The 72,089-nt window shown below is 37.0% G+C and overlaps 3 protein-coding genes across 7 annotated transcripts; 1 reads left to right on the top strand and 2 right to left on the bottom strand.

Annotated features, from left to right (window-relative positions):
• Positions 1 to 8,047: 8,047 nt before the first annotated feature.
• LOC132108370 (geminin coiled-coil domain-containing protein 1-like) lies at positions 8,048 to 26,505 on the bottom strand. 3 transcript variants are annotated; one of them, XM_059515071.1, is made up of 7 exons: positions 26,387 to 26,505; positions 24,054 to 24,122; positions 11,917 to 11,963; positions 10,637 to 10,808; positions 10,262 to 10,347; positions 10,044 to 10,160; positions 8,048 to 9,071 (listed from the first exon to the last, which is right to left on the bottom strand). In XM_059515071.1, exons 4-7 carry the CDS (start codon positions 10,800 to 10,802, stop codon positions 8,313 to 8,315), a joined length of 1,128 nt encoding a protein of 375 aa, XP_059371054.1. In that variant the 5' UTR covers positions 10,803 to 10,808; positions 11,917 to 11,963; positions 24,054 to 24,122; positions 26,387 to 26,505; the 3' UTR covers positions 8,048 to 8,312. The 3 variants fall into 3 exon arrangements, with proteins under 3 accessions (XP_059371054.1, XP_059371057.1, XP_059371056.1); XM_059515074.1 differs by lacking the exon at positions 11,917 to 11,963; XM_059515073.1 differs by lacking the exons at positions 11,917 to 11,963; positions 24,054 to 24,122; positions 26,387 to 26,505 and adding an exon at positions 11,200 to 11,350.
• Positions 26,506 to 44,439: 17,934 nt separating this feature from the next.
• Positions 44,440 to 52,121, top strand: LOC132107791 (osteocrin-like). 2 transcript variants are annotated; one of them, XM_059513999.1, is made up of 5 exons: positions 44,440 to 44,720; positions 46,886 to 46,984; positions 47,657 to 47,877; positions 51,454 to 51,569; positions 51,719 to 52,121. In XM_059513999.1, exons 2-4 carry the CDS (start codon positions 46,886 to 46,888, stop codon positions 51,536 to 51,538), a joined length of 405 nt encoding a protein of 134 aa, XP_059369982.1. In that variant the 5' UTR covers positions 44,440 to 44,720; the 3' UTR covers positions 51,539 to 51,569; positions 51,719 to 52,121. The 2 variants fall into 2 exon arrangements, with proteins under 2 accessions (XP_059369982.1, XP_059369983.1); XM_059514000.1 differs by lacking the exon at positions 44,440 to 44,720 and adding an exon at positions 45,201 to 45,330.
• Positions 52,122 to 52,182: 61 nt separating this feature from the next.
• LOC132107790 (mannan-binding lectin serine protease 1-like) lies at positions 52,183 to 65,188 on the bottom strand. Of its 2 annotated transcripts, XM_059513997.1 has the most exons (12): positions 65,045 to 65,188; positions 64,173 to 64,395; positions 60,157 to 60,334; positions 59,939 to 60,070; positions 59,082 to 59,278; positions 57,844 to 57,991; positions 57,624 to 57,742; positions 57,431 to 57,509; positions 55,481 to 55,600; positions 55,322 to 55,393; positions 55,077 to 55,148; positions 52,183 to 54,016 (listed from the first exon to the last, which is right to left on the bottom strand). In XM_059513997.1, the coding sequence occupies exons 1-12, from the start codon at positions 65,056 to 65,058 to the stop codon at positions 53,139 to 53,141; spliced, it is 2,232 nt and encodes a 743-aa protein (XP_059369980.1). In that variant the 5' UTR covers positions 65,059 to 65,188; the 3' UTR covers positions 52,183 to 53,138. The 2 variants fall into 2 exon arrangements, with proteins under 2 accessions (XP_059369980.1, XP_059369981.1); XM_059513998.1 differs by lacking the exons at positions 52,183 to 54,016; positions 55,077 to 55,148; positions 55,322 to 55,393; positions 55,481 to 55,600 and adding an exon at positions 57,175 to 57,341.
• Between the last annotated feature and the right edge of the window lie 6,901 nt (positions 65,189 to 72,089).

The following is a 72,089-nucleotide window of genomic DNA, read 5'->3' on the forward strand; positions in this document are numbered from 1 at the left end:
TTATATATCTGAAAATGTAAAGAAATTGATAATGAGACCTTTCACTCCATCTTATTGAAGTCTTTGTACTTTAGACTGAGATTTATTTAGTATTGGGTTAGACTATTTAGTAGTTCTCCCGTGACTTATTTTTACACTAACCTTTGTCAGTTTTCCACATTGCATGCCACAAGGACATAAGCAACAAGCTGGACAATATCCATGTTGTATTCAATTCCTCCTACTATAGCAAGCAAGATGCCATTGCACTTTGAATTTTTTTTTTTTTTTACATTTCATAGTTAACGTTTTTAACATATTTTGCAATTTTGTAAGGTTCTCTCAAAACATGAATTATCTTTTGTGTCTGTTTTTTTTTCTCTATGTAAAAGCTAAACTGATATGTGCGGAATGTGATTGTTTTAAAATTAATGTATCCTTACACAAAGTTGTAGGTCACACAACACAGTTTCTAGCAATAATATTGACTTGATTGCACAGACACTGAACTTAACTGAGCTGGACGATGACATCACTGAATCAACAATGAACCCCCCCAAAACGGCCTATTTTATATTGTCCTCTTGCATTATCGACACACCTTTTTTCTATTTAACACTGTAAAGCTGGTTTATCACAATCTGTATTGGGTAAAACGCTATATAAATAAAGGTGGCTTGACAAGCCAATATTGCATTTAACTTAAGTAAACCTGTGATATTTTCACCTACTACTCACATAAACAAAAATATGTAAGCTACTAAAATATGTGAAAAGGACAGAACGTTATTCTGACCCTTATTGTCCTGCAGATGCTGGCAACTGTGGTTTAAGAACTACTTTAAATAATTGCAGCCTATAATTCCACCTAAAAGACGTTTTTTAATGATAATCTGTCTACATTTTTTTTTCGGTCCAGTGATTCAGTAACTACTGCCACCTAGTGTCTGCAGCCTGTCAGCGCAGTTTTATTTTCCCCTCTTCTCTTTTTTCCTATATATATATATATATATATATATTCGCGTAAAAGGAATTTACTTAATTTAATTGAACGCGTTTCTTTATTTAAATGATTTGTGAAATTTCCCGGCAATTTCTGGTTTCTAATTGTTTCTAGTTTCTACAACAATGTGTTGTGGTGTTTTGGTGTCGAGATCGCTTGAGAAAATTACACATAATTCCACTAGAGAGAGCTGTTTATTAGAGATAATCTGTAAGACTTCCAAAATTTCACTTCCATTTTACGTAAGTGCAACTTCACTCTAATGTGACAAAGATTGTACAATCAGAATCATTTATTTGTTTTCATGATACTGATATTTAGATTTAGATCTCAGTAAATTTGTGTCGTTTCAACCTATAGGTGTAACGTTACACATGACTGAGGATGTTTATTGGTTGCGAAGGATTAGCAGGATAAACTGTGTAAACATCTAAAGATGAGCAGGTTAAACTTATTACATGTATACAGTGGGTACGGAAAGTATTCAGACCCCCTTAAATTTTTCACTCTTTGTTATATTGAAGCCATTTGCCAAAATAATTTTTTTTCTCATTAATGTACACACAGCACCCCATATTGACAGAAAAACACAGGAAAATAAACTTAAATGATTTAGCAAATGGCTGCAATATAACAAATAGTGAAAAATTTAAGGGGGTCTGAATACTTTCTTTACCCACTGTATGTGCTGTAGCCTATAAGACAGGTGCATGTTGTCAACCTTAGCAATGTAAAGTTCAAAGGTCATTTGGATTAGATAGATATATATATTTGTTTGTTGCATAATGTTAATAATAGGTAAGCAATATCTAAGTATGAGCACTCAGTGGTCAAGTTAGTCGGTGAAGCATCAGACAAACACACTCCGGCCAATGCATGCCTTATCATTGCTCAGGAAAATGATTATTCAAAATGTCCTTTTTCCTGAGGCTATTGGTTTGCATCTGTTTCTTCTCTTTTTTCCTCCTCTCTGCTAATCAGGACCTATAAATGTTTATTGAAATATTGAATGCTCGTGTGTGTGTGTGTGTGTGTGTGTGTGTGTGTGTGTGCGTGCACATTTAATCACTTGTGTGTGCCTACGCAAATACCAACATCTTTGTCCCATCATGATCTCTGTAACATTCATCCCATGAGACATTCTATACAGATTTCTGAGTGTGTCCTTTAGGTAAAGATGAGTGACTAAATGTGACAACATCCAGGGTTTATAAAACCTGTGAACCTCTGTGGCATACATCTGTGTTTCTTCAGCTACAGTCTCTGCATGTCCTATAATTTTTATTAACAGATAACTTTTTATTTATTAGTTGCTTTAAAACACTAACCTCAATTATTTTTGCTACTTTTTAAATGGCATTTAATTATCAATTATAATCTAAACAAAAAGTTAAAGATAAACCATTTTAAAACATGATTTTTAAATCATAAAAACATGATTATTTTTTATATACAATTATGACTGGCAAAGTGTCATGTTCCACTGTTAAAAACACAAAGTGTTTTTCAAAAGTTCTTAATTACCAGTGAATATCATGTTTCATTCAGCATGCATGAGAATTGAAGGTAAATTTCAAGATAACATTTACAAACAAGATATGATTTTGTAAATAATTTAAAAAGTATGAAAATGTTAAGTATATAAGTAATTTATTCTGGACACATAAAATGCTAACGTTAGCTGTGAACTTTTACCATTAGTGAAACACAGGGTTGAGTCATTTTTTTCATCCAAAAAATTAATTGAATGAATTTTCACCATAAAAAAATGAAAATGAGAGTTGTGATGTATTGGAATGCATTTGTTCATAAATCATGAGGTTAAAAAAGTCCTTCTGTGATGTTTGTAAATACACTGATGGAAATTGTTTTTAAGTAAACCTGTAAGAATATCATAAAAGTGTTTTAAGGGATTTCCACTGGGTGCATTTGGACTTGCAAATGTGATTTTCTTTTCATATTTGAGTCTCAGTAATAGGCTATATATGAAAGTGTGTGGTCTGTGCCATGTTTGCTTAATGCTGATGATAGTTGATAAGTTTCCACTGTTGTGCAATGCGGCAGTTAAGGATGAACGGTTTGATTGACAGCTCAATGGTTAAGTATTGATGATCAAGGCTGCAAATGTCTTTCTTACTACAATGACGAAGTCCTCTGTTGTACAATGACACTTTCTTACTTTTCAAATGTGATATTTTATTTGTCCATGCATAGGCCAATCAGTGGCTGTAAATATTTAATTGTTAGTATTTGTGAATAGCCTATGTGGTGCGACGTGAGCTCTCCAGCTGCATGAGGGGTCAAGTAATATGGTCACGTCGCATTCCAGTCAGACACACTTGCCACGCGACAGCAGCAACACGATCCTCGGAGCGGAACACTACACACACCAGTGTTGTGCCAGTTCATACTTAAAAAGAACTAGCTCAAAGTTCAGTTCACACAGATGATAATGAACTAGTTCATGTTCATAGTTCATTTTTTTAAAAAAAATGAACTAAGTTCACATATCTAAAAACGAACTAGTTCACGTTCATTTGTTAAATTCTTTTTAAGATAGGCCACTATCTTACTCAATAGAACCTCTTTACCATCCATTACCAGCTGCAAATCACTGCCACTCCAAAACTAATCAAAATTATTGTACCAATAAACAAGAGACAATTATTATAGCCAGGAGAAAAATAATGTTGAGATAGAGAATATATGTACCCCTTAAATAATGTGTATGATATGTAGAAATTGGAAAATACAAGGTGCAGTCAAGGTATACTGTATGTTCAGTGAAACTTTTATTTAGCCAGCATGAAATTACCCAGGACTTGAAAAAAAAAGTATATTCAGGTTCATAGGGAAAAGATCAGTACACTGACAAAAATCCAGCATATTCTGAACGGCAGTAACTATGTAAACCAGACCAAAGTAGTCATGTACTGTAATGTCAAATTAGCCCTGGTAAAACCTGACTTTTCAAATGAGCGTGAACGTGAACTGCGCGTTCTGTTCATTCCTGCCAGAGTGAGCGCCGCTCTCGTTCACGTTCATTGTATGAAAAGTGATTCGTTCAGTTCCGCGTTCGGTGAAAATATGAACGCGTTCAGTGAACGTCGTTCATTGAACGCGTTCATGCACAACACTGACACACACACACACACACACACACACAATAGTTTAACTGCTCTCTGTCACGATTTCTCCGCGCGTTTCATTATATTACAACTACACCTCAGTGGGTTTTGTGTTGTCACCTAAACGCCTCCATCTTTTATCAACGGAATGTCTTTCTCTTTCTTTCCCTCAACCTGTCTGAACTTCTGCTAATCAAAGTGACGTTTTATATTCTGTAGCTCTTAAAATGAGGATCGCCTTATTTCAGAGTTTGCTGGTTACGTGTGTGTGTGTGCTACTGAATCCAGTAGGTGGCGCTGTGAGCCGGACACTGGTTATGCTCCAATAGCATACTAAAATATTGGTTACATTATTTCCGATGCTTAAATATATATATATATATATATATATATATATTTTTTTTTATTATTATTATTGACAGTGTATCATTATAGAGCAAATGAGGTAAAACAAGACAGAAGTTTCAATTTTAGCATAGGAAATATGCATATTTCAATACAATAAATAAAATATTTGAAATATCAAAACAAATATAAACATAACAGAACAATAATAATAAAAAAATAACTTAATTAGCCCCAAAGTACTTTGTTTTTGCAAAATTTTATTAAGTATGCTTAATTAATATATAATATAATAGCAGGGTGGCATTTGCTGAATTAATATGATAAGGTAACATGCCAACATTCATTATGGAATAATGCCTACTGTTTTTCTGTGAGTGTTTTAGCAGGTATCATACAGTGTTTTGTAGTGTTCAGTGAGTGGCTAGTATGCTATTTGGAACATAGTTATAGTCCTATTCAGTATGTCTCTTATATTGATGATTACGTTAAACCAGGGCTATGTTCAGAATAGCATAATACACTTACTGTTTTCTTCAGAATATAGTATGAGAACTGTGTACAGAATATGAATGTATTGAAACCATATTCACAGCACACCGCACTGAATACTGGGTCCCACAACCAGTATTTCACTGACTAAACAGAGAGAGAAAAGGGATAAATCACAAAAAACTGTAGCTATAGTTTACAGTGTACAGTTACTCATGCTTCACAACCATAGAAACACATTAACTATCACACCAGGCAGAGCAGCATTCCGGCATACTCTCTCTACCTTATACATGATGTATTACTTCAGGCCTATTAGAGATCAAGATAACAGGGCTTCCTTAATTAGAGATGCACACACTGCCTGCTTAAACGTTAACTTGATCTCTATTGCGTATTCTCCCAATGTCTAACACCTATACCAACTTTGTCAAGATACAGGTATGATTTTTTTATTTGCTTATACACAAACATATATGCATAGATGTTGCTTCTGAATTAGTTTGCCTCACAATAGTTATCAGTGTTGGGGTAACCTATTACAAGTAACGTGAATTACATAATCAGATTACTTTTTTTGAAGTAACTAGTAAAGTAGTGCATTACTTTTAAATGTACAATGAAATATCAGAGTTATTTTTTCAAATCGCCTAGGTAATGCCAGTTACTTAGTTTTCCCATTGACATCTTTCCTGTCTCCATGTTGAGAGAAAATTGGATTGACATGCAGACAAAGAGGCATTTTCTTCAGTTGGAGGCTTATTAATGGCATTATTAAAAAACAAATAAGCAACCCCACCAACCAGGTAATAAAAAGTAAAGCAAAAGTAATGTAATGCATTACTTTCCATAAAAAGCAGCTAAGTAATGCAATTAGTTACTTTTTTATGGAGTAACACAATATTGTAATGCATTTCTTTTATAAGTAATTCTCCCCAGCACTGATAGCTATATTTGAACTGTTATCCCAGTTGTAGAACAGTTTAGTTATATTCTGTTAGCCAAAGTAAAACCCATATTAATTTGACAGCCTAATTTGTAGTAATACTAATACTTCTTTCTACTGATACTCATACTACTTTTTGTACTACGGTTGATAGTGTAAATGGTGTTCTTGGTTATAATAGTAGTGGTGCAAGGAACAGCTAGGAGACTGGAGATAATGAATAACCATCATTAGCCATCGTGTGGGGTTTACCTGACTATAATTTGTGGGTGTTTGAATTACCACAAGAGAACAGCTAGATCTTGTACATATAAGCCTTATTTGAGTAAAAAAAAAAGGGGTTTGTCATAGTGTCTTTTATTTTAACACCTGTTCTTCTATATTTGTGTGAATTTTATGGAGGCCTGCAGTTAATGTTACACCTCTCTGTCTACATAGTTAACCAGAGGCTTTCTTCAGGAATATGTTAAAAGAATACCCATAATGATATACTTTTTATTCACTATTGTTTTTTTGTTTGTTTGTTTTTAGGCACCTTGTAATTAAATGATCCCACGTAACTGTATAACATTCAAAAATTGACCATCCTTTGGTTTCCAATCTCTGGATGCGGGAATGATTACATCCAAATGTGAACACACCTTTATTCACTCCATCTTGGCAAACAAACTGTGAAGGTACCAAGACCCTATACAATCAGACTACCAGCTGGCTTGTAGTGTCCCTTTAATTGTATAGAGTGATGCAAATTTTTCTGGGCCAAACCAAAAGTAAGCATTACCCTGGTTCCCTCAACAAAACCTCAATAGGACATTTCCATTTGCTTTTGAACCATTGCAGATAATAACCTGTAACCAATGTTTATGATTCTTATGAACGTTTTCATCACCATGGCTTCAGACATCACAAATGAATACAACCTTCATGAATTATGAAGCCAAAATACAAGTGTACCTGTTTGGCATTATATTGTTTAATGTCCCTGACAACCACTTTAGTCCCTTTTAGAGACTTGTTAGCATTCCTGATGAATTTTATGAAGAGTAAAACATGAAAAAATATCTTAAAGCTTGCGTTAATCACAAACATTAATTTGGCATTTAATCAAAACTCCCTTCAAAAAACAATGGCTTCAGGATGATGAAACCAGAAGTGCTAAAATGCAAACTTGTTTCTGGGTTTTGGTCTAAAAATTAAAATAAAACAAAAGATTATCATTGCAGCACTCTTTTCCATTGAACTGAATGTCCCAAACCCTTGTATTGAATGGGAGCAAGCAATAGTTTAATCTAAAATATGAAATATATAAACATATTTATGTTTTATGTGTAATATGGAATTGCAGTTTCCAAATGAGGTCAATGTTATTCTTTTACCCACAACTTGTCAAATTCCCTTTTTGTCATCCCCAGCCATGGATCATCTCCTTTTCCTTGTTCTTTCACCTGTACCCATTATTTTCTAGGCTCCTGTACCTCTCAAGGTGCTCTTGCCTGTCAACCTCTCAATCTGGAGGCCATCTGCAGGGGGCTTAACCGTATCATTAGAGATAGACCACTCACCCTGGCTTCTCCATGGCTAACTCCAGGCCCAAACTTTCCCTGTCGTCCCCAGTTCCCTGAGGGCAGAGCAGAGAGTAAGAGGCTAGGCAGAGGGGAGGGATAGAAGGGTGTAAGTATCCCATGTTAGACCCCCATGGGGGTCTCAGACCTGCGGGGCGGATCAGGGAGGAAGTCTCCCTCGAGACCAGCCGGCCCTCTCTTTTGTCTCGCAGTGGCGGGAGAATGGAGAAGACGTACCGGAGAGAAACAGAGGGAGGGAAAGTGATAGGGGAAGGAGGGAATGAAAGCGGGACAGCTGCGTGAATGACAGGTTAGGGCTAACGGCGTAGCATGATAAGATTTGGGACTCACCACGTTGATACTTGTAATGCGTCGGTTCACAATTAAAGAGACAATTATTCTGTTATGGTGAGCTATTATTTTCAATAGAAGACATATGCGAACTGTATTTGATCCAGGTGTCTTAAAGCGAGTGACATATGCTGTGTTTGTGTGTTAGTTAGTGTTGTAACATCAAGGGTGGTGACAATGTTAATTCAAGGGACGAATCCTAATGTTTTCTTTTACAGTTTGAAAGTACCAAAAACTTAAAAAAGGAAACATTTATTTTGAAAAAAAAAGTGTGATTTTAATTAATTCAGTCATAATCCTGCATCTAATATCAAAGCCTTTCAATCACAATGAATAAAAAACACAATATACAAATTCATGACTTAATATCACAAAGCTATCAAAATATACAATATATAACCCGTAGAAGTGAAGTTTTTGTTTCTTGTAAATATGGAACAAGTTGGGTTATCAATCCTCAAAAAAAGTTGTTTGTTTTTTTCCAACAAAATCCTTAAAAAATGTCTTTAGGAACATTGTTTAGGAACCCAGGTGAAGTTCCATCCTCCTTGTGCGTCTCTGCGTGTGAAAGCTTGTCCTTGAGGGAAACTGTGCGTCTTCACACTGTTTTGTGGACTTAGTGACATAGTAAATGCCAAGTCTGTCCTGCTACGGGACATACGAGGTGTGGAGAAAAGTAGACTGTCGCCCCCTGGTGGACTGGAGGAACCACAGGCTGGTGTGTTGTAGTATGGACCAGGACTTACATCTTGGGGACGATATGGAGTGGAGGCGGCTCGTGGGGGTGTGAAGTGCTGGGTGGTGGTCATTGCTGATGGAGAGCTGACCAGTGACCCTTTAGATGCGATAGTGTAGAGAGCTGAAGGGTCTAGGGTTGAATAATCAGAACCCAAGCTCTGAGAGGTGTTGTAGCCACTGGAGGTGTCCAGACTGCAGTTGCTTGATGAGTCTACAATGCTGTTGTATTCTACATTTGTCGTACTGTAAGGATCTTCTGTAGGAAGTGGACAGCTGAAAGAAGGGGTGCTGAAACTGCTTTCTGGGTCAATGGTGTTCTCGTCCTGCAGGCCTAGAGTCTCTAGTATCCATGAGTCTAGAGGTGGAGTGGCCACCAGCTCTTCAGCAGAGCAGAACTCCAAAGAAAGATTGCGGCATGTCCGCTTTCCCTCACCATTATGAAGCAGCTGGCTCAGGTTCCGGAAATCACCATGAGTTCTCTTTCGATGTCCTGAACCATCTGGAACCTTGCAGTTAGAAAGGAGTTTCTGTGATTTGTATAAAAGAGAATGTAAAAGTTGATTACAAATGTATTTTGAGGAAAAATTTGACATGAGCGCCAGTACAGTGCTGTTCATGCCAAAAACAATAGATATATTAACATCCACACCAATGCATGATAGTGGATTCTAATTGGCTTTTTGCGTATAGTTATCATCCTTGGTATGAATGGCCCTTAAAAGGTTAGTTCACCCCCCAAAAAAAATAATAATAATAATTCTGCCATTAATTACTCACCCTCATGTCGTTCAACATGTAAGACCTTCATTCATTTTTGAAAAAAAAAACAGCTTTCTGACCCTGCATAGACAACAACACAACTAACACATTCAAAGCACAGAAAAGTACTGTATTAAGGACTTTGTTTAAATAGTCCATGTGACATCAGTAGTTCAACTGTAATTTTACAAAGCATGAGAATACTTTTTGTGCTCAGAGAAAACTAAAAAATAGTGACTTTATTCAATAATTCCTCTCTTCCCTGTCAGTCTTCGATGTGCAAGAATTACAATATTATGATGACCCATATGTGCATTCCTCTGAAGATAAGAAATGGTTGAATAAAGTCCTTATTTTTGTTTTCTTTATGCACAAAAAGTATTCTCATTTTTATAAAAAAAAAAAAAAAAAAAAAACCATTAAACCACTGATATCACATGGACTATTTTAACTATGTCCTCACTACCTTTCTGGGCCTTAAACGGATCAGTTGCATTGCGTTGCTGTCTATGCAGGGTCAGAAAGCTCTTGGATTTCATCAAAAATGTCTTAATTTGTGTTCTGAAGATGAACGAAGGTCTTATCAGTTCGGATTTACATGAGGGTGAGTAATTAATGACACAATTTTCATTTTTGGGTGAACTAACCCTTTAAGCAGTACTGTATGATATGTCTGTTCCATCCATCCATCCATCCATCCATTTTCACTTGTCAGATAGATAGATTGTGTGATTTGTTACCTTAGTTTTTTCCTCTAAAGACTTCACATATGATGAGTTTAAAAACTCTTTGAGCTTGTTGTTCTCTTCTTGCAGTCTGGCCAGCTCTTCTTCTCTTTGCATAAGGGTGTCTTGGAGCTTTATGGGAAAATGTTTTACCACAATCATTAACAATATGTCAACAGCTTTGGTTGAGTAATCCATATTATAATCTTTTAATTTTTGATCTATTTAAATACCTGTTTATTTCGTTGAAGTTGAGGTGACAGTTGGTCAGGCCAGTTGGGCCGATGTCCCAGTCCATGCTCAGACACAGGCAGTGCATCTAAAACAAACAGTACATTTGAAACACAGGTCGTTATCCCGATTAGTAATGGTCTAGCAATGTGAGATTAAAAAGAATACAAAAAAACATGAATGAAATAAATAGGCTACTTTAAAAACAAAAGAAACAGTCCAAAAGAACTAACACTTTGGAGGGGGCCAGATACTCCACAGTCCATTGCTACTCTAACAAAACATGACGAAAAAAAAATCCCAGATGGAAAAATTCCAGTTTGTCAAGGCGGGAAGCCTCTCGCGCCGCTGATCCCGGCTTATATTGCAGGACTTACCCCGCCGAGGCGGCTCGTGCTGGCGGGCAGCGTTGTCCAGGGGACCGGAGTCCCAGAGGGAGACGAGCGTTGCTGTGGAAACGTCAACACTACCGTCAACTGACGTCGAGACGGAGAAGTCGTAGCGCTGCCCTCCCGCAAAGCTCAGGTCTTGGCAGGACAGCATGGTGCTCTACAAATCCCATCATAACAGGGCGAGACAGTTATTTCACTTTTTATTATTTTGAGTATTTAAGCATGTAAAGACTACGTTAAAAATGGACACAAACACCAAAAAAAGTCATTTAAACTAGGCACTATGTGACATAAATTGCTTCATAAGACTACGTCTTGCAAGCAACGTTTAGGAACTGAAAACTTAATAATAGCTATAACAAAAATAAACTAAATATCAATTATAGCTAGCTTTTCAGCTTATCACGTTATGGCTATTTACTTTTCAACTGACTTTCTGCCATTTTCTCAATCTGTTGAAGTTAGTCTTGTGCAATAAGTTTGTCTTTTGGCGCCCGAGGACCTAACGTGAACTATCTGAACTTTTTAAATAACTTTTGTGTTATTACCTGCGATATCAACTGTTTCGTAAATGTTAAACAGTGACAGTATTTTTGTTTTGTCCATCCGGATCCTAGCGGAAACCTCTCGAGCAACGTGCACTACTGTTGCTATGGTTACTCAATGAACGTGACTTCTGCACTTCGAGTAACAAGTCATTTAACTTCTGGGGCTGCTAAACTGTTGTTTGAAAACGCTGCTATGTTATGCTAACTGTTTTACACTGTTTTTACTTTATATCTCAACCTAGAAGTGGTGCCAAAGTCACAACCTGCTTTTTTATTTAATAGCCTATCTTTTTATTTCATATGAGCTTAATAACGGATTAATCCAGTTTAATTTATTTATTTTATATCATTAAACAATAAAAACAAATTATTCTGTCACAATAAATGAATGGAAAAGAATGTTATACTGACGAAAACGAGCAACTGCAAAAATTGCAAAAACTCGCGTTATCAGTCAATAATTTATTGAAACTGACATCCACTCCATGTATATTCCCCACAGTACCCACGTGTTGCACTGACTGCAACAACCTGCTCTCCTTTTAATGGCTTATCATTGACGCTGACATTGCTTTTGTGTAGGCTACTAATTATGCATGTCAAATAACTGTCAATGTATCAGACACTTCTAAACATTAAAATGTTCGCATATGGCACTCGGAGACCCAAAAAAAACTCCAATTCACAGGTGCATGTTAAATAATCAGAAGCACTTACCAGTTTTGGGGCAGGATGAGTCGGGTAGGTGCGAGCTCTCCAAAGACCTAGAGAAGCGAGTGCGCAAAACTTCATTCAAACTGCTTTGACACTCGCTCTCCAGAGCGCAGCTGCAACCTGATTCGGTGTGAAGCTGTCAAATTGATGACGTGACGCTTCAACTGTTGGATCGTAGATGCGCAATGTGCACGAGCAGAAGGCAGTGCGCGTGGTTTGTTCACCTTAAGAGGCGTGATTTTACTAATGCACGGTTTTATTGCTTTGGGATGGAGAGCTAGATGGTTTTCTCTGCGCATCTGGCTGCTGCGCGCTGTCCAATGGGTTAATGTATAATTGCTCAACTGATAGTTTAGAAGCATGATGAATTAATTTAACCAAACGAGCTAAAGGACATGTTCATGACCCCTTCTCACAGAGTTAAATGAAAGTTGCATACCACAGAGTGACACATTAACATACTTTTGAGCATTTCTGTCAGCCTGTTTTTTTTTTTTTGTTTGTTTTGTTTTTTCAAAGAACTGAAAGATTATCATTTTAATGCTCACGTGGGTTTTTGTACTTTGCACTTGATTGGGAAGACATCACCAAATGAAGTTATGGCTAGAAAAGATAGATTTGCTAATGATACGGTATATTGAAATATATAAGAATAGGTAAATTGCTTCTATTTTATATAATTAAAGGGTGATTATATAAATATATATACTGGAATTCTATTTATAAAATATAGGCTATTTATTTATTTTAACATTATGTTCATATTAATTTTAATCAATATTAATAAAAAAACTTCCTTTTGGTGTGTTTAATTGGAAAACTGTTTAATAAAAATGTTTTCTTTTAGGAGTAGAGTCTATAGTAATTGTAATCAGCTTTATATAAAAACAAAAACAAGAAATCTATGATATGTCCCCAGTTAGATGTACAGGGGTCCTGTGGGCATTAATTGCAGGGTTTAAGAATGACTTTGTGCAAGTTTCGGGAGCAACTTTGCCTGTGTGTAGAAAGGAGCTGGAGGCGGAGACAGTAGAGGAGAGATATGGTAATTGTGTTTAATTCACTACACTATAACTGCCAATTAAACAGGCTGAGAGCTCTGTCATTTCATCTAAATCTTCTGTCCAGTCGCACTCTCTCTCTGTCTTTCTCTCCTAGTCCTCTTTCACCCAATACCAGAGATACAGAAACCCAGTAACTCAGATTCTGCAGAAGCATGCACTAATCTTTGTATGTGCAATTGTCCTAAACAGTCTGCAAACACTTTGAGCAATCGATGCATATATAGTTCCAAATAAATCTATACGAGGATGCATTCAATTAATCAAAAATGACAGTAAAGGATGAAAGTAAAGAAATGTTTCTTGAGCAGCAAATCAGCATATTAGAACAATTTCTGTAAGATCATGCATGTGACACTGAAGACTGGAGTAATGAAGCTGAAAATTGAATCACAGTAATAAATTACACTTCAAACCATATTAAAACAGTCAACAGGTCTTTTAAATTCTAATAATATTTTACAATATTACTGCATTTTTGATCAAATAAATACACCATTGGTGAGCATAAGAATCTTTCAAAAACATCTTACAGACCCCAAACTTTCAAATGGTAAGTGCAGTGATCCTGCATTACGGTTGATCATTTTGTTCATTTTTCACATGAATGCTGCTTCAGGACGTGAACTGTGAGGTCCATGTCAATAATCCTAGAAAGTGATGAAGTATGTGTGATGTACCAAATGAAGATATGACTCGGACAGTGCACTCATCATTGCATATTTAAAATTATAATACAAACCACAGAATATATTACTTCAAGTGTGTGGCAGACTAAGCTGAAGTCTACTGAAGAAAGCCAGCTCTCGAGGAGTGTGAAATTGGTGTGTGTGTGTGTGTGTGTGTGCTGGTGCACCCCTCTATGTGCTAACTAAACTGGCAGCTTGGGTAATTAAGAGCGGAGCTGTTGTCAGGTGCCTCATTATGACATGAATGGCAGTTTGTCACTCTCCTCCTACCTCTATTAAACAGCCTCTGTCCTTTGCTGTCAGCTGCTCTGACTGTTTATCAATCTGTTTGCTGGCAGAGCCCTTTTTTTCAGGGCTGACGTTCTGTCTGTTGACAGGTCTGATTTTACAGCTCCATTTATGAAGTTTTCTTTTCTTGGTTGAATATGACAGTTTGAGAGCAGACAAAGTTTTTTTTTTTGGATAGTTATATGAATGAACCATATTTTATTTGCATGAATTATGTCTGATGAGCCAAACTATCAACCATGCTGAACTATCAGAATGAATTCATTAGCCTTTGTTATGCTGTGAACAAGGCTAATGAATGTTTGAAAAATAAAAAAAACTTTAATAAAATGATCACTATGTGCCAGAAAGAAAAGAATAACCCAAATGCTAGTGGATCTCTCTCTCTCTCTCTCTACATTTGCATTATTCTTATAAGGCAGATTTATGTCCTGGAAATGGATGCATAATGTAGGATATTTGGTAAAAATATGCAGCTCTGAATACATGAACATAAATACATGCATAAAAGCTCATAAAGCATCTAGCTACAAGAAAATATATTTTCTGAACATTTGTCTAACACAATATATAGCATAATATATAGCACTAAAAACAAACAAATTTGTAGGGTTTTAGTATGTATATATAAGTGTGTGTGTGTGTGTGTGTGTGTGTGTGTGTGTGTGTGTGTGTGTGTGTGTGTGTGTGTGTGTGTGTGTGTGTGTGTGTATGTGTGTGTCTGTATACAAATTGCTATAAATTATAAACTTTAGGTACTGTTAGGTCCTGTAGTCACCATTTCCCTTACATTTTTACCCCAAACAAATATTTTTAAAAGTGAAAATATCCCATATAATTTCGCAATTAATATGATTTGATGGCACATGCACATCAATCAGCTTCATGTCAGGTAAGCACTCAAACTTTTTTGAAGCAATGATGGAAGTTTGTATTGATTGTATAAAGGTTTGTATGAATATTTTTATGTCGCTTTGGACAGAAGTGTCCATGAATGTTAATGTATAAGAGGAGCATATAGAAGCAAAAAGTGTGTGTGGGGGGGGGGGGGTGCGTTGGGGGTGTATGACCCCTGCTGACACACTGCAGACAGTGGGAGTGAAGAGGAGGGTCAAGCGGCTTAAGTAATCAAAAGACTTTAGAACAGCACGCAAAACCAATTCTGGTTCAGTCAGACACATCAAAGACCCTTAAGTTTATACAGAACAGATACACAATGAATATCACTTCACTAAACTCTCAAATATAATAACTCAGTTCTTTCCATCCACACACACACACACCATCTGACCCCTCACCCCTGTACACACCCCACCCTGCCTCCCTCTTTCAGCAGTTGGAGATTTAATTGCCTTCTCTCAGGGCCGGTGATGGTGGTACAGGTGGAGATACCTGGGCGTCTAACCCCTCTGCCCCCGGCCCAGCTGTCTCTGGGTCCCGGCCATTTTTCCTGTGCAGCTCCCCACCGAGGGCTCTAATAACCAGACACTACTGCTCAGGATTTGTTGGCAAACAAACTGGACTCATGTGGACTTGCAACCTGTTAGATATGTTAAGTGGTCACTAAACTGGTTAAAGGCTAAATGCTTGTTTATGTGTGTTTGAGTGCGTCTTTGTACGTGTTTGGACACTTAAATACATGAAGTCTGATTCTTGAAACTCACCAGAATATTAAAATATGCAAGGGAAGAATATAATGGTATTACAAAGTTTATTTATAACATCATGGTATAAAGCTATATATACAGTACGCTAGAAAAAAAAATCTTACAAAAGGAAATGAGATGGCTCAGAAAACTGTCTCAGGTGCTTTTCCTAAAACTAGTCTTCCATTAGAAATTCAGTATGTTTGCTTATCTGAGCAAATTTTGTCCCTTTTTAAAAATTATTATTTCAGTCACTTATATGTTCACAAAGGCTGTAAAAAATATTATATTTTTTTTAATTTTCTGCATAACTTTTGCTCAAGAAACATTTCTTATTATTATCAACGCTGAAAACAGTTGTGCTGCTTCATAATTTTGTGGAAGCCATGATCATTTTTCAGGATCTTCTGATGAATTAAAAGTTTTTAAGAACAGCATTTATTTAAAATAAAAAACTTTTTTACATTATGATTTTTTTTTATTGTTATGTTTGATCATTGTAATGCATCCTTGATTAATAAAAGTATTAATAAAATAAATCTTACTAAGCATAAACTTTTAAACAGTAGTGAATATATAAGTTTATGTTATAAAGATAAACTATTAGGTAAAATATATTTAAGTTGTTTTTTTTTTTTGTACTTGTATGTACAGAGCTTCGTGCTATGAAAGCAAAAAGCAGACAACCTGAACGTCTTTTTAGGAAAATGGGTTTAACTGTCCATTATCTTGTTTATTCTGATTACATCAATAACTACAAAATAATCTCACACCTCATCAACATGTCTTTCATTTATTCCTCTTTTCATACATCACTCAAGACTCCTGCTGTTACTCCTATTCTCAACAAAACAAATCTGGATCTTGTAAATATTTTTCAGCTGCCATCCAATTACCTGCCATTTGTATCTTAAATCATGGAAAAGACTGTTGCCTCTCAGCTGCAGTCATTTCTAGCTCGTAACAGTCTCTTTGATATTTTTAAGTCTGGTTTCCGGCCACGGCACAGTACGGAAACTCCTCTAGTAAAGGTTGTCAATTATCTATTACTTTCTTGTGATTCAGGAAGTTTATCAATTATTTTATTACTTGACTTCAGCTCAGCATTTGATAGTGTTTGTCATTAAGATACTGCTCTCTCACCTTGCAGAAGTTGGCATCTCAGGTTCTGCATTATCCTGATTCTCCTCATATCTCACAGATAGGCAATACTTCGTCTCACTGCATAATTCTCCCACAATCTTGCTCAAACAGGGAGTTCCCCTGGGCTCAGTTCTCGGACCATTATTATTCATCTTCTACATTCAGCCTCTTGGTCAAATAATTTGTCACCATTGTTTTAACTACCACTGTTATGCTGATGACATCCAGATATATTCTGCTTGTCAACCAGATTCTCAGTCGATGGCATCATTATCTTCATGTGTCAGTGAGTTAAAGGATTATATTCTAATTTTCTTAGTCTGAACTTGAGTAAAACAGAAATTTGAATAATTGGCCCCCCATGTCAAATAAAAAATAAAATTAATGTTTCTAGCTTTGACCTTGATGCTATTTCTGTATTTCCATCAGCTACAGAAACTTAGGTATCATTCTAGACCCATCACTGACCTTGGATGACCACATTAGTAAACTCTCCAAAACTGCTTTTTTTCAACAACATCAAATTGTGCAACTTTGTCCTTTCCTCGGTAGAAAATATGCGGAACCATTATGTCTTTATTACCACTCGCCTTGACTATTGTAACGCTCTTTTCTCTGGCTTACCAGCTCACTCCATCGTTCATCTGCAGTACATTTAAAATTCTGCTGCCAGATTATTAACTTCCACAAAAAAAAAATTCTATTCTATTCTATTTAATCTTCAGCAGTTGCCTGAATCTATTCGTGTGAAATACAAAATCATTAAGCTCACCTTTAAGGCACTCAAAGGTCTTGCTCCCTCCTATCTTTCTTACATACTCTCTTCTTATATACAGTACCTTCTCATGTACTCCGGTCTTCTAATTCAGAACTTATTTGTGTACCTACAGTAGGTTCTGTCTATCTTTAATGGGCGGCAGTTCCTATTCTGTTACTGCTGTTACTACTTTCTGATCTGTTACCTCTAAAAAATATACATTTGAGATTGCTAAAGGTATTTGTCCACATAAGAAAAACTAAGAAACAGGAAACAGGTCTCTATTTTCCCTCCATTTAATATCACTGCTGTCTAAAAGAAACAGTTCAGATATTTAAGAGGCCTCATTAGTGTTTTCGTGATTTTTCTTTCCAGTTTGATGGAGTTCAGGAAATCAATTTGTTTCTAAAGTGCCATTTTGATGTAAAACTCTCTGTACAGTAAGTAATCTGAGCTAAAGGTCCTCAGACCTCTGGAACACAGACGGGCCAATTAACTGAGAATCACACATCAACGTAAAGTCAAAACAAAGTCAAGAGAGCCCTTGACTTCTTCACGGGGGTCCTCCATCTCATTATTACCAGCCCCCTCCCTCAGAGAAAATTGCCCCCTTCCATCTAGATTACGCTCCATACGCGTGTCAAAGCAGACTCGGTGTGCTGTTAGCATGCTGCGATGCTAAGCCTCTTTTACCTGAACAATGGCCTCCAGCCGAGCACATGCTGCCAATTAAGCCCAGGGCTCTCTTTCCGCCTGCCACAGCTACCCATGTTCCGGCCTGATCTTGAACGCCCCTTCCCTCACTACAGGCACATGTAGGGCAGCCCTAAGCAGGGGTCTTTTTGTGTGGCATGAGCAAAGCCATATTGGTTTCGGCGGGATATACACAGCCCCCGTCTTGGGCTGAACTTGACGCTGCGTAGATAAAAGTACCGCCGACGGTGTCTGTGCCACAGCGTCTCTTTTCCCCGCTAACATCCGTTTAATGGAACACCCTCTTTTCCCTTTGCCAGGCCTGACTTCATCTATGGTGTGTCCAATCCATTTTTAAATACTTCTAGATTTTAGAAGTTGGTACTTTTAGAAGTAAAATAAGTTACTTTTTGTATTTATACCACAATACTGGAATACTTGAATATGTGTGTTTGCATCAGAGCTGACTTGTCTCTGTTTTTTTGAAAATGTACTTTTTCAGTAAGACGTTTTAACTATAAAATAGTTTTCTATCCATAATAATGCTTTCTCCAGTGAAAAAGTCGTCTTATCTGAATCAACTTTTTATTAGGAAGCACTAAGAAGCCAAGCATCATTACTTTATGTCATTAGTTTCTTTTGATTCAAACTTAAAAATGTATATACAATCATGGCCGTAGCCAGCTATGAGGTCACCGAGGTCCGGACCTCGGTAAATTTTTCATTTTCGAAAATAAAATGTGTTCTCTGATTGACTAATTTGCTGCTAAACTCCTCATATGAATGTCTGCATGTATAATTCAGAATGTATAGCGTCCGTGGTATGAAAATGGTCGCTGAGTATTTTAGTAAATTATAAAACATTATGCAATAATAACTTATTGAGTCTAATTTAATGGATGCCACCTTATTGGGGAAATAAAGCCCTCCCTACACCTACACTTAACTTTTTGATTATTTACTTAATTTTCATTGAAAATAAATGCTTTTCTGATGTGAATTTAAATTTGAAAATGGAGAAAGAAATTCGCCAAAAGGCGGATTCGAACCTGGGTCGATCACGTTAAAATATTTATGAAACACATGTTACCTTCTGCGCCAGTGGAGCAGACTGTGAAATATTTTCTTTTGTAATAATGACTATCCGACAATAACACGTTTGGTGGGCAACATGTATGTTTGTGACTTATTTATCAAAATTACCGTAATTCCTCAAATAAAAGCCGGGGCCTTTATTTACCTGAACTTCACAAGGTAACAGGCTTTTATTTGAAGCAGGCTTTTATTAGAGGCAGGCCTTTATTTCTAATTCCATCTGTTTGATAAGTAATTGTTTTAAATAACCCGTTTTAAATTAAAAGCGATAGTGTTCCAGTGGACAGAGATCATAACATTAGCACAGAATCAGTTCAGAATCAATCACCAAAAAAAAACAGTTCGGTTCAGACGCGCTCTGTGTCAGTCTGCTTCACGCTGAATCACGCATGTGCACAGTATCATCAGCTCCTCGGTTCTCAAATCGGACGCGTCCGACAGAAACGGTTCTCGGTTCAGTGTACTGGTGATCCGAAAACCGATGCAACCAGTTCTTGACTAGAGAACGAGAAACGCTCCGGTAGTGGGCATGCACGTTCGTTTATTGACTCTGATGATTATCGACACACATTTACCCCCGGCCCTGATTTAAGACCGGCCTTTATTTGTCCGTGTTGACCACGCCCCGGCCACTATCAGAGGCCCAGCGTTTATTTGACTACCGGTTTTTATTTGAGGAATTACGGTAATTTGACATGAACCAAGAAAAATTTACCAAGAGAAAACATTACAGTCTTCAGCTGCGAGAGGGCGCTCTATGCTGCTCAGTGCTCCTGTAGCCTACCACTGAAAACATAGAGCGCCCTCTCGCGGCTTTAGACGGTAATGTTTTCTCTTGGTTCTTGGTTCTAAATAAATGCGACTTTTAGTCCAGTGCGTCTTATATATGTTTTTTTCCTCTTCATGACGTATTTTTGGTCTGATGGGACTTATATTTAAGTGCGACTTATAGTCCGAAAAATACTGTAGTTAGTTGTATTTATAGGTGGTTATTATAGCACAATTCTATAATAGAAACCCCCTGGACCTCACTAATTTTAAAAACCTGGCTACGGCCATGTATATACAATTATTGTTCTAGGTGCATTTTATAAAAGAAATAAAAACATTCCACTAAGGCTTCCAAAGTAATGTAATATTCTGTGGTTGTGCAACCTTGCAACACGTACATACAGAAACTGCCTTTCAGTCATATGAAATAAAATGATTGTAAAAATTCTAATCTTAGATTTCAGTCTAAGTAACAAATACATTTCAGCAGACAAACTTGTTTTGTTGGTGCTGGGTAATATATTGACTTGTAAAATGCATTTATTAAAGGTTAAACACATTATACAGACAATGAAGCTGAAGCCTGCCAATTAAACACATTTAGCCAAGAGTCAGATTACTAATCTCAAACAAGATATAAATCACTACCGTTCAAAAGCTTGGTGTCAGTCTTTTTTTTAAAGCAAGAATGCATTAAATTACATTTATAATGTCTTAATTAAAAAAAGATTATTGCATATAAATGGTGTTCTTTTATTAAGCAGCACTGTTTTCAACATTGATAATAATAAGTAATATTTCTTGAGCAACAAATCGTCACATTATGATTTCTGAAGGATCATGTGACATTGAAGACTGAAGTAATGGAAAATGTGCTGCTGGAAAATCTGATTTGCGTTATAGGAACTTTAAACGCACTTTAAAATATATTTAAACAGAAAACAGCTATTTTAAATCATAATAATATTTCACAATATTACCATTTTAAGAAATGCAGTCCTGGTGAAAATAAAATGCATCTTTCTCACAAAAAACATAATAAAAATCTTACAGATCCTGAACTTGTGAATGGTAATATACAGGACACACTTCACCTTTTAAGACTTTTGTGGAATCAAAATGCAAAAAATGCATTTCTAACCAATTTTTACCAACTCACTTCACTTTTCTTGCACAACTTCTTGGCTTCTGGCAGGTATAGATGTATGCAGTCTGGGTGTTTAAGTGTGGAATGTGAGCATTACCGAAACGCAACCCACCCCTGTGCACTTGCCTCTGATTATGTGCTTGTGTTTCAATTCTTCTCTTTATTCTAATGAAACTATTAGATGATCAATGAAAAGACAGATTATGGTGGAATGCCTAATACCTTCCCCCAGTCTGGCACCTACAACATAAACTTCACAGAGAACACACCTGATCTCAGGTGTCACCCAGCGCCGACAACACCTCCGCTCGCCCACTCGGTTCCCCTTGAACACAATGGGCCTGCCGCCTAAGCATGACCTAATCCTCTCCTCGGCCTCTTATTGGCTGCCAAGGCGGATCATGTGATGTAGTTCAGAGAGAAGGTTGCAGGTTGAAATTTTTGCTAGACAAAGTGTTCTACAGGAGCAGCGAAGCGTGAGGAATAGAAAAGTTCCTGGAGGACTTGATAGGCAGCAGAGCACGACTGGAGTGATGTCTTTGTCTTTAATCCACTACTGAGGGTGTGCCAGTGTGTGTGTTCGGGTTATGGTGTTCCTCTTCTAGGGTCATTCACCTGGGCATTCAGTCAAAAATATGTGGCTGTAGGTCAGCCAAAGATATACTAAAAAATTAGGGAGCATAATGTTCTGACTGTTAAAAAAACAACAGAGGAACATTGAATGTTTGGAAAAATGAGCGATATCATTCATTCAGTTCACATCACTTCAACACACTGGAGTTTAGCAGGTGTTGAAGGCCTCATTTGTTCTGGCCTGACAAAATGATTTGTTGTGTTATGAAGGTACCAGGTTGACGTGTGCTTTTGGGAAAAGAGTAATGCATTTGTCAAAAGTTTGTTAGTGGCTTTAGAGTTAAACTTGATACCAATGAGCTGAATTATATATTTGTGCTTTGTTGCCTGAAGCTACAAAGTCTGCTTTACACATTTTCTCATTTTTTATGATGCAAGTCAACTGTTAAGTGCATTATTCTCATGAATCTTTCTGTTATCATAAAAACAAAACTATAAGTAGACATTCTTACTGATAATAATGGAGTGTAATAGAGTGTTGCAGGAATGATGACGTTTTGAAGGGCAAAGGAATGAGTTTAATAAATTTACATTTTATCACTTTCAGTTCAAGTCTTGGAGTCAATGTTTTTTTTTTTATGGATTAAATACCTGAAGTTCAAGATATATTCATGTTTTATTTTACAACATGAAATACAACATTAACACCCTCATTTTGATTTTTTAAAGCTTTTAGTTAATTGTCTGGAAAAAAGGTGGTTGCTAACAAGTGGCTATATACAGTAGGGCTACATAAGACGTCATCATGTCAAACAGGTTTACTTGTCTACTCTCTAGTCCACTTTTACTGCTTCATTGTAATTATAATTATATATAAACTTGCAAACTATTTGAACTCTTAAGAAACTTTTAGGGATTTTATATATATATATATATATATATATATATATATATATATACACATACATATACATATATACACACAGACTGAAAGAGCTGTTAGAACTTGGAAGCCTAACTTTTTACTTCTCTAGAGGTCATCTCAATAAATCTCTGTAGGGATTCATAAAAGTCACGCAACTGTTCTAATCCCAAAAAGAATCTTATAAACTCTCAAACCTGCCCACAAATCTCCTATTATTTGGTGGTCTTAAAATATTTTTGAAAATCTGAACCGAGTACAGATCTATGAAAGTCAAATATGTCAGACACAACTAGCTGATTAAGTAGTAGTGTCTGGATTTTCCTATAGAGTTAAACCAGAATCCATCACAATAGTATAGAGTCCAACATACATTATGATTGGTGTCTGTAAGATTTTTTTGACACTTAAGACTGGAGAAAAAATTTTGGCTTTGCCATAACAGAAATACATTTATTTTACTAGTTTAGTTTTTACTATATACTTCATCTAATAAACAAATACTTGGTGAGCATTAAAAAAACAAACGTGTTTATCAAACGTGTGATGCGATCAGAACAGAAGTGAATGTTTGATACAAGAAACATGAAAAGCGAAAGTAACAGTTGCTCATTGTAATGTTCAGCATAAATGGAGTGATGCTGAACAAGACAATGAGTTTGTTGTTGCAACCGTCAGGCAGTGAGCTAGCCGTTAGATTACCATCCCAACAAAGACATATAAGCAGGAAGAAGCTTATGATTATTTGAATGAATGTACCAATAATTCAAACACTTGTCTTGGTGCCAAAATGTCCACAACTTTTATTTTAAAAAAATGTCACTTGGTTTGATATTTTGTTGCATGGTATATTTTTAAATGAGGCTTAAATGTCTAAACACTTTACTCAAAGTTGCATGCAGTTTCCATTGTGATGACATGAACCATTTCTGGCACTCCGAAGAACTTTTCAATGAGAGGTCTTAAAAGAATCATTGTTTTCTTAGTGTGAAAAACATTTTGTATAATGTAAAGATGCTTTTTTTGAACTATTAAGAACCTTTTGTTGAATGGAAAAGGCTCCATGGATGTTCATTTCATGGAACCAATGATGTCATCAAAGAACCTTTATTTTTAAGAGAGTGGGTTTTTTGTGACAAACTACCATATTGCTGTCTTTTACTGGGAGCATGAATCCCTCAAGATCTACATTTATTCCTTTAGATATGTATTGTTTTAAAGAATTACTTTTTTACTCTAATGGGGACGACCTGCACTACTTCTGAGGTTCGTGTTATTGAGGTTAACCTTTTAACAACCCTTGCCATTTGAGCAACGTGTTGCAGAGTCTGTTTTTCCTGAATGGTCGTACGCACCGTCTTGGGACGTCAGCACTTGGGATGAACGCCTGTCATTTATCTGATCTCCGGGAGTGTCTCTGAGACCTAATGACAGAGAAATCCTACAATCAGATAATCTGACATGACATAAAAGATTTCAAACTGCATGTATTGAAAGTCTTAGAGAAAACATGATCACATAATTGATAGCTTGTAAATCCCACACACTTGTACTGATCACTGAACATTAAAGCAAAACAAATGATGCAGAATGTGTCTTGACAGGGGGAGGATGAAGGTTTAACTGTCTCATCTTTCTAATCTTCCAACAGCATCCCTTTTGGCTCAACCAAATTCCCTTTCTCTCTTCTCCATCTTTTACTAAGCTCTGAACCCTCTGAACATTTGTCTTGAGTGTAAATGCAATGCTGGAGAACTGGAACTGAGATTTCAAACCACAGTTAATGAAAGGTAAAGGACAAGTGCTTTTAAACAACAACGACTGTGATTCTGTAAGGACTCCACCCTGATGTTTGAAATATAAAACTAACTCTCAAGTGTTAAGTTACGCCTATTATGGATCATATGTTTCATTGATTTGTTGGCATAACAGAATAATGTTTTGAGATGTGAGGGGTTTGGAAAAAAACACAGGATAAATAAAGTTTCAAAAGTTGTCTAAATGATGATCTAAAAGGTTCTACATTTCATAGACTTCATAGTAAATTGGTTTTGGTTAATTGTGAGATGTTATAGAATAATTATTGGGAATTCAGATGACTTGTGGATATATTAAAGTGGCATATTTTGTTGAGAGAGGAAGATCAAGTAAATTTATTGGGGGAGGTATTACAAGTCTCTTATAAAACAAAGGTTAATCTATGCTATTATTGCAAAAACACCTTTTTGGAACCTTTATTTTTTTGTATTTTCCTATAATCAAATTAAAGTTTCTTTTTTGTACAGACTGTTTGGTAAATAGAAGATTAAATAGAATAGAATTTATTTGAAACTTAACTTTTTTTACTGTCAATTTTATAAATTCCTGCTGAATGAAAGTTGAAAAGAAAAAAGCCAAATGGTAGTGTAAATACACTGATTTAATAATATTATCAAAGAATGATGAAATGCTTTAAATGAATGTATGATTGTAATGTTTGTTATTAGTGGATTTATCTGCTTTACTGAACTCAGGTGACCTCACTTTATAGTTGTATATGTGTGTGTTGGAAATAGAAAGGGAGGGGAGAAAGTTGAGAGAGTTCAGACTTTTGGGGGTCTTTTGAGGGGGTCTGTACTCCCTTTGTCTGAACATACAAATACACTACAACTTGTGAAGCTGGAATGAGTTTTCCTGCCCAAAAGTTGTAATTGTAATTTTTTTTATTTCATTTTACCAGAGTAGTGTGTGTGTGTGTGTGTGTGTGTTGGGTGGTGGGTTGGGGGGATTAATCCTAAATCTTTGTACACATGTAAAACAAACTAATACACTCCTAATATGACACTTTTTTTTTTTTTTTAGCAAACTGATACTTAGTAGGGAAACATGAAGTTAAATAAACCCTGTTCGTGACTGAAAGAAAAATAGGTACATAGAAAGCGGGAGTTTATGTGTGTGGCTCTATGCCGGCTGTCAACGTCGCTCGGATGATAAACCTATTGTCCAATCAGAGCTCCTGATTGTTGTGCACTTCTTGCTTCGAGGGGGCCCTGGCATGGAACCCAGCTGCACCCCCATTACCCCAAGAAATAACCCCCTCTCCAGTCCATAATGAGACCCAAAACCAGTCCAAATCTCAACCATCTCAACTGGAGCACCTTCACAGTGTTGAGCAACCTTCAGTCTGTCATAAGTCCTAGTTTGCAACATCTTCAAAAGAAAACAACCAGGCCTAAAATTTAAAAAAAAAACGCTTTTAAATTGTAAGACAGAAGTAAAAATCTAATGCATAGCATACAATTATGGTATCTCAATCCAAACATTGTAGCCAGGTATAAACACTGTATTGGTAGATTTGTAGACGTAAAGGTCCTAAATTAAATCTGCCGGGTGCAGTGTGAGCATATTCATGTTATCGTGTAGGCAAACTTGGACAATCGTGTGTATGTCTGTTGTGTGTACTAGAATTTGAATGTAGTGTTTGTGGGTGGGTGTGTGTGGCACAAGTGTGTGTATATTTGTTTTTAGGGCTTAGACCCTAAAATTTGTGTGTGTGTGTGTGTGTCTTGGACGCCAAGTGTGCCAGATTTAAAAGGGTTAGATCTGGACAGGAGCCAAGCCTGAAGGGGTGACATGAGAAAGAGAAGGGAAAAAAAGATTCAAAGGAGGAAAAAGGAACCAATCCAGAAATTACAAGCCTTTTACTAACCTTATGGGAAGCGTTCCCGACACATGCAGGACTACAAACACTCGCTTAACATGAATGAAATGCCATTAGTATGAGGTAGCAGTGATGTGGCGCTATCTGCTGGTGGAAACAAGATCTGCATCCAGCACCCTTGCAAGACAAGTGGATAAAATGTTTAGAAATTGAAGTGAGTGAGTGACATTCAGCCAAGTATGGTGATGACCCATATTCAGAATTCGTGCTCTGCATTGAAATGTCTGTTAAAATTTGGTAGACATTATGTTATATAACTAGACTGTGTCAACTTATATTCTCATAGAAAGAGAATACTTTTCTCGTCATGTTGCCACATTTTAGGTCACAAATGGGGGGGTGGGGGTGGATTGGAAACCCCTAATTTAAGGTTGCATGAGTGCAATTAATTCAAAAATTAACAGCAGCAGCTTCAGGGGCATGCTTACAAAAACACTGAAACAGTATAATCATTTCATAACTCCTGTAGTGATTCACATTAGTTAATTTCATGCTTGCACACTCAATGCAGCGCAAAGGTTGCTCGATAGCAATAGTGCAGAACCTGATTTTACCAAGTGAGACATGTTCCTGGGACAACATCTTTGTTGTCCCTGGAACAACATTGTGATTAACCAAACAGATTTGAAGAACCAGTTTATAGATTTTGTTTACGCTTACGCTTAAAATCACTGTTTGGTGGTTGTACATCAGTGTCATTCATCTTTAATTTCCTCTGTTTTTAGGGATTACTCATGGTTAAGGTTAGGTTTAGGTGTAGGATTATGGTCAAGAATATATTTTTGGAGTAAAATTATGTTCCAGGGTCAACAAAATATGTTGACCTAGGAACACATCTAACTCAGCAAAATCAGGACGTGCAGCAATAGTCGTCAAAAGAAACTATTAGGCTATCAAAAAGTCAGTGCTTCGCAACACAGACAGAGTGAATTTATGAATGAACATATGAAAGGTCTGTCACAAAACGATGTTGTTACGTATCCGCACGATATTTTAAGAGAGTATACGCAATTCCTTGACCTTTCCTAGAGGGTATACGGCATATCGAGAGTTACGTATGTAATTGCGGTTATATGAGTTCTGGATGACCGCCAGAGGCAGTGCTTCACACTGGATACTATCTCTCGTTGCAAATGCATAGGTCGAGTCTAATACAAACAATGTCCCTCGTGACCAGGATGACTCTGGGTGCTCCCCTATTTAACCCTGTGACTTCCTGCAGACTGTCCCTATGGAATCTTCTCGCCTGACTCCGAGTGACAGAAAGCTCTGGCGGTCATCCAGAACTCATAGAACCGCAGTTACATACGTAACTCTCGTTCTATTTCGTTCTTCCTGACCGCCAGAGGCAGTGCTTCACACTGGATGACTTGTACAACAAGGTCACGAGCAGTGTTGGGGAGTAACTAGTTACATGTAACGGCGTTACGTAATTTAATTAAAAAATTATTGTAACTGTAATTAGTTACAGTTACTACGAAAAAATTAGTAATTAAATTACAGTTACTTATGAAAATTTTCACGATTACAAAGGGGATTACATTTGAATATTTACACACATCCGCATACAGATTTAACTGATTTCTTTCCCAAATTGCACTGACTATTCTGAGACATACCGCCCTAATAATTTCCGGGATGCGGAAATACAGTCATTCATAAAAACGGAATGCCTAACGCGGACGGAATATGCCACATTTTGGATGACTAAATCAAAAGTAGGTCAGTACACTTGAATCAAAACATGACATCGACTAGTGTCTGTGAATATTAAGCCCCAAAAATGCAATATATGACTTGCACATTCTGCCTGTCTGTGGAAATTAGGCGCGGACTGGACACCGGGAGAACCGGGACAATTCCCAGTGGCCTGGCAGCCGATTTTGCCCCACTATTTAATATCATTATTGTATAATTGCCTGCCGAATGTACTAAAGCGATCATTTGCGAATCCGCCATTTGATAATTAAATCTCCAATAAGTCATGAAGTGTTAGTCATGACTCGCGCGCTCTCCGCGCCTCCGCCAAACGGTTCAGTCTGGATCAGACTCCGAGTAATCAATGCGAGAGAGAGAGGGAGGGAAAGAGAGAGAGAGAGAGAGAGAGAGAGAGAGAGAGAGAGAGAGAGAGAGAGAGAGAGAGAGAGAGAAAAGAGTGGACTGTGGAAGCGCACAGCTGGAGCAGAGAAGCAGAACTACTGTTCAGGGTTTCAGGTCGGTTTCATCTGTAAAGATGCTTTTTTGTCTTTGTTTTTTTATTTATTTAATCAAGCAGCAGCACGTTGCTCATCAGTCATCACTCAAAATACTATATAAAGGACATCATTATTATCTGTTGTAATGTTACAGTAGGAATTTAGCTGAAAGAAAATCCGATTTTTTCATAGGTTTAGGGGGAGCTACGACAGACAACACAACCCTTACGAAAATTAACATTTTAATATTTAACTATAAATCCAGAGAAAATGGTTACTATTGTTTAACTGTGGTAACCAAAAATGTAAAATTATTTTACAAATGTATTTATTTAAAAATAAATACAAATCCATTTGCAAAAAAAAACAAAAACAAAACAAGGTTATTTTACTTTTATATAGGCTAATAAAAGCATGTTTAACTTTTGTAAGGGAAAAACATGACTCATGTACAGTATTAGGATTTTTCTATAAAGATATTGTAGTATTGTAGAGTATTGTATTGTAAAGTATAGTTTTGTTCAATCTTGAGTATTAAAGTCATGAGAGAGATGGATAACAGGGCAAAATAAAGAGACTGAAGAGAAAAATGGAAGTGAAGGTGCAGTTCATGAGAGAACTTTTAATTATTTTGCATGTCCCCAAATTAAAGATTTAAACCTTTTTTATGTCAGGTCCATACAAAAAAATAGTTTTGTCCATGAATTTGTTTGTATGAGTTTGAATTTTCCAGTCTGAATTTTTTTCCCAGTCCGCCCCTCCTGTAAATTAATGGCAAAGACATGGTTTCATTTTCTACACATAGGCCTACTGAAGCTCGCAGTGTTTTCAACCTCTGCCATCTCAATATAGGAGTACACAAGCACATAAACATAATTTCTAGAACTGCTTTGTGTCACTTAATGTGCATTTTACTTATTTTGAGAAAGCTATCATCATATACAAAGAGACAGCAGTTTCAAAAAAACACCAATGTTTCAGGAGTTTATTACACAGAATACGTCACACTCTTATTAGATAACTGTATTTAAGTTGATGTATATGCTTTTATTTATTATTCTTTAATTTTCACAAATTTAGAAAAGTAATCAAAAAGTACTCAAAAGTAATTAGTTACATTACTTTAATAAAGTAATTGAAAAAGTTACACTACTATTACATTTTAAACAGGGTAACTTGTAATCTGTAACCTATTACATTTCCAAAGTAACCTTCCCAACACTGGTCACGAGGAGGTCCTACTCACCCTTAAGAGGCAGTTGAGGGTCCCGACAGGACAGCTGTTCCAATATTACTGGAAGTAATATTCCAATATTACATTGACCCTGTAGTATCTGGCAAAGGTATTTGTTGATGACCACATAGCTGCTGAACAGATGTCACTTAGAAGGACCCCTTTTAATGCAGCCCAAGACATTGATATGCCTCTTGTCGAATGGCATCTCACCCCCGAAGGCACTTGATATTTATTAGATGTGTAAGCTTGGGTGATAACCTCAACTACCGAGTGCGACAATCTCTGCTTTGAGAGGGGCTGACCTCTTTTTGGGCCCCCGTGACAGAGAAAAACTTCTGTGGCCCTCAGATAGGCCTGGAGAGCTCTTACTGGGCACAGCAGTGTGCTTCCACTTTCTTCCAGCGTGTTTGACATCGGAGGATTAAACACTGCCAGCTCAATAGCCTGGTTTCTAAAAAGGGCAGAAAGCCGCTTGGGGAGAAATGCTGGGTTGGGCCATAATGTCACAACTGAGCCATCTGCGTTCCAACGCATACAGGATGTGTTAACTGATAATGCGTGAAGTTCACTCACCCGCTTAGCCGAAGCAATGGCCAAGAGAAACGCTTCAATGAGATCCACTTCAGATCGCTCTGCTCTAGAGGTTCAAACGGGGGCAATGTAAGAGACTTTAAGACTAGGCCCAGGTCCCATAAAGAAACCCTAATGGCCTGAGGGGGGCGCAGTCGCTGAGCACCTCTAAGAAACTGAGTAACCAAGGCATGAGAACCCAATTGCTGACCATCTATTCTTACGTGATGTGCTGAAATTGCAGCCACATAAACTCTTAAAGTAGCAGCTGCTCTATTCTTTTCTAATAGTGACTGCAGAAAACGTAAAATCAGAGGAACGGGGCAGTGCTCTGGGACCACTGCTTGCTCCCTACACCAATCAGAGAAAAGCTTCCATCGATAGGCATAAGCACTCCTGGTGGAAGGTGCTCTAGAGTTCAATACGGTGTTCTGGAGTGGTTCCGGCCCCTCAGAGGCCACACACATAGCTGCAGGCGGTCTGGATTCGGGTGCCAAATCTGACCCTACAACTGCTGGAGGAAATCCTTTCTCCTGGAAAGAGTCCAAGGATCCCCGTCCAGGAGCCTGTAAATCACTGGAACCCAAGGTCTCCCCGGCCAGTTTGGCGCCACTAGCAGCAGCCTGTGGTGCTCTTGAAGAACCCTGTGAAAAGTCACCCCGATCATCTGTATCGGGGGAAAGGCATAGAGTAACCGATCTGGCCAGGCGTGGGCTAGAGCATCCTGCCCCAGAGGACTGGATTCCTCTGCTAGTGAGAACCAGAGACGGCAGTGGGTCGTTGTCGCCGAGGCAAATAGGTCCACTGCTGCCCTGCCAAACCGCTGCCATATCATCTGTGCCACTTCTGGGTTGAGCCTCCACTCCGTTGATGGAATTCTGTGGCGCGACAAGAAATCTGGAACCACGTTTAATACCCCTGGAATATGCATTGCTCTGATACTTGCAAAGCGAGGGAAGGCCCAAGTCAGCAGTTCCTGCGAAACTTGAAGTGATCGGCTGAACCTTGTGCCCCCTTGATGGTTGATGTGATAAATGCCCAGAACAACCCCCTTGGTCAGATACAATCTGCTCCTCCAAGACTTCAGGGCCCGAAGGCCTCGCTGTGTCACCTTGATCAACCTGTTCTAGTGCCAACTGGGGTTCAAGTGGAAACTGTTTACCCATCTTTGAAAGGGGCGTAGTGAAAGAAGGCCCAATGGTATGACTGCCGCTGCTGCCGCCAACATACCTGTGAGCCTGAGGAAGCACCTGAATGGAAGTCTGGCATGCCTCCGAAACCGTTGAAGGAGTAGTAGTATATTGTCCACTCGTTCTGATGGAGTGGCTTTCATTGACTGTGAGTCCAGCGTGAGACCTAGGAACCCCACAGACTGACTTGGAATTAATCGGCTCTTGCTGAAATTCACAGAAAGGCCCAGTTGAGTAATAAGTGCGAGCAGCTGTGTGATTTCTAACACTGCCTGCTCCTGAGAGAGGGAGCAAAGGAGCCAGTCGTCCAAGTATGGAAGCACCTGTAGCCATGTGGCCTGGATTGGAGCCAGTGCGGCCGCCATGCACCTGGTGAAGACTCGTGGCGATAGAGAAAGGCCGAATGGGAGGACACGGAATTGATAAACCTGGTCCTGGAATGCAAATCGGAGGAACGGCCTGTGTTGAGGAGCAATTGGAATATGGAAGTAAGCATCCTTTAGGTCTACCGTAGTAAACCAGTGCTGCTGCTTGACCGCCTGAAGAACATCGGTTATGCGCAACTTACGAAATGGTAAGATCTTAAGGAACTTGTTGAGGCCGCGAAAGTCGAGTATGGGCCTTACACCGCCATCTTTCTTTGGAATGAGGAAGTAAATGGAGAAAAACACACCTAGCCGTTCTGACCAATCTACTGGTTCAATGGCACCTTTCTCTAGGAGTTTTGCTATTTCTTGTTTTAAGGCAAGTGAACTGTTGGGGTCTGAGACTACGGTCATCCTGACCCCTTTGAAACCGGGCAGCCACCGTCGGAACTGCAGCTTGTACCCCTGGGTTAGTGTTGCTATAACCCATGGGTCGGAAGTTGTTGTTTCCCAGTAACTGAGCTGCTGATAAGAAAACCGTCCGACGGCCGGCCGCCGACCTTCAGGACCTACGTGCATGGCCTCTAGCATCTCTGGTGGGCTGTTGGCCAGGTGCTCTACCCCTAGGAGCCTGAAATACTTGCTGACCCCGAGCCCGGGGCCGTGGAGCAGAATTTTCTACACGTGGTGATCTCGGAGGCTGGCCCTTGTGAAGAGCACCTGGGCGTGTTGAAAACGTAGAGCGTGGCAGTTCATACCCCCTAGAAGGCTGCCGGTAATTTACGTGAGCCTGTGGAACTCTTCTCAGGTCAGCAAACTGCTGCCTGGTCTGATTTACCTGGACACTACGCTCCAGTGTCTCCTGTGCAGCTGGCCCAAACAGTTGCCCTGGAACTACAGGAAGGTCCCTTAGTGTTCTCCTACATGCCTCAGACAGAGGTGATTGTGCAAGCCAGACTTGGCGGCGTGCTTGTGTGAGCGTTGACATAAGCATTCCCAGCTCTCTTGTCATGAATGCCACTGCCTGAAGGGAGGCATCACTTAAGTTTAGGTTAAAAGGATCACTCCCTGCAGAGGTGGGTAGAGTACCCAATAACTGTACTCAAGTAAAAGTAAAAGTACTTCTAGAAATATTTACTCAAGTAAAAGTAAAAGTACTAGTCTTGAATAGTTACTTGAGTAAGAGTAAAAGAGTATCGGATAAAAAATCTACTCAAGTAGTTAGTTACTAGTTACTTTGGGTCATATATACTGAGCCTATTTTTATTTAGATATATAGATAAAATGTATGTAATGTATGTGTGCGTGTATAAATGTATATATTTCATCAGCCTTTACTCCAATTTATGTAATTTATTATAAAACCCTGTCTGTTTACTTAAGTAACAGATATAGGTGTCATGCCATAACATATTTTTAATACGACTGACTTTATATTAAATGTGAATTTAACATTGAAAGTTAATGTGATATAAATATTGCTACTAATCTTTCATTGTTCAGAAAGAGAGCAAATAACATTTACATTATTAAAGATAATTTTCACTGACAGTCTAGATTTCAATCACTCTCAGAAACTCCCATTAAAATCACTGAAACTGTTAACACTGTGAAATCAATATCTTAATTAAAGATTCGTACACACATCTGCACTTTGTTGTTCCTGCAAGAGAATTCGCCAGAAAGAGGTATTCAGTCAGTGAGCGAGTGAAGGAAGCACCGGTATTTTAGCGATGACTCATCTGAACACCTCTGATTGGCCAATGCTTTAATAAGCTCAAAAGAATCATGTGTGATTTGTTATAATGCGCAGCGCTGTATAAACGCATCTATCTCTGGCTCAGCGCCAGCAAGCAATCACAGATCTGAATTTAGCAGCTGATAATATGACTCGCTGAACGTACTTGCACCAATGAGATTGTATTAAAATTAATAAAATCTTAATCGGCTATGTTTTGTCTTTTGGAAGCTGCATTCAACTTGACTCCCCTCTGTTATAAGCCACACACGTACAACAAACTAATGTCACAGTGGTATCGTGTACTGTAATCGAATGTAGCCCAAGTTATTACCTGTTAAACAGTAGACAGCACACGCGGCGTTCATCTAATAAGGATCTCCATCGCTAGCAAATAATAACCTTTGCAGATTTCAATTCAGTGCAGTTCCAGCCACGTTTTCAACGCTCTTTCTGTTCTTAAACGTTACAACTCCGAGTGAACCACTTCAGAGGCTCAGCGCGTGCGGCAGGGAACTGTAGACGGCGCGTTTGGAATAAACTGAAGCATTTATAACATTTATTGCATTAAGATAAAGTAACGAGAGGAGCGTCGCCCACAGTAACGAAGTAAAAGTACAGATTTTTCCCCCAAAATTTACTCAAGTAAGAGTATAAAGTACCCATCTTTAAATATACTCTGAAAAGTATTCGTTACCCCAAAAAATTACTCAAGTAAATGTAACGAAGTAAATGTAACTCGTTACTACCCACCTCTGACTCCCTGATGATTGAAGGGACTGAGACAGGGCCAACATGAGATGGGAGAGAGAATTGCCAATGTGACCCATTCGTGCTGCCGTGTTATATGCCTGGATAAGATGATCATCTGTAATCCTGCATTGAGGCCGGGGGCATCGAACATTAGGCCTCAATACCTCCTCTGGAGAAAGAACAAACGAGGCAATAAACGGATCAACCTTAGGCATCTGACCCAAGCCATAAGTGTCTGCATCCTGCATCGCAGCCAATGCCCTGTTTGCACAAGTGGGGTGCATAAGCGACCTACGGTTAGCCCAGCATCTTTGCAACTCCTCGATATAATCCTTTGATGGTGGAATTGTAAGAGGACAGGGATGCACTGAACCTCTGAAAAAAGCACTTGAAGAGGTTGCCACCGTCGGGCTGTGTCAAGACCCAAGCGAGCCAATGCAGCCTGAAGAGCTTGCTTCACCAGCTCTTGCTCTGACTGTGGACCTTCTGCCGATCCATGACCAGCTTCCTGGGAGCCATCATGGGAGAATTGGGATTGATGATCAGATATAACCTCCACTTCTCCATCATCATAGAACTGGCTCTGAGAAACCGCCATTGAAAGGACATCCTCCTCCCCAATGGGTGACTCCTTAGCAGGGCTTTCGACTGAGGATACTAGTCTCCCGCTCGGTTGCAACTTCATAAGCAAAGACTTGATCTGAGCAAACTCAGCCGTCAGCACATCCACCTTCTTCCCTAAAGGGTCTTCCTTGGGTCTTTTACCAGCGGAAGCACTGGTTGATCCAGTATTTTTACGCTTATTTGTTGTTTTACGTGGTGGAGGTGGTGGTAGCGACTCTCCCAAAAGCCCTTCCACCATAGTTACCCTCGAAGTCCTCCTCTCCCAGGACGTGACGCTACAGTTCATGCAAGCATCTTCTGTGAGGCCCTGTTTAAGGTGTTCTAGGCCTAAACAGAAAGGGCAGCAGTCATGCCCATCATCTGCCTGGAGAACAGCCATGCACAATGTGCAAGAATGAGGTAACTTTTCCATTCTGGTTCCGGAAGATATTTGGTAGGTCGAGCGGAATCACTCTGTCACTGTCCTAAGCAAGCCTTGCCAGAAAACTTACTAGAGAGAAATTATTTCTATACAATATATTATACACACACCATTATTGAAGTGTACATTTAAATATACTAACAAATCCTATACTATAATTAATAAGTGTATATTGTTATATATACACAAGGCACAAGCTTAATTTCTTTAGTTTTTTTTTTAACAACTGCTAGCTCATTCAATAACACAGTAGATGAGTATTGTACCTATTAGTCTAGATACCAATCGCTATACAGAGCGCACACACTCCAAGCGTGGTCTTAACTAACTTATCTTACAGCTGCAAGTTATTGTGTTCCTTTCTACGAGCGAAAACATTCTGTCTAGCGACCAACACAATGCCAGGAAAACGAGAACAAACCCCAGCATAAATGTAAACAAACTCACCTGCTTTATTTCGTTATCAATGGAATCCCAATGAATCCGTTGCAGCCTCTGGAGGACGCGCAATCGCGAGACACCAGCAATGCTTCCTGTTGCGAAGCTGTGAAGAACGGATTCCAGTTTTTTTTTTTTTTTTTTTTACATAATCTACGACCTGCATACATGCACACAAAAAAGATTATAGGGACAGTCTGCAGGAAGTCACGGGGGTTAAATAGGGGAGCACCCCGAGTCATCCTGGTCACGAGGGACATTGTTTGTATTAGACTCGACCTATGCATTTGCAATGAGAGATAGTATCCAGTGTGAAGCACTGCCTCTGGCGGTCAGGAAGAATGAAATAGAACACGTAGACCACAGTGGCACTAAATAAACGCTTGCGAACGTAAATCGCATTTGCCTGAGTTGCAATAGCACAATGGGATCTCTATCGGACGTCAACCTAATAAAAAATACTTTTTATTGCTGTGTTGTACACCTATAAGTGGAAAGTATATTTTATTTGAAGTAATAATTCACACATTTCGACAAATTTCAATCCTCTAAAAATCATGAAAAAAATGTTATCGTTGTAACCACTAGAGGGCGCCAAAAGCCATTTTCTAAACTGAAAGGTGAACGGCTTTTAACAAATATACCACTTTAAGAAATGCAGGACATTAATTCTGATTAAATATAATTAAATTGAAATTTCATGTGATCTCCAAATATTTAGAATTTGCTATAAAACAGGTATATAACTGAGTTACCACAGAAAACATTTACTTCTTTGATAAATTGAATGAAACAGCGATGTATTTTACATCTTGTGAGCATGTGTGCGTGTGAGCGAGACTCAGAAAGAATGATTGGCAGTGCTGAAGGCTTTAATAAACTTCATAAATTATACTGTGTGTCAGTAAAGATGTTTACAGATGATTGTGGCTGTGATTCAGAGAGCTGCCCTGTGGCCTTTCACTGTTTGCAATGCAAATCAGTCTCCGCCAGTAAAGAGCTAAAAGGAAGCTGGCTCACAGACCATCTAAAGCTGATGCACATGTTGATTTAAGACACGCTAATATACACATACACTTATAAACTCCTGACTGGCCTTTGCACGGGGACAAATCAGTCACACTGATTAAACTACTTTTTCAACTTTTGTCAGAAAATGCCCACATTGCTAGGTTGTATTTGTAGTAGTGCTAAGTGTTTTTAGCACTCAGCTGTTTTAGGTGGATGCAGGGTTGTTGCAAAAATACAGTAAAAACAGCAATTTTGTGAAATATTATTATTACCCTATTTTATATATTAAACTATTTTGCTCATTTGCTCATTTATTATTGATGCTCACTTATAAATAATTGTTTCAGGATACTTTGATGAATGGAAAGCTCAAAAGAACAGCAGTTTTTAAAATATATATATATATATTTATGTGACATTTATTGTCTCTACTGTTGTTATTTTTTTTTTATTAATTCAATGAATGATTTCTGAATAAAAGTATTTTTTTTTATCTTACTTACAACAGACTTTTGAATAACAGTTTCCACAAAATATTAAGCAGCACAAGAGCATTGCTAATAATAAGAAATTATTCTAAAAGATAATTCTCTTCTTTCTCAGGCCCACCATCGATCATGTGCACATCTTTATCCTGAACTTCTACTCAAAATTCCCCTCACACATTGTGAGTTATCTGATTGGCTCTGCAGCCACATGCTGTGGTCCTTCAGTGTTTTTGAGGAGCCTTAGTAGGTTTCTGGGAAAGAGGAAGCATTACTGTTTTCCTTGTCAGCCGATGTTTACTCAGCAATGAGCGCAATCACATGCTTCAACGGCTCGACGAACCTCAGGACCCAGACACCTTTAGCTCCCTCTCATTCACTTCTCTTCCCTCGATTCCTGGGTCATCATATGAAACGGTGCTTTTGTAAGATTTAAAACATTCTGTTTTTTAAAGAAATTAATACTTTTATTCAACAATTCACTCAAAACTTACAATAAGCCCAAGTTTTACTCACCCTCAAGGCATCCTATGTGTATATGACTTTCTTCTTTCAGACGTTTCCAATTGGGAGTTATATAAAAAAATTACCAATGCTCTTCCAAGCGTTAGAATGGGAGTAGGCTGTTTTTTTTCAACAGTCCAAAAGTAAATAAAGTGCATCCATTTATAATAAAACATGGCTCACATGGCTCCGGTGGGTGAATAAAGGCCTCCTGTAGTGAATCAATGCATTTTGGTAAGAAAAATATCCATATTTAAAAAGTTCTAAACACTTTTTTCTCACTTCCACTGAGTGGCATACACGGAAGCTGTTCCTGCGGGTGATGCAAGACGTATGTGCAGCGCATGCTCCTCTGATATATGTTTACAGGAGCAAAGGAAGCAAAGTTTCCTTATTTTAGCAATAGCTAAATTTAGCATAGCTGTGTGAGGTATGTTTTATTATGGATGGATGAACTTTATTTGACTACTTTTCGACTGTGTACAAAAGCACCCACCTACTACAATTATAAAGATTGGAAGAGCAAGAATAATTTTTGAGTGTTAGATACAGGATAATTTTCAGTTTTGGGTGAACCTTCAAAACTGATCAAAACTGACAGTAAAGATATTTATAATTTTACAAAAGATTTCTATTTTCTATTTATCAAAGAGTCTTGAAAAAAGTGTCATGGTTTCCACAAAATACAAGGCAGAAATATCAAGAAATATTTATTGAGCACCAAATCGGAATATTAGAATGATTTCTAAAGGATCAACGTTTATGAAGTTGAAGTTGCTGAAAATTCAGGTTTGCATCACAAATATAAATTGCATTTTAAAATATAAAAGTTATTTCAGATTTTCATAATATTTCACAATATTAGTATTTTTACTGTATTTTTGATCAAATAAATGCAGCTTTAGTGAAAATAACGGACTTCTTTCAAAAACAGAAAATAAAAAAATTCCCCAAACTTTCAAACACTAGTGAATTTTTATTTAATTTCCTTTTTTTTTTTTTTTTTGGAAATATAATTCTTCAAGACTAGAAACAATCACTGCATTTATTTTAGTAAAAACAAATTGTGGAAGTCAGCATCAGCTAATATTTATACAAAGGACACAAATGGCACGTTTTGTTGAACAATCCTTTGATTTTTCCATCCTCTTTCTCTCCCGTCTTCACACTTTGACTCCCTTCTTTCCATCCTCACCTCTCTCTGTGTGTCTTTCTCTCAGTCTGGGCCATAACCCGAGGCACTGCTCTGGCTTTGCTTCCCCTCAGAATAAATGTGCTGAAACTTTAGATTTGGCCCTCTGGTAAGAGCGCAACCCCAATTTCCTTCAAGAGAAGCAGAGAGATGGAGTGGACGGGAAGTTTACCTTGAACTGGGGTAACTACTGCCCGTCTCCAGGGTGATAAGCGTCATCATCATTTCTCTCGCTCCCTCGTTCTGTTTCTCTGTCTGTGAGGTGGACATCAGTCCCCAGTGGTTTGAAACAAGTGAGTTCAGATTGGGAAAATGTGTGTCACGCGAATCACTTGCTTCCCCTTTTTAGCAATGTCAAATAACTATTCCCCTGGAATGCTGTCTTATTATTGACACTCTTACCACATTCTTCCTTCATTTTGTTCTTTCTCTTTTCTCAATTATCTCCTCTCAGCAAAACATTCATCAGTATTTGTAATCCTTGTGTTTAATGAATAATTCTTAATAATCAATGCTAATTTATAATTATTTTCAAAGATCTCAATCTCTGTATAAAAACTGGTTTGTTTGGGAGCTGGATTTTAGTATTTTTAGGTAGCAAATGTTCAATGCAATTTACAATTTCTCTGCATAAAGGCTAATAATATGCATAAGAAAAATTAAAAACCTTTTTTTAGATATATAAATTTGTTTCATATATCGGTAAGATTCTTCAAGGTACTTTTTTTTAAGAAGTCTCTTATGCTCCCCATAATCAAAAATATAATAAAAGAGTAATATTGTGAAACATTAGCATTTCGAACAACTGTTTTGTATTTTAATATATTTTAAAAAGTAATTTATTTTGACGATGACAAAGCTGAATTTTCAACATCATTACTCCAGTCTTCAGTGTCACATGATCCTTTGGAAATCATTTTAATATGCTGATTTGCTGCTCAAGAAAGATTTATTATTATTTTCAGTGATGAAAACCATTTATATGTAATATAATATAATATGCTTAATATTTTTGAGGAAACAATCAGTTTTGTAACGTAACATGTTAGGTCTTTACTGTTACTTTTGATCAACTTCATTATTTTCTTTTTACAAATCCAAAATTTTGAATGGTAGTTTATAATAACATATTGAACACTGGCATATATTTGTAAATAATTGCAAATTTTTAGAATAATATGCAAAATAATATGCACAGTGAATAAGTCATTTTTACTTTTTATTGGACTTTTTCATCTTGGGTTTTTTTACAGAATTTACTTTCTTAAAGTTCTGAGAATTTTGTTGCTTTTGCTAAATCACTAAATGCATTGCCAATGACATATTTAATCTGGGATCTATTGTCTTTTACCCCGTGTAGTTTTGTTCTTGGTTTTTGAGGATGGGGTCATCGCACACAACCTGTTGATATTGGCATATGCCTAATTTGAGTTTTACTAAATGACAGATGAGTTACGCAAGACCTACAACAAAAGAAATGTTAAGTGTTTTCCCCTCATGTTTATATATTTGCATTTTATTGTTTTGCATTAAGTGTTGTTTTTGTTCTTCTGTCCAGACCTGCGTGCCAACCGGTTGAGCACCACTGCTATGCAGCATGACGTTTTCTTGTATCTAAAGCTTGGGACAGGTGCACAAAACCCTGCAGCAAGTCCCATCATACAAAGGAATTAAGTAGAGAGTGGGAATTTCTCTGCTTCTCAGGGTCTTCTCACACAAAAATGGAAAAACACACACATGGTTTTTCTCTCAGTGGCTAAAACAACAGCCTGAGAAAACTATCTCGCTGTATCTGTCGACTGAAAAAAGAGCCTTCTTTCTCTCATTTTCAGCACCCTGTTTCGTCTTCTGTCCTGACTTCTCATCCGATCGGGTTTCCCTCCCGGAGTCACTCTGCACAGCTGTGCGCTTCTTTTAATCCACCTCTTTCGCACACACACACACTGCTATCATCTGTATTTTAAAGAATTGCCAGGAAAAGACAGAGCATATTTTAAGAGAGAATCCCATAGTTTCAATCCAGGAATTTGAAACACCGATTGAAATCAAGGGGGGGAAACTCTGTGATTGTAAACACATGGGTGGAATTACCATAGAAACTAGCTAGTTGCATTAGCGCTAACATCCTGTCAGTTGCCACAATTACAGTGAACTTAAAAAAAAAACTGCCTCAAAAGTGACTCAAATATACCGCTGAGACCTTTTCTACAGAGTGCATCCAAACGACAAGCTCTTAATAGTTTTTAAAGCTGAGGTTATGTCCGAATGAGTGTGTCCAGCTAGGCTATCAAGCATAGCACATAAAACATAATGGCCCGCCTGCAGGAAACTAAATATAGATGGTGTTTTGATTACATGAAAATTGACATTTCAAACGATCAGACCACTAAAACAACACCTCAAAGAGCCGGGAGGCAGAAGCAGAGAGAGAAAGCCACCTTTACACGCTTAGCATAGCACTTAACTACACGACCACATGCTCACTTTTTCCAGCTCGGGCTACTGTTGGCTGTTTTTTCCGAGATTATTCTGACATTACTCCCACATTATTGTTGTATTAGTAGTGTCATTATTAGGCCAGGTGTGTTTTCACAGTGAGCAAACCCTTCGTCGTTCTGAATAGACGCTATGTGGGCCAAGACTGAGATGGGACAGGGCGCCGTGTTGCCGACACGAGAGTCTTCTCACACATGTACCATGAACCTACAAAAGTCAAAGTGAGTTCACAAATGATGAACCTAAGATGCAGTGACACATAATGTGCATTCATGCTTTGTCCTATGTCATATTCATCCTTTGTCATATTCATTTTAATCTTACTAAAATAACAGTTAATTTTAATTTATGAAAATTTTACTTAATGAGAATTATGAGAAAATCAAAACGACATTTTATATAGTTTGAACATATTTACATTTAACAAAATCCTGACTTCACTGCTTATTATTAAATAAAAGTTTGTTATTTTTTGGTCAACAGTATGTTTTAATGAAAAATGTTCGTCTCATTGGTGACATACAATGTATTTAGTATATTTAGTGAAACATTAAAATGTTTTTATTTACATTTTTTTTTATTATGGTCCATCTCGTATTGTATGTTGACACATAATGTACATTTGTGCATGCACTCCAGTTTTATATGTTCATTACATGAACAATATATGGATATGAACAATATATATTATATGTAATATTGTTTTAGTCATAGCTTTTGTGTTGATGAAAACATCCTTTATATTTAGTGAATGTTTTGTCATTTCATATTCATTCGATTTCATTTGAAAATATCAACTAATTTCAGATGACAAATATATATATATATATATATATATATATATATATATATATATATATATATATATATATATATATATATATATATATATATATATATACATGGTTACATGAAACAACCATATTATTTTTGCATTTTTCTTATTTTTGGTCATTGTTCTTGAGATATAGACTGATGTATGTGTGCGTACAATGGTGGACCAAAGGATTATCTTATTTTGGGTACTTTCAAAACTCCCCAAATCACTTGCACTCTCATGCGACGCCTGGATCACTGTGAAAGCTATCATGTTCAAGAGAGCATGGGGATCCTGAAAGCTCAGGCCAGACATGACGGTCTTCCTCTTTTAAAAGAGCATCGTCATGGAGACGCTTCCGACACCACACAACGTTAAATGGCAGAGCCGCAAGAGATATTCGGTTGCACGCACACAGCAAATGCGTGCAATAAAGAGGTGTTCTTCATTTCACATCCACCTGGACATTAGAGTCTCAGCGAGAAGCTTGCCAACCGATGGACTTGAAGATAAGCAATCAAAAACACAGATACGATCTCACGCACACACACACACATTCATGTCCGATTATAGTTAAATGGGGTTGTGTTGAGTCTGGTCGCTATACACACAGATCTGGCCTCACCCTAAGGATTTTGGGTAACGGAACACTGCAGATCCACATCTCAATAAGTGTAGAAACAGGTTTCCTTTCTCTCGTTTCATTCCGCTTCTTTCTTTCAATCTGTTACTCTCACTTTTTTCATAACATAATAGATTTTGCTTTTCGTCTTGTTCATTTTCTGTATCATGCCAATAAGACGAAAGTTTTTAACTAAAGAAAACAAGATAATTCACCTATAAAATGAACCTATTATCATCTTTCACTCATATTTTCATCATGTCATTCCAAAGCAGTATGACTTATTTACTTCTGTAAAGCAAAAAAGAAAAGATTATGAACAGAATTTAAATGCAATTGAAGCCAGGAACTTTCAATACATACAAAAAGCATTAAATATTGTGTGTCTTCTAAAGTCGTACAATAGCTTTGTGTTGCAAAACATAGATATTTAAGTTGGTATACTTTCTGATAATCTCTGCCTCTACCGGGCTAAAAACACGTGGAGTAAGTGAGTTTGAAAACTGATCCAGTCTAATTTGTGAATCAAGTGGTGAATCATTCAGGTTTTGCGAACTGGATCAAGCGATTCATTGAAATGTTCTTAATCAAAATAATGAATCATTCACAAATTAGACATTGCTGCTATAACTGGTTCTAGACAGCAATGAGAGTAGATGGACATCAAATGGACACATTTGCTTTAAGGTTGGTTTGGAATTAAATATCTATTTTCTAAATCCTTGTTATTGAATTTATTTTGAATGATTCACCCATGCATGTGTTTAATATTTTTCAACTTCCCCTCATAATCTGTAGTTGAAATATCAAGACTTTCAGCAAGGCAACATATTTTTCTCTTGATATGCTAGACTTCTCCAGTCATTAAGTCCGCTTAAACCTCTGCCCGACTTTAAAGATCGCATTAATATCTGTCTCAATGCAATTATTAGCCACTATTATTTATTTTTCATTTTTAATAATACATTTTGGGTGACGTACTATGGAACAAGAGACCTGTTGCTACTTTCTTTACATTGCATCTTTAAGTCTCCTGCTTCTCAGATTTTTCTTCTGAGGAAAGACCCTATAACCTCAAATTTCCTTCAGATTTCCAAAAGAGATCTGAGTTTGAAGTCTCAAATGATGATTGGATTTTCCAAGATTTTAAAGTGTGCAATCAAACATCAAAGATTTCAGTATTAATTCAAGCATTTTTCACTCAGATGTTTATACACAAGAGAAAGGATTGCACGCCAGAGAGAGATAAACCACCTACACACACTGTCCTCCAACACACACACTCTCTCAAACTTTTGGAAACACAGCAGGTTCTCAGTTAGAAGATGACCTTCCAGGCACTCTTGGCCAAGAAAGAAGGACAGAAGTGACACGCACATTCAAACGTGTGAAGCTGCTCCCTCCGGTTGCTATTAGTTTGTAATCGTAATGAGGATGAGAGAGTTGGGGAGAGCGGCTTCAGGGCGAGCCACAGTGGAAAACCTGCAGAAATGATGTCAGAGCAATCGTGACCACCGATTGGAGTGGAGATTCCCGGCGAGAGCCTATAAAACCAGGAAAGACAACAGCAGGAACCAGCAAAGGCAGAGAACGTGCGAAATTCCAGGAACTGCACAGTGTCCATCTGTCCATCCCCGTGTGACTGAAACCGAATCAGATTAAGGGTAAGGAGCCTTGGAGAAAGAGCAACCTGCATGTTCCTACAGGGCTGTGTTAAGTGTGTGTGTTTGGGTAGAAAGGTGAGCAGACAGGTGTATTTGAACACGTTTGTCAGGAGTCGCAGTAGAATAATGCTGGTTAGTTGGTACAGAATCTGCTGTTTGATAAGCAACTGTGAATTTGTTTGAGCCTTAGGGTTACGGATGAACCAGTATCGGAAACATCCTGTTGATGTTGCATTGCTGCAATAGTGACACAGAGGTGTGAAATCATGCCTGGTATCAGAGAACCGTTGAGAGCGTCTTTGAGAGAGCGTGTGTGTGTGTATGTGCATGCAGGGTGTCCAGTGAAGTGTGTGTGGGCAATGGGAGATGGCTGGAGTTGTTTATTTTTGGGGACGGAAAATGCTAAAGTTAGCCCATGTTGCTGGACAATGCATTTCCCCATTCGTGGGGCGGGAGAGGGGCCGCATCTGCTCAACTCAGCGCACCAGAACTCAAATGCCAAGGACGGGACACTCTGGGTCAGATGAATGCATTACTGGGCAGTTTTTACCGATAGTAAAGAGTTTTGAAAAATGTATAGGAGAAATACTGTAGCAGGTGTTTATTTAAGGTGAGAAAAATTGAAAATGAACAATTAATAAAATGTCAAAACTAATAATGGGTAATGCAAATCATGGATTACATGATTCAAGGTCAGAAATTCTTAAATGCTACATTTAGCTTTGTTTTGATTTTTGTCTATCTTAACTTTGTACATCTATCTATCCATCTATACAAAAAATTGGTGTAAAAATAATTGTCACTTAAAAAAACAATAGCAAACTCCACACTTACAAACAAATTGCAAGTGACACAATGAGTTAAGCATGACATTTTGAATTAGAGAAAAAAATATATATTTTCTTGTATAACATATTCTAACAATCTTAGTTTTTCATATTTGTTTTTTTTAAATGTGTCTACCAATCTATCTACATTTACATTTATGCATTTAGCAGACACTTTTAAGCACTATCTGTCTATCTATAGCCTTTTATTAGATATGGTAGAGGTTTTACTAGTAACTGTATTTTGCATATGCAATGTAACTGCATTTATTTCATATATATATATATATATAATTTAAAATAAATAATGTTTAAAGGAAATTGTCACAAATATCAGGATGAATGTCATATTTACAGTTGCAATTAACACATGTGCCAGCAGGCGGCGGTCAAAAAGTAAGATTCGGTGCAGCATCATTATCTAAATAAGGTGGTTTTAGAAATCAAAAAAGTGAAACAGCTAAGGCAATAGTGTTCTCATAAATTATTTACTGTAAATGACTTGATCATCAATCTAAAACTTTTACTCAAGTGATGCGAAACTACAGTAATGTGCAGTCCTGCTGTGAGGATGTTTTTGTATGAGTGTGTTTAAGAGTGTGTTTTGGGGACACAAAGGTAGGGGTGAAGGTCAGAGTGTGTGTTTGGGCTGAGTTCATGTGTTTGTGTAGAGGGTGTGTGTTAGAAGCATTCTCACACTCTAGCGGCTGCCGGACCGCCCAGTCAGAGTGTATTTTCACAGATGGAGTCTGGATGAATGTAAACACAGCCCTGTATCACAGTAATTCAACACGGTACTGAAGCTGAAGTGTGTGTGTGCACGCTCAATTGACAGTGCACTGACACAGAGACATAAAAACTGTAATCAATGAAATTATGATGCAGTATCTCTCTCTCTCTCTCTCTCTCTCTCTCTCTCTATATATATATATATATATATATATATATATATAATTAAATTTCATTAACAAGGATGCATTAAAACTGATCAAAAGCGATTCAAAAAACACAGTTATCATAGTTTCCACAAAATAAAATTAAAAATGAAATTATAATAATAATAATAATGTTTCTTGAGCTGCAAATCAGCATTCTAGAATGATTTATGAAGGACCATGTGACACCTGATGACTAGAGTAATCGGTGCCAAAAATTCAGCTTTACTAGCACAGGAATAAATTACATTTTAAAATATGTTAAAATAGAAAACAGCAATTTTATATTGAAATAACATTTCACAGAATAACCGTTTACAGCATTTTTGATCAAATAAAAGCAGCCTTGCTGAGCATAAGAGACTCCAAGACCCCACTAATCACATTGTTAATTGTATTGTAGATGCTGGGCTGTGGATGTGTGCTGCTCTCTGGTCTGCTGACACTGACCTTGTTCCACTGTAGTGCGGAAAGTCTTCTTGTACCCCAATTAAGATCAGAGGTGAGTCCAGGTCTTGCTGATATACAAATATACAAACTGTATATGAGAGATTGAGAAAATAATGTTATATTATGCATTTTGTGAGGAAATTCACTCTGCTGCTCCTCAGAAACACACAAACAGACTTAATGCAGTCTAGTGAGAGATAAACTGTCATATTTCTGAGTATTCTATAAATACAGTGGGGATTCCCCTTGAGAGCCTTTGCAGGAGGCAACCATCACCCTCTCCTTATGAACACGAGCTACCTGTCTGAGAACTGACCCACTGGGTCACCCAGTCTGTCATTCTTCCTGTTTCTTCATAGGAAAAAGCCAACTTTATTATTGCATTTTAAATTATCTTGAGTTGGTCTCTCTGGGGTGTTCAAGCTTCTGTTTTTTGCAAGCCCAAATTGGTCGACCAGCTATAACTTGCTTGATAAAGGTCAGAACCATATCCATCAGCTGGACCCAGTGAACTTGGGACCATAAATATCTAGCTTAGTCCAGCTAGAACCCATGTAAAACCAGTCTACCGCCTTAAAATCGTGCTTTGATGATGAATTGTCCATCAAAGAGAATGAAGATTATTTTTAGGAAGACTTAATTTTCTGACAAATTTAAAAACTGGTGTAACAGATGAAGACATAATTTGCATTACACCATGCATTTCCATTTATTTCCAATCTAGTATGTGGACTCATCTGTCGTGGAAGGTCGCAGTGTCCAGCAAGGTCAGACCGAGCAGAAGACCTCAGGAGCTGTGAACGCTAAACACCTCCTGCACAACCAGCTGGTCCGACTGGAGAATGATGTCATTGAGACCAAGAGGAAACGCAGCTTCCCTGGATCCAACACGCCTCTTGACCGTCTGTCAATCAGCACCATGGATCCCAAAAGCAACAAGCAGAGGTAAGAAATGAGAAAAAAGAAACACTCTTCTTTTAGTTTGGATACAGAAGGAAAAATTATTCTAGCCTGTGAAATAATATAAATACTAATATGATTATTATTATTAAAATATTTCATGGATAATAATTAAATATTTTTAAACTGACACATTCATTCTTTATTGGTGTTCTTTAACACATATGTCATCGTCACAGTTGAATCACAGCACTGCAATTTTATTGTCAGCCCTGGCTTAAGTCTGAAAAACCTACAAAACACACTTTTGATTTGCTATGATCCATCCTTCGGATGAGACGTTAAACCGAGGTCCTGACTCTCTGTGGTCATTCAAAATCCCAGGATGTCTTTCAAAAAGAGTAGAGGTGTGACCTCGGCATCCTGGCTAAATTTGCCTATTGGCCTCCGACCATCATGGCCTCCTAACAATCCCCATATTGACTCCTCTCCACCAATAATCTGGTGTGTGGTGGGCGTTCTGGCGCAATATGGCTATCGTCGCATCATCCAGGTGGATGCTGCACACTGGTGGTGGATGAGGAGATACCCCCTGATAATGTAAAGCGCTTTGAGTGCCTATAGAAAAGCGCTATATACATTTAATGAATTATTACTTATTATGATCCCAAACAGATGATGAACCATAGGTAGCCTTGACTGGCCATGGCTTGTTTTTATTGGCTGAAGCCTGTCATGCACAGCTTGATAGCTTTGTGTGAGCCTGTTTGTGCTTTTACAGTTCACTAAGTGCAATTAATGTTTTGCCTGTAACCCCACAGTTAAAGTACTTCTATTTCTTGGGTGGAGTCACTGTGGTGTGGACTGAGGTTTTGTATGACATAATAAGTGTCTGATGCTGCTTTACGGGAACGGACAGTCCAACTGTGCTGATGACTGTAGCATCAGACTTCCAGTCAATGATCAAAACTGTTTTATCTCAGTGAATGATTTGATCTCCCTGCTGGATGGAACAAGCAGTGTAACTCAGCATGGCCTGAGGCTCTCACAAAGCTGCATCTAAATGATCCTCAGCACTTGATAAGATCAGGACAGAAGCCAAGAACAGCAGCGAAAGCACCACGCCATGCATTATCAAATATCAACACACGAATCTATCTATCATGGGCCCGATAAACACATGAAAGCTCACGAAAACCGCTGCGTAGTTATGTGACTGTTCCATGGATCCTGAGTAAAGATATTCACCTTGAAAGCCTATGTTAGATTTTGTTACTATACTTCTACATTTTCTCAATAAATCTTTCAGATCTTCTTCCAAAGCTTGAATTTTCCACACAAAAATTGAGATATGGCCATAGAAAAAAAAAAAATCCTGATGCTAGGTAGCAGTAATAATAGACTATTATTAGTATCATTGGAAAACGTGCCTCCTGCTCAATAAATACTTCAGTATACACTCAATTAACCAAAAAAAAAAAAAAAAAAAAATGCAGGATTAGGAAAAAAAAACATATATTAGAAATTACCAGTAATGTTTTTGTTACATGGACATTAATTATGGTATAGACATTTCCTTCAACCCTAAAACCTGTAAAAAAAAAACATAAATGGAATATATATATATATATATATATATATATATATATAAATATAAATATATATATGTGTGTGTGTGTGTGTGTGTGTGTGTGTATATATATATATATATATATACATGGAAAATTCCTTCATATTAACAGCACATTGGGACACATTTTTATGGAGAGTGTTTTTTGTTTTTGTTTGTTTGTTTATTTTTTTTTACTTTAATATGTTACTATATGTTTCAGTGGCATCACTGACGTTATCATGCTTTATGTCATCCATTCATTAAAAATGTGTATCTTTTTATTATATTAATTGTGATTCTGATTAATTAATGATGAAATAAGAAGTCAAAAATCATGCCAAAAATTTGGTTGATTCATCACTTTGGAAATTAAAGGTCAAGTTGAGTGCATTGCAAGTTGTCCATGCTTTTTGAGATATAGTCTTTCATACAGTATTCCTTGTAATATACATTTTAGCAAATGTTAGTAGGTCATTCCAGGTATTCGAATGTATAGAAAACTTTTGTAAAATGTGTTAAGTGTACATTATATCTACCTTATTTTGCAACATTCAAGTAAGCTATTTTATGTAAATGCTTGAGACTTCAGATTATTTAGCCGCTATTCATAAATAACTAGAAGAATAACAAAGAACGGTTAATGGTAAAATTATTTGCGCAACAAAAAGTGTGTTTATAATTATAGAATTTAAATAATATGATGAGAAATATCAGTTTGCAATATCAAGCAGCACAATGAGTTGTTTTGGACAGCTAAATATAACTTCAAGTTCAAGTTAAATTCAAGTTACAAAAATGTGTAAAATATAGCACAGGAATTGACCGATTGACCTGCCCTTAAAGGGATAGTTCACCCAAAAATGAAACTTCTGTCATCAATTACTCACCCTCATATCGTTCCAAACCCATAAGACCTTTGTACATCTTCAAAACACAAATTAAATATTTTTTATGAAACCCAGGAGCTTTCTGTCCCTCCATAGACAGCAAGGGTACTACCACGATCAAGGTCCAGAGATACCAAGAACATAGACAAAATAGTCCATGTGAAATCAGTGGTTCAACAGTAATTTTTGTGCACAAAGAAAACAAAAATAACCACTTTATTTAACAATTATTCTCCTCGGCATCACCCTACTGTACCACCAATTTGGAGAGTATCATGAAACTTGTGCATGCTTTCTTTAAAGTAAACAAGGCACAGCACATGTGTGTTATAGGCGTTTCACTCGTATAGTTTTGAATGAGGAAAAAATTAAAAGCTCAATATGGCCGCTCTATCGCACAAAGCCCCACCTTCTGAAAGAGAGCCAATCGCTAATCAGTAAATTCACTATAGCTGGCATTAGAAGCCCCGGTTGCTATAGAAACAGTAAGCGTTCTGAGTCATGCGCCTAGGACTGTACATGTGCACTGTATGATCTAGCCTGAGAAATAAGATTTTTTTACACTATTTGAGAAAAATAAACCGCATTTATGATACAGTTGTAGTCAGATTTCATTGGTGAAATCAAATATGAAATTTAATCATAAACTTGTCGACCAGTTTTGGAGAATTTAACGTTTCCCCATTAAAAGAGATAGGAGCTGCACTTGGATGTCCAAGAGGCGTTTCAAAGATGGCCGCCGAGTCTCATGACTTGCCTTAAAGGGACTTTGTAAGTCAGCAACACCAACCACATGCGTTGTTTACATGAAGATCAAAGCACGGCATGCACTGTGATACTCTCCAAAATGGCTCTAGAGTGACGCAAAGAAGAAGAATTGTTGAATAAAGTAATTATTTTTGATTTCTTCGTGCACAAAAAGTATTCTCGTAGCTTTCTAATAAATATTTTATTATGAGCTATACCTTTAAGAGTCATGTGCTTAATGATACTCACCTTGGCATGTCTTTCCAATCAGCAGTGTGTGATGGAAAAGGGAAAAAGAAGTAACTCACGATAGTGACTGAGTGAGTAAAATGTAATCTAAAGGATATGGCTGATTTCTTTGCGTTATGTCTGCAGGAAGGTGGTTGAGTTGCCACGGCGACGAGTCAACATTCCGATTGACCGGATTGGCGTAGGCCGTCTTCCCAGCAGCAGAGGATAGACTCCGCCTCTGACCACGCCCCCACAAACAGGTACGTAAGAGCGGAATAACGTAAATATTTTGTTTACATGTATTGTAAGATGAAAATAGAATAAATATAATGCAAATTATATTCAGCGTAACATGTTGTATTTTGTATTTATATGTTGAATATGTATTTTGTTTGTTCTTGTTTCACAGGGTAATTTCGCAGGTAGATGATATGCATGAGAAGCACACCAGCCAGCTACTCACTAACCACTGAATGACCATTAATCATCTGCTCCAGAGCTGTTCTTTCTCACTGATAACTGATTTAGAGCTTCAATATCCGATCAAACTGTCTATTTCCAGTTCTGACTCATCATCATATAAATTAAACATCTAAACTGTATTGCTTTCATAAAATGAGTTCTGTTTATGATGTTAGAAGCATTAGTCAATCAGAGAGGAATCTGCTCATGGCTTCCATTATTGCACATCTCAATATTTACTCAAGCGCCTCACGACTTCTCGCTTGCTATAATTTACATAACTATTGTCATTTTCTCACTTTGACTGGAGGCTGTTCAGCCTTGACAATAAAATAGATGAAAATCTACAATCTGTCGGTCTTATTTCAATTTATTAAAGCAAGCTGCTAAGAAAATGCAGAATAAACGAGATTGCAACTCAATTCTGGTGCTGATTAGTGACCACATATACATCTATGATTGTTGATAGGCTATCTGGCTGGTTTTGATCCTTTTGGTTAACCCCTTGTGATTTTTTGTAATTAAAGACACTTTATTGTACAAGTAAATATTTTGCCTACTTGGGGAATAGAAGCACAATGAAAGCGAACTCCTAGTTTGTGGGTAAGAAGTTGACAGGCAAATACTAGTAATAAAGCCATCACATCTTCGTTAGACAAATACAGCAAGTAATGCACCAGGTTTTAATTTTTGTCATTTTTTTATTCATATTACATCAGTGTGTGCAAATATAACAATATCATTGCATTTGTTATAGAAATGTCTAGTTTTAATAGGAGTGTAACCATTCTAAAAGTATAACATTGTATATTTGTGCTGAAATAAATTTATTTAGGTTTAAATGATTTATATCATTATAAATATAAAGATGTATATTATATATTTTTCTTATGTACTTTATAGTGTCATTGAAATACTTCAATTGTATAAAAAGGAATTTGTTTTTGCTTTTTGAAAGAAATTTCATATGCACCAAGGCTGCACCAATACATGCTGTCTTTATAGTCTAAAAACCTTATCAAGTACTGAAGGGTAATATGATTTTATAAGAGTATAGTATAAGTTTTAAACAACAGCAGATGTTGAAAAATTATGAAGGATCCAAGCTGAAGGCCAAAAATGAGATGAGTAAAATGCTTTTATCTTGATGAATTTATGGTTCTTTCTAGTTGACTCAATCGGCCAGAGCAAGTTCGTACCATCTGTACTACAAATAAATTCACAAACTGACAGCCTAAGATTGTGAACACCTCTGGGTGTAATTCTTGCCTTGCTTTAAGATAGTTTGTGGAAAATGGTAAGAATGATCAAATAAGATGACAAAAATAAGGAGAGACTTCCAGCTCCACTACACTTTTGTAACTTCCTCACCATAAGCGGTCCACGTCCATGTGCCTGTGTAGCCAGAGGATGTAGTTTGCCACCCGAGTGTACACACCATACACCCTCTGACTGCCACATTCCTCTGGTCCGCCCCAGGACACCAGTCCTTGTGCCACCCATCTCCCACTGCGGGTGTCCTGGGTGACAAACGCTCCCCCACTGTCCCCCAAACAGGTGTCCTGACCGCCCTCGTAGAAGCCAGCACAGAACATATTGCTAGTGATGTTGTAGTTGACAGAGCGTGAGGCATAACTAGCTTCACATTCGTCCTGAGGCACAACCGGGAGTTTCACATACTGGAGCAGCTCGGAGATGGTGCCTAAATCTGAGGTCAAGCCACTTGTGGAAGCAGAAGCGTTGGCTGTGTTAATGCCCCAACCAGCCACTATACCCAATGTGTTGGGCAGAGGCATCAGGGCATGACCTTTAACACCAGGCCTTGGTAGACACACGGGTCGTATTAACGCAGACAGCACCACCTCCTGGCTGAGTTTAATCAGAGCAATGTCATTGTTATAGTTTTGAGGATCAAACTGAGGATGCAGGATGACTTTCGCTACAGACCGGTTGGTGGCCAGGTGCTTATCCCGTATGTTTGTAAGGCCCAAGTGCACTCGGATGTGTTCAGAAGCGACAGGGACAACGGAAAGATCACGGCGGTGTGATCTGAGAACGTGAGCGGCTGTGAAAACCCAAGTGGAGGAGAGGAGAGCGCCGCTGCCAAACCAGCGGTCCTCAGGGACACGGGACAAATCCTCTACTGAGAGCAGAACCTGCCAGGGGAACAGACCGGGAGATGCTGTTCTCCCACCAACAATTCGCTTCTGCTGGGCTGGGAAGAGCTGTGACTGCTCACCACATGCTGAAACAAAAACTTATTCAAGTTAACACAGATATGCATAGCAATCTTAGAAACAAATACAAGTAACTTAAAGCAAACAGAGACACAGAGTCCCAAACCAAAAAAAAAAAAAAAAACACAAGGATCCTACTATTAGACATATTAATTTTTTAGACAGACAATGGATTCACTGGATGAAAATAGTTACTTTGTGCTTTAGTGAAGGGAAATTTTCTAATATAGATATAAAAATCTTTATTATATTTTACACATTTTACGTTTTATTAATCAGCACTTTTTCAGTTGTATTTAATATGAATTTGGTCTGCCTGTTTGAAAAAAGTAATAATAATAATAAAAAATATTTATTTATTTTCAGCTCCAAAAATTTAATATTTTTGAAAGAATTCTCTTATGCTAATGCAGGCTGCATTTATTTAATTAAAAATGAAGAAAACAGTAATGATTTGAACTAACAGTTTTTTTATATATATATTTAATTTAAAAATGTATTCTTGACATTGCTGAATTTTCAGAAGACAGTGTCACATGAAATTTCAGAAATCTCTAAATTCTAACATCAATTCATATTTTAATATTAATATTCTTTGTGGAAACTGTTAAATATTTTTTCTGATTTTTTTGAAGGAAAAAAAGGTCAAAAGAACACAATTTATTTGAAATATAATTTTTTGTAAAAAAGTGTATTTAGTGTCACATCAATTTAAGGCATTATTGCTACTAAATTCTTAAAAAAAAATCTAATCTTATTGACCACAAACTTTTGAAAAATAGTGTACAGTTTAATATATATTTAATTTAAATAATATATAATATCATGTAATACATATAATGTATAACAATGTTGTGAATTCATATCTTTAGTTGTCATATAAACAATTAGTAAGTAAACAAAATGATGTCTCATGAAGCTGAATGTGTAAATGTTTCCCAGGCAAGTCAATGATTTGATGATTTTTGAATGATTCAAAATGGCAAGTTTTTTTATTTTATTTTAGTCATGGTCTGATATCCTGCAATAAATTTCCAAAGCATTATACATTCGAACTTTGAGTCTTACCAAGAGGAGTGCTTTCTAGTGGAGTAGGAAGCTGAGATTTCTCATTGGCACTCAAGGTTCTTTCGAAATCTCCTACAGTAAATACATAAACAACGATGGCAGACACTGTAGTCATATAGATTATACCATTCCAAAACTATGAACACAAAGTCATGTTTATAATAAAACAACTAAACAAAACTGAATAGACCTTAATTAATGCAATAGTGATTTTAAAATAAGTGACTCTCAGTAACACACCATACCTGGTAGACAAGTGGGCAGAGGCGTCCCGTCCTCACTCACCCATTCCCCACTCTGATGACAGGTGTAAGTGTCTGTAAGGCCAATTTAGAGTCAAATCCACTGTGAAATCTAATATGACTTGACTTAAATGCATCAATGACTGACAGTGAAATACTCACTGTTGACCTGGGGAGAGTCTCTACAGCTGTACTGGATTCTGGATCCAAACACAGTACTGTTTCCAGAGCTCTCAAAAATCACCTCACCCAGTACTACATCCACTGGACCACAGTCAACCACTAAAGGAGATAATGAGAAAGAAATTGAGTCACAGATATTAGTCCTTTTTTAATTCTTTGGATGATGATTTTGGGTTGTGTCATATTTGATTTAGGTTCCTATTTTTATCTATTTTGTGAATGTTTTTATTATTAAAGATTCTTAAAAATTCTCCAAAAATTTAGAAAGTATGGAGTAAGTATTCATATAATGGATTAGATGGGAGCAGGATGAGATGAATACTGTATGACTCAGGATGTTATGAATCATACACTATAGAAAAACAATTACAGGAATTCTCCAATGTGATTGGTGGATTTTACAGTAGGACATGCAATGTGTATTATAAGAGGATTTATGATGGAAAGAATTTTATGAACAAATAAACCATTTAAACAGTAAAGGTCACAATCATACCAAACATTAAGTGTCCACTCTTCAACATGTGCTGTGCGTTCCCAAAAGATGAGGTAGTTTTATAATCTGACCTGTCTGAAAGTCTAAGTGTATTTATGTATTTCTGTCTCAAAATGAACCAAATAGTGAAAGTAAAATGCACTACTGACAAAGGGATGTATAAATATATATCATGAAAAGATCATGTTCACATCCATACATGTACTGTACATGCTCACTGGTTTATTTCAGAGTACCTATTTATCAAAAAGCATTAATGACCAGTAGATGGAGACATTCTATGATACATTAACTCAGTGCGGCCTTCAAACCACACTTTCACTGACAGAGCAACAAAACTAGACTTAGACGTGGAGCATGTAAACTTAATACTGATAATGTTTAGCACAGATAGCTTGTATAAGCTTTAGCAACAAAATCTGTAATAAAATCTATCATTAAAACAAAGTGACAGATCATAATTTTATCATTTTATATGAATTTATCAGAATTAGTGCTTATAAGTAAAAATGCACCTTATATACTCATAGACAATTGATTTAAAACAGTGATATTTATTTAAATCTTTAATCATCAATTTAATAAATGCCTTTTAGCCTTTTTTTTTTTTTTTTTTTTTTTTTTTTACAAAAGAACCAAACCTCAAACAACAATAAACTCTGAGTTAGAATTGTTGTAATTTTAGGTAGGCACAGATTAAGGCTATGTTTGAATGACCCCAAACCAAATTTCCATTAAGTCTAGGACTAGTCTTAAACTTGTTTGTAACCTGGAATGCGAACCTAGTACAAATACAGATATTTAGGAAATTTCATCTTCGTCATGAGATACTTAAAATATGACTGAAGGACAATAACTGAATGCTTTTGAATATTGAAAAAGAAACACATAGGTGTGCTAGTCTTTTATGCAATAAAATAACATTTATTTTATAAATAATACATAAATATTGTTAAAATCAAAACTGAATGTTCAGCATCATTAATCCAGTCTTCAGCATCGCATGATCCTTCAGAAATCATTCTAATATGCTGATTTTTAGAAAAAAATTTTTATTTTATTATCAATGTTGAAAACAGTTTAATATGTCTGTGGAAATTCTTTTTTTCAAGATTCTTTGATGCACAGCATGTTAAAAAAATCTTTTGTAACAATATAAATGTAATTTGTCACATTTGGTCAATTGAATGGAAATGGTAGTTTATTTTTCAAGCTCATAGTATATTTGTATATTTGTAGTTTAGGAAGTTCTTTGGCTACCAACCAATCCCTTTAGATTTTAACTCAGTATCTGATTAGTTAAAATGCTTGTTAGGGAACGATGTCTCCTTTGAGATTCCTTCTCTGATGGCAGCAAGGAGAAGAAGGAGAAGAAGAGAGAAAAAGAGAGAAAGGGCAAGTGAGAAATACAGAGTGTCTGTTAATAGACTTACTTTTACACAGCGGGACATCTCTGCTCCACTTCCCATCCCTCTGACACTCAATCTGATAATGCTCAAATTCTTTATCACCCTGTAAGAGAGAATGTGAGCGTTAGTGTGATGTAAAACAGTACTGATTTGTTTCAATTAGCTTGCATCATTCACTGGCTTTATCAGCAGAAGTGAATGGCCACTTCTCTCTGACCTGTCTCAGTGAGTATCCAGGGTCACAGGTCAGCGTGATGTGATCTTTGAAGATGTAGTTAGAATGCAGAGGCTCCAGGTTTCCATTAAGGGGTGCCGCAAGAGGAGAGCATTCAGAACCTGAAGATAACATTTACACCTTTGCCACAGTACCATACTCAAAAAGTAATTTACATGATGTAATTAATTTTAGTAGTTATATGCATTGGTCAGTCTCTGACCGGTGGAGGTGTAAGTGAGTTTCCAGCCAAGATTCTCTCCAGTGCTGTCAGTGTGAAACAGGATGTTGACTATGTTACTTCTTGTCTGGATCTTCCCTGGTGACTGCTCACCACAAAATGGGCCAAAATCCTTGTCTCCTGCATTAATCTGTGGATAAAGCACCATTATAATTATATATTGTTTTAATGTTTTATTTTTCCAACCAAATGTATCAATTTTTATCATTAGTGATGGGAAAAACTAAGCTTTTTGAACCTTCAATTCAATTGATGCACAAAATGATTAACATTTTCAAAGCACACAAACCAACTTCAAATGTTTTATTAAAACACATAATCTAATCTAACACCATTAAATATGAAGTGTATACTCTTTTAAAGTGTAGGTCTTGTTTTGCTTTTTTATGGAGAGCTTGGTTAATCAGGCCAATAAAAGATTAAACTAGAATTCTTCATTTTTATTACACAATCTTGTTATTAAAAGCCAAATAGAGGACAGTTCACATTAACAGTTCACAGTTCACCATTGAAATTTCAAAACAGTTATGATGTAATAAAGCTACATTTAGTGAAATCAAGTCACTTTTGTGTTTTGATACACACTCCGAATCACTGATTTGAAAACGAATGATTCGCAAAGGTTTCAAAGCTTCATGAACAGTGTTTCAAAAGCACCTTTTAACTATTATCATAATATTTAATTATGATAAGTGATGTACTGAAATACATTTTTTAATGGAACACTGAAACTGAAATTAAAGTATTCATTTAGCCAAAAATGAACAATGAAAAATTAATTAAATAATCTATTAATTGATTAAATGTATTTAATGCTAAATACTCAAAGTTGAGTTGTACAGTACAAATTTAAATAGCACATAAGGCATTTCCTACATTAAATTTTTATTGACATTTAGAGACAGTTAAAATATAATGAATATGTAATATAGAGCATAATATATTTAACAAAATGCTCCTCACTATACACAGTATATATATTAAAAAAATTTAGCTAATCAAAAAGCTATGGCCATTGAATTTCTTTTCTGAGGTAAATGTAATGTTAAGTGACATATTATATTAATAATATAACAAATTATATTTAAATATATTAACTAAATACTTCATTTGAATTTGTCAAATGCAATGTTCTGTCAATATTTTTGTATAATGATGGTTAAACTGTGTATGTGTTTATTTAAAAAAACGCTGCAAAGAAATTGCAAGAGGACTCTCACTTTGATAAAGTCATAGGGGCAGTTGACTTCAGGGTGGTCTTCAATGTCAAAGGTCTCATCAAACTCCAGAGTGATTTGAAAACCCTCCTCCAGCTCAATGCGATATGTGCAGTTAGAGCTTTTGGGGTACGGTTCAGGAAAATCAGCACTGGTGATCTCTCCAGAGCGCTCTGTGTACACGCTTTCATTACACTCAACTGCAAAGATTACAAATGCGCATATATATAATTCACTATCATTCAGTATAAGATTCAAAATGAACACATTAACAGCTATCATAAAATGACTAAACAATAATTTACTGTAAATCTTCTGCTAAAAATCCCTCAAACATAAGAATTATGTTTGCAGTGCAATGCATGGAAGCTGCAGTAATAGCTCCCATTCTAATCGGGTGTTTGAAGTTCACAAGTTTATCCACATCTCACTGACCACCAAAGTGTAAATATTTAGCAGTTGCTGCTTAGCTACAATCAGCTGGACATAAGACAGACACACTCCAACACACACTTAAACTATCACTGTAGTAAAAACTAAGTCATGCACACACACACACATTTAATGTTAACTTAACTGACTAACCAGCATTTCCAGGAATATTAGTATTTTCTTCATCAAGCCACATATAAATAATGTTTAAATTTTACCACCTTTTGGCATGAAGGAGAAAATGAAATTGATCAAACTTTGATTCAAGTAAAAAAAGGGTGTTTGGCATCTGCCTATTATTTTGTTTGTTACAGAGCAACAAGTGGGTCACTAGGCTGACATGAACAAGTTTGTTACATTAGAGGAAAATCCAACTATAACACAAAAGAGGTTGTTCTGATTCTGATTTCGCTATTTTGAAATATTACCTTTGCAAGTTCTGTTGTCAGAATGAAGCAGGAACCCATAACGACAAGAACAGTAGAAGCCACCAATGTAGTTGTGACAGAAATGATCACAGACAAGATCTTCATTATTTCTGTCTCTGCATTCATCTACATCTGCAGGAAAAAAGAAAAGAGAATGAGCAACTTGGACGTTAGAAACTGAAATGAATGTGCACTGTTTTGTTACTCCAAACACTCACCAACTGCACTAAAGTGAGCTTCAAAGCCAGAGTATCGTTCCTCATTAGAGAAGTCTGAACGGAACGCCACACTGAGCATGTTTCTGGGGGACGTGATGACATTATCACCAGGAACCTGTTCTGTGTCTGTACTCTCTTTTCCACAAAACACAGCCAGCTCTTCAGAGTCTGAGTATACCTGTGCGAGCAAACAGATTTCTATTTTAAATGAATGCTATTCTGAAAGAAGAATCCTGAAAGAAATATATCACAGTTTACACAAAAATATTAAACAGCACAACATTGATAATGATGATTATCATGTGACACTGAACACTGGTGTAATAGCTGCTGAAAATTCAGCTTTGCATCACAGGAATAAATTACATTTTAAAATATATTAAAATAGAATATAGGGCACCATTTGTAAAGTGGCTCACGCTGAAAATAACAGCAACATTTTGTCACATTTAGCTTCAAACAATGTTTAAAAAACTGGTATGAATTTTTGACGGTCACTTTTTAGTACATTTACAACAATATTTGTCAATTTAGAGATATTTTAAATAGTTAAATCTAAATATTAAATGTTACACCTACCGTATTTTTCGGACTATAAGTCGCATCAGTCCAAAAATACGTCATGATGAGGAAAAAAACATATATAAGTCGCACTGGACTATAAGTCGCATTTATTTAGAACCAAGAACCAAGAGAAAACATTACCGTCTACAGCCACGAGAGGGCGCTCTATGTCTTCAGTGTAGACTACAAGAGCACTGAGCAGCATAGAGCGCCCTCTCGCGGCTGGATACGGTAATGTTTTCTATTGGTTCATTTCTCTCAGTTCATGTCAAATAAATTTTGATAAATAAGTTGCACCTTACTATAAGTCGCAGGACCAGCCAAACTATGAAAAAAAGTGTGACTTATAGTCCGGAAAATACGGTAAATGTTAAATGTTAAATCTAAATGTTAAATCTAAATATAAATATAAATGTAAAATCTAAATGTTAAATCTTAATATAAATGTTAAATATAAATATAAATATAAAATCTAAATGTTAAATATAAATATAAATATAAATGTAAAATCTAAATGTTAAATCTAAATATAAATGTTAAATCTAAATGTTAAATATAAATATTAAATATAAATCTAAATGTTAAATCAAAACGTTAAATCAAAACGTTAAATCTAAACGTTAAATCTAAATATAAATGTAAAATCTAAATGTTAGATCTAAATCTAAATGTAAATGTTGACTCTAAATGTTTGGGGTGAATTTTACTTTCTGATAACAGGAAGTGCCAAAATAAAAGCTCGAGGAGGTCAGTGAGTGTTTATAGCATCGTGTCAAATAAGTAATGAATAAAAACCATATTAACCCGAGAAAATTGACTCTTGGACATGGATTATCGTGATAATAACTACCTAAAATAATAAACACGTTTGGAGAAACTGTTTTCGTTGCTCTGCATTTAACCCATCCAAGTGCACACACACAGCAGTGAGAAGTAAACATACCATGAACACACACCCGGAGCAGTGGGCAGCTATAGATCCAGCGCCCGGGAGCAACTGCGTGTTCAGTGCCTTGCTCAAGGGCACTTCAGCCATGGGTATTGAGGGTGGAAGAGAGCACTGTTCATTCACTTCCTCCCACCTACAACTCCTGCCAGCACTGAGACTCAAACCGATGACCTTCTGGTAACTAATAATAATAATAATTCATTACATTTATATAGCGCTTTCTAGGCACTCAAAGCGCTTACATAGTCAGGGGGTATCTCCTCATCCACCACCAGTGTGCAGCATCTACCAGGATGATGCGACAGGAGCCATAGTGCGCCAGAACGCCCACCACACACCAGCTTACTGGTGGAGAGGAGACAGAGTGATGAAGCCAATCAGCAGATATGGAGATTGTTAGGAGGCCATGATGGTCAGAGGCCAATGGGCAAATTTAGCCAGGATGCCGAGGTCACACCTCTACTCTTTTCGAAAGACATCCTGGGATTTTTAATGACCACAGAGAGTCAGGACCTCGGTTTAACGTCTCATCCGAAGGACGGTGCTTGTTGACAGTATAGTGTCCCCATCACTACACTGGGGCGCTAGGACCCACACAGACCACAGGGTGAGCGCCCCCTGCTGGCCTCACTAGCACCTCTTCCAGCAGCAACCTAGTTTTCCCAGGAGGTCTCCCATCCAGGTAGTGACCAGGCTCAGCTCTGCTTAGCTTCAGTGGGAAACCAGTCTTGGGCTCCAGGGTGATATGGCTGCCGGCTAAACTAGTCTGGATCTCTAACCATTAAGGCACAGCTGCCCCCGAATAGATGATGCTGACCCCTCAGAGGACCCCAGATGACGCTAACCCTGAATCAACAAACAGAACTAACAAATATTGCTACAAGTGTGACTGCATCATATAATAATTGCTGTTAATAATGTTCATCGTCTAGCTGACTACGTCTTATATGAATTTTTCTGAAAAATCCTGTCATATGCGCACGAACAGTCACCACTTATAAGCTACTACTAAATATTGTAGAAACTTAATTTTTTGTAAAGTTGCTTTGTAATGATTGTATCGTAAAAAGCACTATACAAATAAACTTGAATTGAATTGTTGTAAATGTGCTAAAAAGTGACTGGTAATTCATACCAGTTTTTTAAACATGGTTTGAAGCTATAATGTGACAAAATGTTGCTGTTATTTTCAGCGTGAGACGCTTTACAAACGGCGCCCCATAATAGAAAAGAGTGATTTTAAATTGTAATAATATTTCACAATATTACAGTTTTTACTACATTTTTTATTCAAGTGAGACTTCTTTCAATGTTTATATACTCGTACCAAATAATAAGCTTTCAGTTTCTGTGCAACTCTGTGTACTCTTGAACAGATCGCCCACAAATGAAAATTCTTTCAATCATTAAATCATCTTCATGTTGTTTCAAACTGGTATAACTTTGTCTCTTTCGTTACACAAAAAAGCAGATATTATACAAAATGTTCATGCTGTTTTTTTACACAACATTTTCACTTTTTCTACAGAAGAAAGTAAGTCAAACAGATTTGGAACAACATAAGAGAGAATAAACGACACAATGAGGACTGAATATGTTCTCATTTTCTAAATATACATGCATGAACATCTGAAAAAACCACACAATATAAATACTCCCAGCTTTTTGCTGTACATGTACCCACACAAATTACCCAGAAGAATGCTGGCAAACCCTCAATTTAAGAAATATCTGCACAAACACAAAAACTGGCATGCACATGAACACAATTACACTCAGCAGACAGCCAAACTGCCAGTCAAACCAAAGTCATACACACAAACATCGCAGAATGAGACCACAGCCAAGTCTTTATTGTGCTTCTACAAACACACACAAACAGCCCTAGACATGTCTCTTATATGGCTCCCAGCTTGAGTGTTTACTTTACCCATGTCAGTGAACGGAGGGTAACCTACGGTTACCAAAGATGTCCGTAGGCAATTAATTCCTGAGCACAATGCACAGACAAACAGCCTCACAAACACAGACAACACAGAGATACAGCAACTAAAATAAAAAATGTGTGGGAGACATGCTTATGTCAATGCAAGAATCCTAATTACACAGCTATTCCACCAGACACACCTCGAGCAAAATAGTTGCACTAGCAGGTTAAAAACACATATAAAAAGGACAAAAAAGTTCAAGTTCAGGACAAGCTGCATTTCGCAGCAATGTCCGAGGAATACATGGAAACCCTATAAATGAAATTCCCACATTCATTTAAATGTATATTTACAACGGTCACGTGTGTGTCTCTGAAAGAGTTTTTTTCTGTGCCTTTTCTTTTGTCTGCCACCCAGTTTTTGGTCCACTGCTGTGGCGCCCACTTGGGGGTTTTTGAATATGACTATGCCCCCGTGTCGTTGATTCATGTATTTTTGTAATATTTATTGAACATGAATTAGCAGAGGTGATTTTATTAAAAAGGAGAGTGAAACATTTGTAAATTTTGACTTACCTTCAAGTAGTCGTACTCACATAAGTATGAGGGCTCTATGTCGAAATGCATAAAATAGAATCGGATTTTATATCCATCTGCTACAGTTATATTCCACTGCTGATTTATCTCTTTCGGATAGGATTCAGGAAAGTTTGGAGACTTGATGGTCCCATACATGTCTGTGAGGTGGATGACTTGAGTCCACGAGGGCCATAGACACTGGGCCAAGATCACAATGACACTGTGTATAAAGGCATTTAATTTAAACCATGACATCAAATTCAACATCGCAAACATTAAGATTAAACAAAATGTTTCAAATATTCAATTAAGTGAGTTTAATTCAGCGGAATTAATTCCTGTAAGAATCTGATAATTGGGGTTTAGGTGGAGGGGGAATAATTATAGTGTTCAGCAAAGCCTTAGTAACCAAAGATATGTCAGATTACAAGTTATTCAGATTGCTCTAAATAATTATTCGCAGGCAAACATAAATAGCGTTCACGTGAAGTGGTAACCAAGTTGCAGACCCTTAGATTCCATATCTGACCTGTAGGTGTCATTTATTTATCACTTGATCATTTATCACATTTTACATATCAAGTACATTAAAAAAACTTTTTTTTTTAACTGTTGACATTAAATTATTTTGCATTAAAAGATCGGCAAAAATTTATAAATAAATATCACATATTTCAGTTGCAAAGTTACTGACAGGAAGGACGCTGACACCCCTAAAAGGAAAAATTCCCACGCGGACAAAATACATCATGGATAAAAAAAAATAATCCCAAGCTGGTTATAATGAAAGTTTGTTGATGATAACAACAGACTGATAATATCTCAGACCACTTAGTGGAATCTTAATAAATCTGAAATAAAGTTCTCACCATGTAAGCTCCATGACTTCATAAATTCCTCTGTCAGTGGGAAAGGTGCTGCATTCCCGTCTGAACTCCAGTTTTCCCTCCTCACGTCACATTGCAACTGTTTACAATGAGCTCTCTCCCCCACAGACTGTGTGTGTGTCGGGACTCGAGGCGGGGTGGAAGTTTGTGTTTTAGTTACTTGCACAAAAGAGATGTATTTTAATATAAACAATAACAACACGTTTAAAAAAAACAAAAACAAAACCAATGCAAGTAGAAATTTGCCTAAAAATAAATACATTATGGCAGTATAATTTATGTATATGCATTTAAAAAAATAAAAAGTAACCAAAACTTTTTACATGCACAGGTGAAATTACCGCATGATATTGTGATGTAGACAAAATAATATGGACATGAACGATTTCACGTAGCAGCAGCAGAATGTAGATTAAAATGCTGTCTCAAATGGATCTGGATTAAGAATAGTTTTATCATTTTCTATATTTATCATGTTGTGTCACTTTCTAACTAAGACCCGAGCTGGAGTCTGTGGAGCCAGTACTTTGTATCACCAAGGGACTACAAAGCCTCAAGCCATTTTTCGACATACTTGAAGTGAAGTGAAGTAACATACAGCCAAGTATAGTGACCCATACTCAGAATTTGTGCTCTGCATTTAACCCATCCAAACAAAGCAGTGTACACACACACACACCGTGAACACACACCGGAGCAGTGGGCAGTCATTTATGCTGCGGCGCCCGGGGAGCAGTTGGGGGTTCTGTGCCTTGCTCAAGGGAACCTCAGTCGTGGTATTGCCGGCCCGAGACTCGAACCCACAACCTTAGGGTAAGGAGTCAAACTCTCTAAACATTAGGCCTACACTTCCCCAAAATGATATTATTAGATGATATTATAATCATGTCATATGATTTTAAGAGTTTTGTGTCCCTGGACCATAAAACCAGCAATTAGACTCAATTTTATACATTATCTGAAAGATAAATAAATAAGCTTTCCATTGATGTTATGGTTTTGTTAGGATAGGACAATATTTGGCTGAACTATTTGAAAATCTGGAATCTAAGGGTGTAAAAAAATCTAAATATTGAGAAAATCCACTTGAAAATCTGCATTGTTCATTAGAAAGCATGATTACATTGATTAAGTTCTGGAGTACTCTCCCAAACGGCAGAAGACAGTAACTCAGGGAGAAGAATTGCTGAATAAATTATGTTATTATTGTTTTCTTTGTGCACGGTTGAACCCCTGATGTCACATGGACTATTTTACAGATGTCCTTGCTGCATTTCTGTGTGTTGATTGTGGTAACATCGTTGCTGCCTATGGAGGGTCAGATAACTCTCAGATTCCATCAGAAATATCTTAATTAGTGTTCCGAAGATGAACGAAGGTCTTACGGGTTTGGAATGACATGAGGGTGAGTAAGGCGGTAACACATTCTGAACACTGATTGGCCATGGTGAAAACTAGCTTGCTGCTGGAGCTAGTTTTAGTCCGGCCTGCAGGGGACGATCATTTTCTGACTTGTAGAGGTCCAAAACTCTTAGCATAACAAATTGGACTTCAGAATGTAATAAGAAGCAAACTTTTGATAAATAATTAAATCGGCACCTGTAAAAGGAAGCATCCTTCAGATGAGGCATTAACGGCAGAATTTTACATTTTTAGGTGAACTAACCCTTTAAGTGATTTTTTTTTTATATTAGCCACTAGCTAACTCCTGTCCTTGTTTGAGGCCATCTCTACATATATGTGTGTGCAATCCATATTTCTAATGGGTTATCACTGTGGGTGATGGGAGCTGATTAATGTGTTTAAACCAGAAGTCCTTTAATTCTAGAAAGATTCATATCCTGCTGTTTTCTCAGTATGAGATACAGCGAGAGAAAGGTAATTGGACTATTAGAACAACACTGTTGTCATCAACAGGTGGGTAATGAGCTGTTTTAGAAAAGCAATTAGAGTATGTGAAAGACACCGAAAGCACAAAAGAGCAAAGGGGGAAAAAAGCATAATGATCTTTGCAAATATGAACTTTGTAAAAGCAGATGACTGAGTTGTGTGTTGCCACTAATGGGTGAAGGTCCAGTCATAGGTCATGGTAACTGAGTAACTAAGATCAAAATCCAGCATTACTACCATTGTGCCCTTAAGCAAGGCACTTAACCCCAGGTGCTTTAGGAGGACAGAATCTGTGGATAAAGAATAACTATCACTCTGGATAAAGAATGTCTTCTAAATGGCAGCTGCCACTGTAAGATTGCCTGCTTGGGTAATTGCAGTGGATAGGTGACAGAGTCAATGCAATTGAATGGAGTGCTATTAACCTTTTGACCTCTAGAGGGAAGTGTTGACCACCTCTGCAAGCTCATGATCGCTTTTTGCCAGATGATAAACTCTTTCCGCTCCTATGCTGACTGCTTGACTCATGAATTTTAATAGGTTTACGTGACTGGACGCTTCAGGAATGTTATCAAGTAAAGTCAGCATTGCTGGATATATATTCATATATACTCCTAGTCACACTACGATTACTTTTCGTGAATGTTTATAAGAAATTTTGTTTAAAAAAAGGGAAAGAGGAAACATGGATACAAGGTAGGCTGAGAGAAAAAGTCTCAAGAGTTTATAGTTTTAAGTTATAATGCTAATTTTCATCACAAGGAAAGGCTAAGGACCATGGCCATAGCCAGCTATGAGGTGAATGTTTTAATGTTCAAAAATAAAATTTGTTCTCTAAATTACTTTTCTTCTGTTTAAAACTGTGTCTGCATGTATAATTCAGTTTAGTGATCCAGCTGTTATAAGCGTCCTTGGGCATGTTTTTTCTACTTAATTTTACACATTACAAAGTTAAAGCGTTTATTATTAATGCAACAAAACTGTAATAGTTTTATTAAATTAATAACAGTTGCTGTATGATAACATTCTCTAGTGCTCTTTTGAATTTATAAAAAATCTTATGAATTAGGACAATTGCATGGTAGGCTAATGTTTTGTAAGGGCAGAGTAACATTTGCAACAGGTTGAAGCTGTGGACGAATTCTCATAATGCTAGGCATTCTGGGAATTGTTCATGTACTGTTTCATGAATAATTTTACTTATTTAGCCTACATACTGCTGTTTAGTAGTGGGGAGGTATATGCACATCCAGGCACGGGGATTGCATATTAAATATAATAGCCACCGATATAGAAAATATACACTCTTAATGAGCAATTAAGTGAGTTTTTTTTTTTATTAATTAATTTATTTTAAATTTCCAACTCTGCAAACATGCATACCTCTCTTTCATTTTGTTTATAATATGTCTTTGTATTACTTTATCTCTTTCATGTCCCACCTGGGGCACTATTAGAAAACTTATTTCCAAACTCCACTGAAAGCGAATTACGCTTATTACAGTGCTAAAGTTTAATTGCATTTAATGAGCTGTGTGTGTGCAGGTCTACATCTTTAATCTGTCTTACCACATATTAAACTGACCTTGTTTCCCTCAGAAGCTTAATACTTTAATCAATAAATATCCAAGATGAATGACTCCACAGCAGGCAAACACACACACACACACACACACACACACACACACACACACACACACGTAAACAGTTCTGCTCAATATTCTTCTCATTTTGAGTTCTGGCTGACTTTATGAAATGAATCACACATTAGTCACATATTTAAGTCTGTCAAACACTATCAGCCAGAAGATCTTTCAGCACAATCTGTGTATATGTTTGTGTCAGTGGCCATGAAAGTACAGATAAAGTGTTTCTCATCAACAGTCACAAGAACCTTTTTGTTTTGTTCATGGCCATGATGAAAATGCTGGGTTTTTCAATATCTGTACATTCATTACCGCCGCTTCAGAGAATACAGATGACGAAATGGATGATTAGCATATGGTAGCCTACTCACACAAATGCACATATTCTGAAATCAAATAATGATAATGTATGAGACATGATGATATATAAATATGATATGAGTTGGCGATGTGATTAGTTTGTAAGTGCATGTGTGCATATGCTTGTTAGAGTTTGTATATATATATATATATGCATGCATGTTTGTGTATGTTTTGATTACGTGTGTGTGTGTGTTTGTGTGGGAGGCTTCAGGGTTAAAGAGGCGTTCTATCAGCAGACACCTGCAGCAGTGGTTGTATTGTCTACTTGAATGCCTGAATTAAAGGACTTTGTCTCCTTTGTGAGGGTAATGGCCTCCTTCACACAGACAGCACAACAATGGAGACTGAACAGAGGAACCTCATCCCTCACCCTCCATCCCCTCCCACCTTTTTCCTCTTCCATCATTTATCTTCCACACCTATCCTTGTCTGCCACTTTTTCACCCTTCAGGAGAACGTGACATCATCCTACACTTGTTTGCGTAAATGTCGCTCTCTTTCTGTCTGTCCTTTATTTACTTGATTTACATTTAAATTCTGGGTACAATATTATGTTATCCTAATTGGATTCAATATAGTTTACCAAAAATTATGCTATGAAAAAAATTATGTAAAACAGCAAACCTTTAACATGAACAGCTTCTATACATTATAAAAATAAAAACATGAGACTATGTGATTTTTAAAGCCGAACATTTTAACCTTTTGAACAGAAGTGTGGAAATAGCTAAGAAACTGACAAAAATTACAATGAAATGTATTTTTCTGTGCATGTTCATGATCCTCAATACGAAAATCTCTCTCTCTCTCTCTCTCTCTCTCTCTCTCTCTCTCTCTCTCTCTCTCTCTCTCTCTCTCTCTCTCTCTCTCTCTCTCTCTCTCTCTGTCTCTCGGTGCATGCTGGGGATTTTGAGTGCGTGTGAGGGTTCTCACGAGGGGAGGGTGAACGTGCGTTTGGTTCAAACTTTTCTAAAACTTTTGTTTCATTTTCCATTTTCCTGATTAAACTTAATTTAGTAGTGATAAGAGTATTTTCAGGATTAGTTGGGGAACGGGATGGCGTCTTTTACACCACCTGTTTCCCTCCGCCATGGAATTAGCTGTGTGACGGCGAACGGTGTGAATGTGGAGGAAGTGTTACTTGCAGTAGGAGAGGAGATCGGCTATAAAAACATTTCATCTGCTTCGCGAATGAATAAATCTGTGGTTGTGTTTGTAAAAGAAGAGAACCAAGTGAATCGTCTTATAAGCAGCGGAATAGAGGTAAGTGGAGATTTTATTACTGTTTTGCCGCTGGTTGCTCCGACTATTAAAGTCACCATTTCAAATGTGCCGCCTTTTATCCAGAGTCATGAAATAGAACGAGAGCTTTTGCGTTATGGTATGGCGTGATTAAAACCGTTCCTCTTGGATGTAAAAATGAAGCGCTGAAACACGTGTCGTTCAGAAGGCAGGTTTTCATGTTCCTAAACGAACAAGAGCTAGATGTGTCATTTAAAGTTTGGCATGAAGGAAGAGCGTACATGGTTTATGCAAATACTGGGAACATGAAGTGTTATGAGTGCGGAGACGTTGGCCACAAGCGTTTAGCATGCCCACATAAAGTTCAAGTTCAAGCTGCTGTAGAAGACGCTAGACAAACTGATGAAGTTGATCTTGTGAATGATCCTGAAAACGTGCAATCTGTAGATGTGGAAGAGAATGAACCTCAGGAAGCTGAGGAAGCTGTTGAATTAGATGAAGAAAATGACAACCAAATTGAGGAAAGTGTGATTGTGAATAATGAAATAATAGGAACGGTTGTAAACAATGTAAGGAGTGAAGACATGGAAAATGGTGCAAGTAGTGGAGAAAATGATGTTGGAATCATTAAAACTGAGATCACTGGTGAATCTCTTCTCAGATGAAGATGCACTTTCTGAGTTTTCAGACATTGGGTCACAAGTGATGGAAGACATGTATTCTTTAGAGGAAATTAATGATTTTCTTGAGACAACATTTGGTAAAGTAGTAGAGGTAGAACAATTTTTTCCAGATGTGGACAAATTTATAACATCAGTGTTGTGGCTGCAAAAAAAAGTGAGCTATGAAGTTCTCTATATGGATGTGTGGAGAGTGGGATCATTAAATATTAATGGAGGTAGGGACAAGAATAAATTAGCAAAGATTTCAGAGTTTTTAAGAATAGAAAAGGTTAATGTTTGTTTTTTACAAGAAACATACAGCATACAGACACTGATAATGAAGTGGAATTGGGATTATGGTGAAAAGGAAATTTTGCTTTGAGTCATGACACAAGAAATAGTGCTGGGGTAGCTATTGTATTTTCTGAAAGTGTGAATATTTTAAAGGTAGAACAAATTGTTAAAGGAAGATTACTATTAACACAAATTGAGTATAAAGGAATAGAATTTGTATTTGTTAATGTTTACGCTCCTAATAATGGACCAGAAAGGCTGGAATTTTTTATGGGATTACGAAATGTGATTGAAAAATATGATGATAATGCTTGTCTAATACTTGGAGGTGATTGGAATTGTACAATAGACTTTGTTGTTGATAGAAATGGAGAAGAGCCCCATAGTAAGTCAAGTGATGCATTAAAAAAAGTTATCAATGAATTCCAGTTAACAGATGTATGGAGAATGAGAAATGAGGGAGTAAAGCAGTATACATGGTAAAGAGTGGAAGAGTGGAAATTGAAGAAAAATTCATTTGAAAACCTAAGTCAATGGTGGGATGTGGACAAGACAAATATAAAAATGTTTTGTCAAAACTATGCTTTCCACTCATCAAATATGTTGAAAGCAACAGTGAAAGCTTTACAAAATGACATTGAGTTCATTGAAAGACAGGTTGTAAATGATAATGAAGCTGTAAACTGTAATGGGTTAAATAAGAAAAGACAAGACCTGAGCTTTCTCCTACATGAGCAAGCAAAAGGAGCATTGATAAGATCGAGATACTCTTCCAAAAAAGAAATGGATGCTCCAAGTACTTTCTTTTTTAACCTTGAAAGAAAAAATGTCCAACAAAATATGATGTGCCATCTTCGTCGTTCGGATGGATCCGTTACATCAAATCCTACAGAGATGAGGAGACTGGCTGGAGACATTTATAGACAATTA

This window comes from Carassius carassius, chromosome 28, assembly GCF_963082965.1.
Source record: "Carassius carassius chromosome 28, fCarCar2.1, whole genome shotgun sequence".
Classification (NCBI taxonomy): domain Eukaryota; kingdom Metazoa; phylum Chordata; class Actinopteri; order Cypriniformes; family Cyprinidae; genus Carassius; species Carassius carassius.

Coding starts and splice junctions, on each gene's coding strand:
- LOC132107790 (XM_059513997.1), bottom strand. Junction 60,071..60,156: donor AGCTCACTTTAGTGCAGTTG/GTGAGTGTTTGG, acceptor TTTTTCCTGCAG/ATGTAGATGAATGCAGAGAC. Junction 57,510..57,623: donor CTGGATACTCACTGAGACAG/GTCAGAGAGAAG, acceptor TCTCTCTTACAG/GGTGATAAAGAATTTGAGCA.
- LOC132107791 (XM_059513999.1), top strand. CDS start 46,886: ATGCTGGGCTGTGGATGTGTGCTGCTCTCTGGTCTGCTGACACTGACC. Junction 46,985..47,656: donor TACCCCAATTAAGATCAGAG/GTGAGTCCAGGT, acceptor TTTCCAATCTAG/TATGTGGACTCATCTGTCGT. Junction 47,878..51,453: donor CCCAAAAGCAACAAGCAGAG/GTAAGAAATGAG, acceptor TTATGTCTGCAG/GAAGGTGGTTGAGTTGCCAC.
- LOC132108370 (XM_059515074.1), bottom strand. CDS start 10,802: ATGCTGTCCTGCCAAGACCTGAGCTTTGCGGGAGGGCAGCGCTACGAC. Junction 10,161..10,261: donor AACTTCAACGAAATAAACAG/GTATTTAAATAG, acceptor TTTCCCATAAAG/CTCCAAGACACCCTTATGCA. Junction 9,072..10,043: donor CTTTAGAGGAAAAAACTAAG/GTAACAAATCAC, acceptor TACAAATCACAG/AAACTCCTTTCTAACTGCAA.